The 60,588-nt window shown below is 31.3% G+C and overlaps 7 protein-coding genes across 7 annotated transcripts; 2 read left to right on the forward strand and 5 right to left on the reverse strand.

Annotated features, from left to right (window-relative positions):
- Window positions 1–2,114: 2,114 nt before the first annotated feature.
- On the reverse strand, window positions 2,115–18,413 carry LOTGIDRAFT_191659 (hypothetical protein). Its single transcript, XM_009060234.1, has 20 exons — window positions 18,241–18,413; window positions 16,872–17,002; window positions 13,230–13,347; window positions 12,886–12,986; window positions 12,417–12,458; window positions 12,194–12,277; window positions 11,554–11,669; window positions 11,306–11,377; window positions 10,886–11,036; window positions 10,605–10,658; window positions 10,320–10,375; window positions 9,837–9,896; window positions 9,211–9,326; window positions 6,976–7,026; window positions 5,388–5,593; window positions 4,725–4,838; window positions 4,065–4,141; window positions 3,804–3,878; window positions 3,031–3,147; window positions 2,115–2,732 (listed from the first exon to the last, which is right to left on the reverse strand). The coding sequence occupies exons 1-20, from the start codon at window positions 18,269–18,271 to the stop codon at window positions 2,600–2,602; spliced, it is 1,905 nt and encodes a 634-aa protein (XP_009058482.1). The 5' UTR covers window positions 18,272–18,413; the 3' UTR covers window positions 2,115–2,599.
- A 565-nt stretch (window positions 18,414–18,978) lies between these two features.
- On the forward strand, window positions 18,979–20,336 carry LOTGIDRAFT_206699 (hypothetical protein). Its single transcript, XM_009060235.1, has 3 exons — window positions 18,979–19,175; window positions 19,331–19,379; window positions 19,768–20,336. The coding sequence occupies exons 1-3, from the start codon at window positions 19,041–19,043 to the stop codon at window positions 20,217–20,219; spliced, it is 636 nt and encodes a 211-aa protein (XP_009058483.1). The 5' UTR covers window positions 18,979–19,040; the 3' UTR covers window positions 20,220–20,336.
- Window positions 20,337–20,410: 74 nt separating this feature from the next.
- LOTGIDRAFT_217696 (hypothetical protein) lies at window positions 20,411–24,177 on the reverse strand. Its single transcript, XM_009060236.1, has 6 exons — window positions 24,049–24,177; window positions 23,736–23,918; window positions 22,750–23,273; window positions 21,972–22,230; window positions 21,560–21,661; window positions 20,411–21,197 (listed from the first exon to the last, which is right to left on the reverse strand). The coding sequence occupies exons 2-6, from the start codon at window positions 23,901–23,903 to the stop codon at window positions 21,024–21,026; spliced, it is 1,227 nt and encodes a 408-aa protein (XP_009058484.1). The 5' UTR covers window positions 23,904–23,918; window positions 24,049–24,177; the 3' UTR covers window positions 20,411–21,023.
- Window positions 24,178–24,699: 522 nt separating this feature from the next.
- LOTGIDRAFT_122662 (hypothetical protein) lies at window positions 24,700–26,823 on the forward strand (the record flags this gene model as incomplete). The annotated part of the gene is made up of 2 exons (XM_009060237.1): window positions 24,700–26,292; window positions 26,377–26,823. 2 exons carry the CDS (start codon window positions 24,700–24,702, stop codon window positions 26,821–26,823), a joined length of 2,040 nt encoding a protein of 679 aa, XP_009058485.1.
- A 1,311-nt stretch (window positions 26,824–28,134) lies between these two features.
- LOTGIDRAFT_163718 (hypothetical protein) lies at window positions 28,135–35,154 on the reverse strand (the record flags this gene model as incomplete). The annotated part of the gene is made up of 16 exons (XM_009060238.1): window positions 28,135–28,166; window positions 28,493–28,622; window positions 29,490–29,630; window positions 30,022–30,117; window positions 30,287–30,401; window positions 30,706–30,842; window positions 31,343–31,455; window positions 31,847–31,913; window positions 32,421–32,541; window positions 33,008–33,138; window positions 33,357–33,509; window positions 33,821–33,928; window positions 34,580–34,689; window positions 34,824–34,826; window positions 34,878–34,987; window positions 35,123–35,154. The coding sequence occupies 16 exons, from the start codon at window positions 35,152–35,154 to the stop codon at window positions 28,135–28,137; spliced, it is 1,599 nt and encodes a 532-aa protein (XP_009058486.1).
- A 5,426-nt stretch (window positions 35,155–40,580) lies between these two features.
- LOTGIDRAFT_163719 (hypothetical protein) lies at window positions 40,581–43,696 on the reverse strand (the record flags this gene model as incomplete). Its single annotated transcript, XM_009060239.1, has 3 exons — window positions 40,581–41,788; window positions 42,417–42,558; window positions 43,358–43,696. 3 exons carry the CDS (start codon window positions 43,694–43,696, stop codon window positions 40,581–40,583), a joined length of 1,689 nt encoding a protein of 562 aa, XP_009058487.1.
- A 1,414-nt stretch (window positions 43,697–45,110) lies between these two features.
- On the reverse strand, window positions 45,111–47,342 carry LOTGIDRAFT_73776 (hypothetical protein; the record flags this gene model as incomplete). The annotated part of the gene is made up of 4 exons (XM_009060162.1): window positions 45,111–45,462; window positions 45,996–46,276; window positions 46,516–46,746; window positions 47,268–47,342. Coding segments are annotated over 4 exons (939 nt in total), but the record flags the coding sequence as incomplete, so codon positions are not given.
- Between the last annotated feature and the right edge of the window lie 13,246 nt (window positions 47,343–60,588).

The raw sequence follows: 60,588 nt of genomic DNA on the forward strand, positions 1-60,588 counted from the left end.
GAATTTCTCAACGTAAATAAGAAATGGATTGTTAATTTGACATGATTACATACAACATACTTGAAACCAAAACACAAAATATATGATATCAATAAGAAAAAGATTGAGTGACATGAGAAAATGTAACTAATGACTCTGCTAGCCATAAATATGCTCATACACACTTCTTCCTTCTACATGTTCAGATAACAAGTGAATAAAGCCCATGTTTCAAAAAGAATATTACTAACAGATAAATGGCATGTAATACATTTTTCACAGTGATAAATTTGAATCATAAGATTTTTGGTGAAGCCATCGCATGTGTATTGCTTTTATATTTTTACAGCTTGACATATTAATGTTTTCAGTAAACAGAAACATGCGAATATCCTAAATGACCACAACTAATCTGGCAAATTTCAGTTCAGTCAAACATTACTGGGAGATCTAGTCAAATCAACATCCCTACATCATATTTGCCCTTGTCAGTATAAATATAATATGAAAAAGCTGTGAGATAATGTATAGTTGTGTTGAAAGTTGAAATATATTTTACAAGGTAAGGTATTTGGTATGGTAATTGGACGTAATATATGAGGTAAATATAAATATATAGAAATAATTCACTAAACACAACAAAATATTTCAAATGCACCAACATTAATGTTAGTAAGGATAGTTCATACTTTATCATGGTAAGAGATTTGAAGGGTAAATTTTAATATGCCTCACTTTTACAATGGATACCATCATAATGGAAACAAAACACAAAAATCATACCCGATATATAAAATTCCAGTCTTACATGACTGGAACATGTCCAATCCAATGATTTGTATGGTCATTAAATCAAAGATGGTATCTCTAAATTACCTCCAAATACACACAAAACTTCAGATGTGATTAAAGGGAGACAATTACTGAAATCGAATTTCATATCCTTTGCTAAAAATATTAATTTTACTTTAGTATTACTAATAGAGTGCCACACAACTGAAAAACAGTAAATAATATATTGCTTAGAAAATAACAATAAAGGAATAAATACACACAAATTAGTCACTCATATAGTGTATTCAATGAATTACAAAGTTTGGAGCCAGGATCATTCAATTCTACCAATTAAAACCATAAAGCAAGACCATAAAGCTTACATATGACTTCATGAAATCCCCAAAAAGGGTTCTTTTATAAATGTACTCACTATTAAAGATTGAATGTCCAGAATTGGAAAGGTCATCATATTTGTTCTTTTTGAATACGTTTGAAATTCATGAAATACACTAAGAATGATATGAGATATTCACAACAATACATACTAAATAATATATAGTATCTTATTCACAAATTTAGAAAAATATTTACTAAGTTCAGAATACAGAACTGACATATTGCCCTATACCAATACATGTACTGGGTACTATTTTTATAATGCAATAATGTAAATGACTTATTAGCTCATTAGCTATTTTAACATCCAACTTGTTTTTATTTACATCATTTTAAATCTAAATATGTTTTTTAAAATAACGCTCTCAATAATATTCAATATAGGCCTGTTTCACCCTTGTTTATAAAATACATTTTGGTCAATAGTTTGAAAACTGCAGACTTTAATCTTGCTTTTTTCAGTTATAACCCAGACGAGTTAGAACTTTCTGTTTCTCACAAAATTCACGTTTCTTCATTCATTTATCAAATCCTTCAAACTTTGGCTTTGTAAAAAATGAAAATGTTTCTATGAATTTTCAAAAATTTTCAGCAAAGAATTGCATAGAAAATGGGTTTTATATCATTGTGATCTGTGGAAAATTACTAAAAAAAAACTCTCATCTGACAAAAATAACTACAAGACGTAGAGTCTGCAAGTTTTTCACTAAATGGTCTTCTAAGACGGATGAAAATTCAATATACTCAAATGATAACTAATACATATAATCCTATCACCAGATGATGTCAATTCATAATGTTGTCATTTAATCCAAATTCTTTAATGTCTTTTTACATGCAAATACAATAAAATCAACATGAGCAGGATCAATTGACAACCGTAAGAATTCTACTGAAGTGAATGTGGTTTGATAATAGAAAAGTTATACAATTTGTATGGGTGATATGCTTGCTGACATTTTGTACACTATAGAATATATATGTTGGAATGGCTTTCTTTTGGTGGAAAAAGTTGGGATTATCTTGGCTATTATCTGACAGTATAGTCAATCTATTTACAATTAGGAGATACACCTGATCACAAAGAGACACTTTCGTTGATTTGTTTCAGCAGACCACAAACTGGTACATATTTTGAGGAAACAGTCTAGTTTATCCAAAACCAACATAAGAGAGAAATAGAAATTGTACCATAGTATTAAAACTTGCAAAACAAACTTGTTGAAGGGTATCCAAGCTGGTTTTTCCCAAATCCATTTTTCAGGCACGTTATCTAAGTTGTAAGTTGAAATTCTTGGTAATACATGAACGAGCTAAAGATCTGGCTTTAAATAGAACACGTGATAATGGTTGCTACAGTCAGTGTTTATTATCAGATCACAATTCTTCACACAATCAGAGAGACAAACTAATATCAGTCAGTCAGTCAGTCAGTCAGCAGTTATAGTTAATCCAATGTTCCCATAAGTATTTGAAGTTGTTTGTACATGTTTCCTAGTTTACCTGGAATCGCCTGACGTTTCTCTATCAGAGTACGAACTGCCATCAATGTTTGATAACAAGCATTGCACTTCTGGTGTCTACAAAAGAAAATATCAGCATTTATTTCCACCATCAATATTAATAATTAGCTATAGGCAGGCAAGAAATAGATAAATGGCAAATATATTAATATGTTTGGCAACTGGATTACTTTAGTAACTGTGTTTCCAATGAAAGCTAAAAGCTAAGTCAGAGCTAGCTTACTCACAAGCTAGCATCAAATTATTACATTTTTAAATGTATATTTTCTTAAGAGAAACTCTGAAGTTGATATTACAATTCATATAAAATATGGTTTATAATCAATAATATTCAGATATTTGACAAGAATCTTACCTCTCCTCTCTAGAAATATCTACACCTATACTAGGAGCTGAAGATATATTAGCTTTTATAACTGGTCCCATATTCTTTAATATTAGCTTCAGAGATTGACACGTTGTTGTCACATAACTAAAATATAAATAATATCATTAACTTAGTATTGATCAAACCAGGACCATGACTTTGCCATTGAGCCAGTTCCACAAGACCATTGACAAATAGAATCTGGTTAACTGGGGAAAAGGGAGAACACAAAAAATTATTTCCCTTTCCGTAATGTGCAAGATATTTCCCATCTTGAACTAGTAATAAATTCTTAACATAAACATGTTATCAAATTGTTCTTTCAAGAGTAGAATTAGTCTTCTGTGTCTAACCATTGATCCCATTACGTGGGTCACTGCTTGAAACCTGTATTATTATACGAGTTATTGGTTCAATAGGCCAGAGTACTCAAATTGTTATACAAGGTTTAAATTTTCAAAGAATGAAAACCATGTATAAAAGTAAAAAAAAACAATAAAAAAGATTTTAACAAAATACGCGTACAAATAGTTTTTTCAGTTTTTCTCGAAAAGTAATTCCACATCATATATCGTTATACGAGGTTTCAAGCAGTCACCCACAATGTATTGTTACAAATCATTTTGTGTTACACTATTCATGACAAATGGGTTTATTTAGTATAGGTTGTCAATTCAAAATGGCGACCTCCATAGAGTGCATTACTAATTATATTGTGGAAAAAAAATATTTATTTAGTATCCACCAATGACTTAACTTACCATTCATATTTACTATTTAATAAATCTTTAAGTTGCGGTAATAGTATACTACATAAATCTAATGTCCATAAGGTACTGAAATAATAATCAAAAATTATTTGTTCAATTCAAATACTCTCATTTATGATGCACGAAATGGCACTACTTGATGTTTCGTTTGTAATGTAAACCATTATCAACCATTTATGGATAATTTACTTTAATTTCAATGTTAATTGTTATAGGGTGAAGTAAAATATATAAACAAAATAAACAACTTACGGTTTAAAGTTTAAAACATTGAGAATATCTACCATTACAGCCTGATCATTCATACTAATAGCTGAATCTACAGCAGTCTACAATAAATAGGCATAATTTACTCTTACATTTCATTATTAACCTTTAGTTATGTAGGTTCTTTGCAAAATCAGACCAATAAGTTACTTTAAGACTGTTTCCAGCACAAAGTAGTTTTTTCAAACTAGCACCTGTTTCATAAAATTTACTAAAATTTCCTGCCAACAATATCACCTTTTAGCAAAAAAAGAGAAGGAATCGATTCTACTTTTTTGCTACAATATTTAGCATTATAAATATCTGATGCAAGAATTATAAAAAATATAAAAATACAAGTGTCAGAATTAGGTCCAATATACCAAAGTGACATGTTCCTGAATAACATTCAGTCTGAGTCATTAGTAAAAATAATTTCAGATTACAGAGATCTTTTTCTTCGTTTCCCAAGAACAAGTCAATAAATACAAATTCTTCTTAGTAGGTATCTTTATTGAAATTTGACATTTTGTGTCTTCTATAACTATAGATTTCACAATTTGTCAAGTGCTTTTGCACAAAATAAATTGTCTGGTGGAAAACGACCTGCATAACAAACATTATAATCCCAGTCATTGATTTTTTCTTAAGTTAAGATAAACTTACCTTTGTATTGCCCGAAGTCCACATAGCTCGAACTATCTGTAAATTTCTACTTCTACTAGACATTACAGTTAACATGGCTGTATGACCTTTATCTATAGAACCTAATGAATCATTCTCAGACATATTAGCTGGAGCATTATTATCACTTAATGTAGCATGAGCCTAAAATTATTAAAATACAAGTTTAATGTCAAGGGTAGGAATGAAAGTAGAAAACGTCATAATTAATCTTCATTGAACAATTGACGTAACATGTGAGATTTTCACAACTTAAGACACCATTTTAGTTCCCTAAACAAGAGAAATCTGTTTTAGTGGTAAGAGATTTGGACATCTTGCCACATTAATGCAGTTTCACTGGCAATTTCAGCCCAAATGATGAAGAAAAAAGCAAGAAACAGCCATTTTTTTTTTTACAAAGCTAATGCTTAGGTTCATGTAGGATCCTTTCAGGTCACTGATCTTTACCAGACATGAAAGTTTTCAACACTCTAACCAACAGTGCTACAGTCCCCTTCACTTAGACTTTGCATTAGATGTAGCTAACATTTCTATCCTAAACTTGCACATATTTTTTTTTCATCAAAAGCCAGTGGTATAACTTACAGGTAGAAAATCTTCGGCAGCAATAGTATTAGTGGGTGCTTCTATTCTATCAGGTACAGATTGTTGTTGTTGTTGTTGTTTTTGTTTACGTTCTCTATCTTGTTGTTCTTTACGTTTCTGATCTATCACTCTTTGTCTTTCTTCTTCCTTTTTCTTTCTTTCACTCTCTAATTCATTCTGTCTATCTAATTCTTTCTGTTTTTCTGCTAATCTCTGTTTATCTTGTAAGCGTTGTTTTTCTGCTATTTGCCGCTTCCGTTCTTCTTGTGTCTCTAATTGTGCGTATTTCTCTTCAGGTGATAACTGATTAGGTTCGTCAAGGTTATCTGATAAGGGATCAGTGTTTTTACTCCCAGCACGTCTCACTTTTGTTCGACCTCTGTCATCTGAACTTTTTGCATCATTTCGTGGACTTTGTTTCACTGGTTCTCTTTCTAAATCTGAAAAGAAATTAGCAGAAAATCATTCATTGGGTTTTATAAAATTTTATTTACATTTCAATGTTTCATTTATTACAGATATTTTAAAAAATTTTCAGATCAATTGCAATCTAGATTATGAAAATACTTGATGCACCCAACTTTTGGCAAAGTGAATAGAACCACACCTGTACAAGTTCTTAGACAAAATTTTCATTGTATTAACAATATTTTGAGATATTATTATTTTAAATGATTTAGGTGCAGCCGCAAGATAAATCAACCTGTTTAGGAAGTGATGAATACTCATGAAGCATGCATGTATTGACAAAGTTATCTGATTAAAAATCAACAGTTGTTCATGACGCATTAGACACACACAGAAGGGATTTAGAGTAGCCTCTATAATATAGAGTCTAATGATAGAAAACACAATACAATCTGGGTGACCACACAATCTACATTCATAAATAATGGGCATGTAAAAATTGATCTTTTTCAACAGGTGAGTTAAATATAAAGTTAACTGTATTGACTGAAAAAGCTGAGAAGCTGAAGGTATATGACACATAAATGTTATCAGATAGCTTGCCAAGCAAAGTATTATATGCCCACTGGCCGCTTTAATTTTAAATAAAGTACAGTAACAATCACCAGTATGAAATATTCAACCTTCAGTCATACACTTCTTTTGAATTTATTGGGGCGATACTGAATAATATTACCAAGTTTCATCAAAATCTGTCAATAATTGAACCTTCTTGAGTGTTTACAAGCTAAAATTGAACACGTTTTCAATAAAAAGGGCAATAATAAAAAGGGCAATAACTCACACTAATTATTTTTCAATTTTTCTGATTTTCAATAGGGTTCATCCTTGGGTGATAACACCAAGTTTCATCAAAATCTGTCAAGAATTTCTAGAGTGTTTACGAGCATTTCAAGAACAATGGCAATAACTCATAGTAAATATTTTTAGATTTTTCTGATTTTCAATTGGGTTCATCTTTGGGTGATTACAAACAACCATAAGAAGTTTCGTTAAAATCAGTCATGAATTGTGTCTTCTAGAGTGTTTATGAGTAATTATGGACGGACGGATACAATTGACGGCAATATACGTCCCCCATTTCAATTGAGCATATAAAAATGGCTCATTAATGAGACAAAAAGAAGTCTCTTACTAATGGAGATGCTGATATGTTAATGAGATCTAAATTTCTTACCATCGTCGAAGGGTGGTTTGAAAGGTTCTGAATGACGTACTGGAGATCTAGCTGTAATAACATGATGCAAATTATAAACAACTGAACAAACTAACAAACAAACAAACAAAAACAGTTCATTGCAATGGTGAATTACTTCACATGTTTATATTTAACACATATATTATTCTCTAGTTTAAATGGACACTCATGTTAGTTATTTTTAACATTGGATGTACACAACGAAAGTGGAGGCATGCATTTATGTACTTGGTATGTTTTGAAAGTTAAAAAGATTTTGAAAATCAGACTAAAAGATAGTGGACCACAGCCATATACGCCCACCATGGCATGCGGATGGTAAATATTCAAGATTTTGGGGCAAGGGCAATAACTCTGCTTATAACGGTTGAAAATAGATCAAATTTGAATTTGATCTTCGTTTTATGAATATGTATACACATACTGAATTTCATTTGATTCCATCAAAAAATCTAGTTTTTAGAGTGTTTACAAGCAAATGTTGACGGACAATATACATCCACATAGAGAGATGTGGGCGTATAAAAAGATAGTGGACCACAGCAATATACGCCCACCACGGCATGCGGATGGTATCGGTTGAAAACTAAGATAGCATATTCAAGATTCTGGGGCAAGGGCAATAACTCTGCTTCTAACGGTCGAAAATAGCTCAAATTTGAGCTTGATCTTCGTTTTATGAATATGTATACACATACCGAATTTCATTTGATTCCATCAAACACTCTAGTTTTTAGAGTGTTTACGAGCAATTGATGTTGATAGAAGCACTTACTGTATAGAGGTTACAGGGCGATAACTCCTTAAAACTGATGTATGAGGCCTAAATCTTGAAAAAGCCTTAAATTCAATCAGAAGTAAACTAAACTTTCTCAAACCTTTCGATTTAGGTCCAATAACATCCATTTTAAGTTTCATCAAAATTGGTTGAAAACAAAGAGAGTAATAGCATATTCAAGATTTTGGGGCATGGGCAATAACTCTGCTTCTAACGGTCGAAAATAGCTCAAATTCGAACTTGATCTTTGCTTTATGAATATGTATACACATACCGAATTGCATTTGATTCCATCAAAAAATCTATTTTTAGAGCGTTTACAAGCAAATGTTGACGGACAGACGGACAGACCGAGGGACAGGGTGCCGACAATATACGTATACATATACATATTTACTAATAAACTAATTCACCTAGTTTTGATAATTTATGATCATGATTAGTTGTACAACAGCAGTTTTCATTGACTGAAATATTTTACAACATTTCAGATTCTTTAATAAAAACGTAAACAGTCTGCTTGCTGTTCAGTCATTAAAGATATGACATGCCTTTGTTTTCCAACTATTGAAAATGTGAATAAAAGCATCTATATTAAAGATAGATTCCCTTATTTTTCATTAATGAAAATGAAAATGCTAATACTTATATGAATAGAAAGAAGAGGTGTTCTAATGACTGGGAAAAAAACCAGTTTGTCTCACATGTTCATAATTAATACATAATTAACTAAATTAGAAGAGAATTACCAGCAGAATTCCAATGATTGACAGATCAAGAAAGGTCAAAAAGTCTTTTTTTTTTTCCAGACTGTACCTACACAGACATTTAAGATTGGTTATAACTCTTAATTATATGCAATAAGAACATAATGATATGATTAAGATTACATGATAATTCATTACATACACCAATTAATCAAATAGTTTGCTTAATTTGACACTAAAAAATAAAGAAACCAATCTTCAAGGATATGAATTCATATATCATTAATTATCACCAAGACCTATTTTAAACAATCTTCTCATGCAGTTCAAATTAATAACACAAATAGTAGCACTTCACAAGAAACTATTGATTTCTAAAGTTAGTATAACCAACTTAATATATCTCTTTGGACAAAAAGCTATATTAACACTGACTGATAACCTTTCTCTATGGTTCCCAAATCATCATTACCCAAACTAATAACACCAATTTCCGGTGCTTTTAGATCAAAAAACAAAATGAAGAAAGGAAAATTTCAATAAATATCAAAAAGCTAGGTGAGAATGTCTTAGATCAAGATTTCACAAGAAGCTGGTAGCCAGTGTGGTGTTTATTAGAGCTCCAATACAGCTTAAATAGAACATGTTAGATGTCATTGAAAATTAAGCATCCATATAGCTTTTGTCCATCAAGAAATTTCATTTATGGACCATTATACAATCCCTTACCTATTTTAGATCGAGTTCTAAATAATTCTTTATAATCATCTTCATTCTGGATATCAGCTCTATTATCTTCTACATTATCAGACATAACACTACTTTCTTCATCTTCTTTATTTACACTAGAATAACATTATATATAATCTTATACCATTAACAGTACACATTGTTGATTGAAAAATAAAACATAAATGCGAAATATTATTTATTAATATAAATGTTATTCACTTCTTTACATTTACTATTTCATCAAACTGAATTTGCTTACAAAGGGTGATAACAAATTTGGCCTTTATTTTGCATAAATAATTTCATAAACGAAATACATAGCAACATTAGGTTTTCGAAATTTATCAGTGAATTCACAATTCATACACTAATTTCATCAAATTATAGCCTTTATAAGATTATACAATGAAATCACTTGTTCCAAAGAATGAACAGTGATTTGAAATGTATGGAGTTTTACATCCTACTTTTCTGCAAATAGACTTCTAAACATATCCAAGATATGGTATCTTTAGGTTATGAGTAAACTGGGAATCCAATTGGTCAAAAACTTGTATTGATTATTGAGAATTACTTTTCTTGGCATTATTTTAGATATGGTCGGCAATATGTGAAAAATATACCTGGATTGTCTAGCTGAAGATGTTGGTGGTCTATCAGACATAAAACTTCTTCTTCCACTACTACAATATAGAATACATTATTCTTTAACTATAAATTTGTTGTAACCAAAATCAACCAAAAGAACTCCTGGTGGCTAGTATATGTATCACAAGCTACCTTAGACATAGCTCTGCAGGAGGTCACAAGAGTTGATATATGTTATAAAGTTGGTGTTTACTGCACATCCTAATAATTAAACACTGTCAAAGAATCCTACAATGTTCTGTTAAAATAGTGACCACTCTGCACCATACTTGAGATATTCAAAATGTGATAATAATCAAAGTTAAATGTTTTGTCACAATGTAAAGACTAGAAATCTGGTTTTGAGCAACTTTAAACCTCACTAGAGAATATCTAATATATACAACCAGAAGTAATGTTGATATGACTATAGTCCTCTTTCAGTATAATCTTACTATGTGTATATTGATAATGTTTACCTTGATAAAGATGGTCTAATATCTGGTTCAGAATTCACACCCATTGGACGTACTTTCTATATAACAAGAAATTAATTTATTTATTTATAATGAGATGGAATAAAGATCAGATAGAGTATGAAGCCTTAAGATTTTTTGATAAAGTTTGGAAAATAGATTCCTTGTTCTGAAATTGACAAAAGCACATCTTAAAATTGTTGATTTGGATACTTGATAGGACATGGGGGTAAAAATACAGCATTAAACAGTGAGTGAACTCATTGAACCAAAGTGACAAATACTTACACTGAGATCAACAACATGAACTGAGACATTAAGTTGTGAGAAAGCTACTCCTATCTGAAATCAATAAATTCAGACATTTTTAAGAAAACATACAAGTAGAAATGACAAGAAATCCAATGAAGAAAATTCAATGCTGATAAAGCTAAGCAATGAGGAATATTTTGTCTCATTTTTGAAAAGCAAAATCATTTTGATATAATAGTAAACTATAATATGTTAATGTTTTAAATTGGACTGGACTATAGTATTGTAAACTAATATAAGTAGAATAGAAAACCTACCAATTGATCTTGTCTAAATGAGATATCTGAGACAGCTCCCCAAACAAGAGGTACACTATCATAACAAACATACGGCTCCCAACCATATACTTTTAAACTGTCTTCTGCTCCAGCATACAGACATTTTCCTTCTGGATGGAACCACATTGAACTACAATATATCATAGAATACAAATCATTTAATTGAACTAAAATAATTCTTGTAGAAATCCAATAATGGTGGTAGTATGACAGGCAGTATAGTTTCAATGATTAATTCAGCAGCCATTTTAACAATATTTAATCATTCAACACAAGTGAAATGTATCAGCCATTCACAAAACAGGAATTAAGAAGAAATCTTTACACCATGTTTTCTTTCGTTAACCAATTTAAACAATCTAACTCTTACAACTACAAAACAGAAAAATAGAAGCATACCTGACTTGTTTTGACTCTTTGTCTGAAGAGCTTACTAATTTCAAAGTTTCTAAATCCCAGAATTTCACAGTTCTGAAAATAAAAATTGAGGAAAAATTATTATTTTCAATCTAATGATATTGCATACATTGACCTATCAAGGCAAATAATCCCAAACCTTCCAGAAGATAACTGGGTTTGTTTTTCAGAAAGTTGTCATACATTGAGCTAATATGAAATTCTTTAAATCATTATGTCATAGTACATACTTATCTGAACTAGCTGAAGCTAATAAAACTTCATTAGGATGGAATTCAACAACATTAACAGGGCCCTGGTGTAGTTTTAAATCTGCTACCAATTTTCCTGCTGCCAAATCCCATAACTACAAAACATATCATTCTTATCAATATATATTCTATGTAATCAAATTCGAGTTTTAAAGTGGACTATTCTTATTTATATATAATTGGTATGTACCAGCCAACCTCTAACTAGGGCAGTGTAAAATGATTGAAATAATTTATTATCAATGCTAGGAATTTCGATTATTGAATGTCGATTATCAAATTTCATAATCGATTATATGTCAAAGTTACATTTTCTCCACTGTCCCTGTTAAGAAGTAGTCATCTCTTCCACATAGGTTTCCTTCAGCTTGTTTTTAATCTAGTGATTACAATTGAATTATTTCGATTATTAATCAATTTTAGATTGGTAGTCTGCCATCGATAATCGATCTCAATTCAGTATTCGATACCCAACCCTACATCTAACTAGCAAGGAGATTGTAACACAATAGCGAAGTGAAATAATGTAAGCATATAGGTCTGAAAAGCAAACAAAGTTACCAAATCATGAATCATGCACGATTATGACCCATTGGATTCAAATTTGAATCTGACTTACTTTAATAATGCCATCTCCACCAGCTGAGGCAATCCATTTACCATCAGGACTAAATCTTAAACAATTGACCCCATTTGCATGGCCCTAAAAACAACAAGTTATAATTTGATTTGATTAGTTTTCATTGTAACATTTGTTTGTTGTCAAGAAAACTCTGTTATGTATTCATGAATATTAGCAATAGAAAAAAGATTTTGTGAATTTTAAGAGAGAGTCTTTTTACCTTATATGTTTTAATACACCCCTTTCTTCTGATGTCCCACAACTGTAAAATAAAATGTATCACAAATTTAATGATTGTTTAGATGACTATGTAACATAGTAACTGTATAGCAACAAAAGGAGACCATCCAACTATTTGATTAATTGGTGTTTCTAATGAATTATCATGTATTCTTAATCATATCATTATGTTCTTTTTGCATATAATTAAGAGTTTTAACTAATCATAAATGTACATGTAAAAGTCTAGATATACAAAAAAAAGACTTTTTCTTTCTTAATCGGTCACTCATTGCAATTCTGCTGGTAATTCTCTTCTAATTTAGCTAATTATGAATTAATTATGGACTGGTATTTTTTCAAGTCATTAAAACACCACTACTTTTTATTCATATAAATATCAGCATTTTCATTTTCATAAATGAAAAAAAAAGGGAACCCATCTTTAAAGAATCGAAATTTTTGCTTACTTTTATATTAGAATCAAGAGCACCAGAACCAACAAACTCTGCAAATGGATGGAAATCAAGGGCATTGACTCCTGCTGTATGACCTGTTAAAGTTCTCATTACTATAAATAGAAAAAATTAAGAATTAAGATAAATTATAACATTGGCTGACATCTAAATCTAAAGCAGATTTGCTTGTTCTAAGAATTTTGTGATGGTCTTAAAACATGACATGTTCTACATAGCAACTAGTACTAGTAGCAATCACTCACTACAAATTTTGTTGCTGCTTAAATTGCTAGTGACAAAGTTTGGACAAAGTCATCTAATTCCAACTTTTGCAGCTCTTGGAATTTAATACTTACTTTTAGCCTGTTCTAAATCCCATACTTTTAATGCACCAGATTGAGAGCCAGCAACTACCATTTCTTCAGCATTACCAAATCTTACAGCAGATACAGTTGTTGTATGACCTGTTAATGTCTGTAAATAAAAAAAATTGAAGTTGGTCCAAAATTTCAGATTTTTCAAGATTTGAATCCAGAAAAATTCTAATTAAAAATAGCCAAAAAGGGACAGATGCACCATCCTTTTTAACCAATCACACTTTATTCTCAGAAACAGGAAATTTTTTGCTGAGCCAATCAGCAATAGTGTTCAAAACTCAATGTACAAATTTGAGCCTTCAAATCTATGTGTGTCCAGAATTATTTGCGTTGGAATGTTAAAATAACGACACATCAATTTAAGATACTCAGTGATACAAAAAAAACAGTACCGTATAAGTGTAAATTTCCTAGTTTTTTTTAAAGGAATTAAGTGATTTTCGTGATTTTCTAGTAATTCTGAAGACTATTTACATATATTCAAGACTCAAATCAAATTTTTTTAATATCTTCTTTAAGATTATAATTGGGCAAAAAATTTAAAAGTTGGCTCAAATTCTTAATATGCTATAATTAATCTTCAGTTATATAATAGTTGTTTTGTAAAGAGTACTATTATTATAACTATGATTTTTGGGAGTCAATTTTGAAGCCAAATATTTCATTTGTTCCTACAAATTTGATAACAGTATTCAAGTTTTCTTCTAGCTGGAAAAGATTTCTTCAGTCTCTATCAATAATAAATATCAAACCAAAACTAATTAAAAAGTCCATATTAAAAAAAGGACTGGAGGCTATTTAACAAAAACTTGTTCACACAAGAAAAATGTGTTGAAGACAATAAAACCAGCAATATGTCTGAAGTAATAAGCTTGTCACAAACTTGTCAGTGACTTGGTGAATACAAAGTCAATCTTCTCCTTTCAACTAGAGAACTAGCCAGTCCCACCTACCTAACTAGTTTATTTCACTTTTCTTTCAAGTATGTTTGTCATATTTAAGGGGATTTTTTCAAATTGAAAAATACTGCACCAATTCATTTCAATTTTAGAAGTTTTGATAAGTTTGTAACTTACAAATTGATTACAAGTTTGATTAAAAATGTCCCCAATTCTGACTAAAAAAGTCCCAAATTCTGACAAAAAATGTCTCAAATTCTGACAAAAAAGTCGCAAACTTTGACAAAAAAGTCCCAAACTTTGATTAAAAATGTAACTAACTTTGACAAAAATTAGACTTAAAAAAAATGACTTCATAGCAATGTGGTGCCGCTGATTATATTTATATCAGCGTCAATCTTAAGACAAAGCACTTTTAATTTTGTGATATCCCAATTCACACAAATATTATCAGTAAACAAAAAGGCAACATAGTGGGGATTGGTTAACCGAAAAGCCACTAAAAACTTCTTGAGTACCACTTCTTCTTTTTCCAAATATTACTGGCAGCCTTGATACTTCATAAAGTTGAAAGAGCTATCTGTTAGTTTTAGTTTTAGTTTTGTAAAGCCTGCGACATCCAGTCAACTGTTATTTAGAATACTGGTATTGATTGAGTCATTAGGTAAATAAACAATACTTTCTTTACTTATACAGTCACTTAATACTAGTCAACACTAACTGCACAATTAATTCAACACATTACTCTCCTGCTTCAACTCTAAACATCTTATTTTTTACAATGTGCAATTTATGCACACAAGAAGCGAATTCTAAACATGGATTATTACATGAAGAGTAATGTGTTGTTTTTAACTTGACCAAATACCACATTGGTTGGTCAAATCTCTAGAGTTTTCTACAAACCACTGACAAATGAAAACATCAAATGAGATATCTCAACAACATCGCATCTCACAGTTTCATCAGTTTAGATTCTCAAACTAATCAAACGGTCATGATATATAGAAAATTAAGGAGGTTTTCTCAATCTCATATGTGTTATAGCCATTTGCACCAATGTTTCAATTTTCAGTCTGTAGTTCATGCAATACAGCTAAAACTTAACATCACTATCACAAAGGTCTTCAGATGTTATTTTGCAATGGTGATGTCATAAAACGATTAGATTTAGTTGAAATACAAAACCACAGGCATATGACTATACATTGGAATGGTGCAGATCGAAGTGTTCCTGATACAAGTTTAGAAAACCTGTAGAAATCAAATATGATATGCACGAAAAGGAATTTTTCAGTTTTTTCAAACCATCTTAAAGGATTTCATTGAGATGTCTTGTACTCTAAGAAAAGGTCAGCTTACTGTCCGTCTGCTAATATTTGATGATGTCACTTTTAACCTTTGTTATCCAGTTCATAGTTTTTACTAGTTAGTCCACTACTGTTTTCTCAGGGTCTTGTCAGTCAGTCAAACCTATTAAAACTAATTAGATGACAATTTCTTTGACAAATACGACTAGCAAATTTGATACACTTGGACTCTTCTTTAATTCAACAACAATTCAGACCACTTTAAACAAATCTTCTGAGGGTTAAGTATGCTTGACATATTTTTGTGTGAAATACCTGTCCATGGTTACATACTACAACTTGATTTCATAAAAGCTAAATCTAACACATCATCATCATTTCATGTAATACTCAAGAAAAAGCTTGTAGACATTCTTCTCAAAATTTGCACTGATTCTAAACTAATAATTTGCTACCCAACTAGTGTTAAAAGTGAAAGAGGCAAGTAATATGCTCAAAGCACACAAAAGGTATATTATTATGGATTATAAATTTCCATACTGGGAACCATAAAAACTGAATTTGAACAAATAATTGCCAATGTAAAATTAAAAACCAGGCCATTTCTGTGATTCTATGATATTGCTTTCTCTTAATACTCTTCAAAATTCAAAAGGTTTGATCAGTCATATGATGCCAAAAACACTCGCATTATTTAAGTTGTCATAATATACACAAACCATCTGCAGGAGAAAATGTAGATATGAAATAATATTTCGCCACTGATTGTACCAATGAATAATGATTAACGAATATTATTAATCCGTTCTCTGTTGAGATGAAGTTTTTATCATAATTAATTGTATTGTTGTATAAGTACTGATAAAGGTATCATTGTATCACAACTTTAGGAATAGTACAGCTAACGAGCTAGTTTGCACCAATCACATTCAGTGTTCAATTTACTTGGACAAATACAACATTTTTTAAAGGGACAGGTGCACCATTTTGGGAGGTTGATTCGAATATCTGTAAATAGTCTTCTGAAGTACTAAAAATGTACGAAAATCGAAAATTCCTCTAAAAATACTTCAAACTAGAAATTTTACTCACTATTTCTATATATGTCTTTTCTATATATCACAAATTGTATCTTAAATTGACGAGTTGTCATTTTAACATTCAAACATAGATATCCTTGTGAACACTATTACAGATCGGCTTAGCTAAAATATTCCCGTTTCTGAGACTATGGTTGGTAAAAAAAATCAGTCCCTTAAAGTACGGAAGATTGGCATGATAAATGAATGATGATGAAAAAATCTATCTTGTTCAAAAAAATAAGAATCTTAACTTCAGACATAACACAATTGAATTATGCAAGATTGACTTAGGCCATTATTTTCACAAAACAACAATCCATAGCTACTCACCATGATGCAATTTGGCTTCCCAACTGCCCACAGATTGACTTTTCTGTCTTCTCCACCAGATACCATAACTCTGCTTGACTTGTGGCCTAATGCGAGACATTGTACATTGGCACCATGTGCCAAAAATTCCTCTGAAAATACAGTAAACAATGATATAAGCTGCTTTAGAAGGATTACTCATAAATTAGCTTTATGCAAACTGATAGCATAGTAGATATAATTCAAGTCACAATTTTCTTAAAAAACCTTAGGGAAGGTGTCGAATACTGTATTCATACTGTATAGTCACAAGCTAATATAAGCTTATATCAAATAAACAAAACAACAGTATTGTTTTATCTTCAATACTAATAAGTTGGCGATCATAACCTGGCTTCTCTTAAAATATTTCTGTTTTCAGATTGTGTAAGCTTGTAAGCTTATGCCAGCTTACTTTCAGAAAAAATGAGCATATAAGCCGAGCTATTCCATCCATTGTTGAGGTAATTTTCCAAGACAAAAAATATTTGAACTGATCCTTTGAACTGAGAACATCAAAAAACCTTGCCCACATATCTTGACTTGTGCCTCTATGGGTCAAGAATAGATGTGCAGTAACACATTTTGCTGATTCTAAGCTTACAGATAAGCAGTAACTTTCTAGAGTCTAGGTTAAATAGTTTTGGTATAAAGTTTCATTTGGAGATAGCAGCAGTATCAAGCAAGATAAAGTAACATGTCTTTAAAAAACAAAAACAAGATATCTCAACGTTTACTTGTTGTAAAGCCTATATTGTAAGAATTGATGAGTTTTACCAAGGATCTATCCATCACATAAATATTAATTTTGAAAAAACTTTTCAGAAGTGTGGGCTTGAATAGGTTATACATTTATAAACCAGCACTTCACCTCCCATACAGATCAAACACTTTGTTACATGGCTATAGAATAAAAAGTTAGGGATAAAATTGTCTGCTTTATCCTACCAAGCACAAGATATTAAATTAGTATTTGATAGTTTTATCTCTGACGATTATATATATATATATAAAGCTTAACAAGCAAGCTAAGAATTAGATCAATCCTAATTTTAGTAATAATGGGCTATTAGAAATAGGTTTACAGTTTAGGCCTACTACTATCACACTCACAGTCAAACTCTGTCTCACAAATCCACTCTGAAATTGTATCAACTCTAAGAACTACCTAAACTGGCTAGAGAGGAAAAGAAAGGTGTGTGTCAGTCAAATGGAGACAAATCGTGTCAGTATCAGAAGTGAACATAAGAAAGAATCACGAAAATAAAGTAGTTCTCAATCTGGAGCACCAATAAACGAAAAAAAGGTCCTTTTTTTATATTTTCACTGACACATGCCAGAATATACTTACGAAGTTTCCATCCTCTTTTCTGTTGAGCCATTTTACATTACAGAACTGTTGTCTAAGTCTTAAAATATAAGTTTACAATAATTCTCTCTATCAATATTGTCATGGACGGACAAGATCGCTAAGGCACAAAATAGTTCATCCAACATTCACGACTTGTCCGACATGTTGGAATTGGGAATGGAATCGATTTCTATACAAAGATAACAATAATTTCATTCGTCAACCAAAAATAGATTATCGCTGTAAGCCAATCAGAATAATTGTTCTAAAGTAGGTTTATATTAGTCACTTATGCCTATCCAAACACACAGCCCGTACAGTAAACAAAAGTTATTTATCACGGTTTAGTCACTAACAGTATAAGAAGTGTCATTGTTTCTTCGGATCATTAGGCATATCTAGATTATACAGACCCGTTTCATAATCTATAACGAAGCGGATTTTTCGAATTACATGTATTTCAATGATTAAAATCGAGGCCTGTCAACCCAAGCAAAGTTGTCAAGGCACTCTACATCATAGTGCACTGACACTGTGTCTAATTAGTCATTATCAGAAAATTACGTTACAGACTTTCAAGAATGAGTAGCAGTATTATTAGTTTTAGTTCTATTCAGGCAGGATTTCGTTTCCTTTAAAACTAAAAAAAGAAACGCACGATTTGCCATTGATAACCTGACGGGTATTTCGTTTAGATACAAAATTAATGTCATGCGCATAGAGATAATTAGGTGTAAATAAACTTTTACTTTAGTGTATACTCTGACACCTTTTCTGTTAAAAAAGAAGGAGATTTTACCATGAAAAGGTTACTGCAATCAAAGTATTCAACTGTTCTGAACAATTTGACAAGAAGAAATATTCATTATGTTCAGGGACAATCACCAGAGCCTAAAATAAGAGAATATTTTTACTTTATTGATCATCAGGGTCAGGTTGGTTGGATTTATATAATTTCACTTTCAGATAGTTATCTATGTAGCATAGACACTGCCCCTTTACAACAATTGAAATCAATTAAATTGATTAATTACTGCCCAACTGATCTCTTCTGTTTACATGTATTTCTAATATCATGATCTCCTTTCAGCTATTTTTAGATGATGCCAAAATGAAAAACTTCACATCATGTTTTAAGGGTGAGCAACTTTTATTATTTATTGGTTCTCCGAGTTTGCATGTTCATTTAATAGATTGATTCAACCGTTCAAAAGAGGCATCCATTTAAAGAATTTCTTGTTAAGATTAAAATCATATCTGAAGCTTTGCTGTAAGGTTTTCAATAATTCAAGAATATATTTACTAGTGTAAAGGGGCCTACTGGTAATGTAAACTTTAAGCTGTCTGATCCTTTTTTTATCCTTGTAAAATATAGTGGTTCCTGTTTCTTTTCTTTCTTGAATTACAATTTGACACACCAGTACTGAGTACATAATTTTAAGATTTTACATGCTTTGCTTAGCTTGAGCTATAATAGTAATTATATAATAATTTTATGCACTGACTGTTCAATTTAATCATTTTCAGAGAAGGCATTTTTGAAGTTCTTCTTCACAAGAATAAAGAAGAATGAAAGTGGGAGATATGAACAAGAGTTTCCTTATATTTCACCTTGTGGTAGAGAAAGAAATTTTATTCACTGTGATGATAGACCTATAGTTTATACTCATATACTTCCAAAATTTATAGATAACAAAGACTATTTATCATATGGTGGTGCTGGAGACCTATTAACCGTCTTGTTTGAACCTGAAAAAGTCTGTATGTTACCCCAGTCAGGTCGTGTGTATCATCCTGCTAGTTTAAAATACGGAGGTGTTGGACTTATCAAATCTAGTTTGGCAATAGAATTCAGTAAACATTTCGAATTTGAAAATGGTGAAGAAAATCCACCAACCCAATTTACCTGGAATAATGAAAGACTGAAATTAACTAATGAAATTTTACCATTACTTCATGAAAATTCTATTGAAGAGTGATAATTTTGAGTTATGTTTACTTGCACTATTTTGGGTCATGTAGGATACTGTCTTATTAAATATAAATTTGTCTTGACTCTTGATCACTTAGTGATGTGGAAATAAGTGACCTTATAGAATCACTATGGTTTTAATGGGGTAATTATACAGTTAGCATATTACTTATGTAATTCAAGTGGTCCTGAATTTTTCTGTGTCAAAACATTGGAAACATTCATTTTCTTTAATGGGGCATTTGAAGAGATATTGCCAAGACTATTGTGGTATTTGTTTCCTGCTGCATGTTAATGGTTAAGCTACTCAGTACATTTTGTAAAGCATCTAAAGCATTAATATAATTGACCTACTGTAGTTATGGTGATATGAATAGGGGATGAATTCCCATTATAAACGTTATTCATGCCCATAGTCTTGCCTCATTTTGAACAAATCGTAAGACACATTATGTCATCCATTGATAAGATGGCAACGTCATATGAAGGAATAGCCTATGTGATATCATTAAACACACAAATTGTGTGAAGGTAAACTTCATCTGCAAGTATCATTGAATAGCTTAATCAATTCTGATTTTAATGATGTAAAATATGATTGGTTTTGAGCTAATGTGAATAATGTAATAGTCTAACTGCTATGTGAATAATAATGAAATAACATAGCTCTTTAATACATGTTCAATTATTAACTCAGTTTACCTTATTAATGTTAACAATCTGAAATGCAAATCTTGCATGTTTCATGATTTTTTTCTCTTATGCAGGAATTTACAAAGAAAATAAATGTAACAAAAATCACATGTAAATTTTATTTTTTCTTTGATTTTAGCTGAGGTACAGGCAATAATGGTTTATAATAATATATAATATAATAAATAATACTACAATTAATGCTGTAGAATAACAATCCAGCTAGCCATATCCATACAAACATATTCTGTCCTTGAAATTCTAATAAATATGCTGGCTGTAGCCATAACCCCTGAAATATCAACCAGGACAAATTACATGGAATATTCCAGACAACATAGTATGTAGGACAAGACTCAATCCATCCGATTGGATCTTATAACTCTTGAACAATTCCCCTCGCCCCCTTTCCACCCTAAGTTAATGTTAACTCCACCCTATTTGTTAGCAGATCTCCTTATTTGTGACCTCGCCCAGTGCTTAACATACGAGTTGTTATGAACTCTTAATACAATTAAGGCTTGTCTACTTTCACCTTGTGCAGAAAAGCATGACGTAAAACTCCGTTCATTTTCCCTAATAGTGTGTTCCAGCTCCAGCCATGCCCCCTTATATCTAAGATGGATGCAACATGTTTCAGAAAAATATACCAACCTGGCCAAGAAACCATAGTACTATCAACACTACAGCTTGTTTCCATGATAACTGTATAGATGGTATTATTAATGGTAATATACTAAGATACCATAAAAAGTACTGAAATATCAAAGATTATTCTCTGTTCACAACAGAAGCCATGCAAAATTTTGCCAAAGACACATTTATTTGACAAGAAAATAAATATGATTGTGTTTTCAAAGATATTACTCTTTATCAAGACATTACCCGATATTCTACTATGTCCTTGCTTTTGTCATGGTTTCTCAAAAACTAGCAATTCAAAAATGGATCCGGTCAACTCTCATAAAAAGCAGTTTTTATGTCTGGACCTAACCATTAAATCATATTAATTGGTAGGACTTGATTGATCAGACTAGACATAAATGAGATATACAAAAGGACGTACCTGTGAAGTACACACTTTATTGGTTGTCACAAATATGAAGGTAATAAGAAACCAACTAAAGGGAATATCATGGTAATATTTGACAGAGAAAGTCAGTACTAATATGAGCTGGGGTAAAAATACTAAAAGTTTGATCCACAACTCAGACTCTTGTTCAGCTGTTAGGTATAACATATAAAAATAGGGGGAAAAATTATGGCGTATATCCTTCCTGACTATATGATATAAGTAGGACTCATATAAAAACTTCCACCCATACCTAAAATATAAAATTAACAGAATTATAAAAGCTCATGTCAGTCAGTCAACCATAAATCACTAACAAATGTCAAGGTAACAAGGTTGACAAATACCCATGTAACAAGGTTGACAAATGTCAAAGTAACAAGGTTGACAAATGGCAAAGTATCAGGATTGACAAATGTCAAGGTAACAGGGTTGACAAATGTCAAAGTACAAGGTTGACAAATGTCAAGGTATCAGGATTGACAAATGTCGAGGTATGAGGATTGACAAATGTCAAGGTAATAGGGTTGACAAATGTCAAGGTAATAGGGTTGACAAATGTCAAGGTAATAGAGTTGACAAATGTCAAGGTAATAGGGTTGACAAATATCAAAGTTCTGTCCTGACCCAGGAAAGAATCAATCAAAATCAGGATACAAAAACTCAGTTTATGATCCAACACATGGTCAATTTTCACTGAACTCAAAACACTCATATTATTGAAATATAATAAATGCAACTTCTTGATTAAGAATCAAAAATGGTTACTCACCAATGATAAAATACAACTGTTAGAACTGACAAAGTCAAAACACTCACAATCCCAAACACAAGTCTTCTTTTATTAGGTAACAAAAGTTTAATAAGTTTCCTTGAGAAGGTATCACGGTGAACTATTTTTGGAGACAGACATAAATATATTGTTAATGCATAAGTTATTGGATAAATCTTAAAATGAACTGTTAGTCCATACAATATGGCTGTTAGAAGCACATTTTCATGATACAATGACATCATTGTTAATAACACCAACATGGTCATCACAGATTCAGCATTCCCTCGAGCAGACACAGCTATTGGTAAGGGGTTAAAGAGCCACATTGAAGAGTATATAATTGCTTGCTGAGTTGAATATCTAACATGTTTCATTATACGATATATTAGGTATCCTGTTATCACATCACATATTACAAACACTAGTTTACCAAATATTGGTGATAAAAAGATATTAGGTGTTAAGATGAAAGCTAATATTGGTGTGTATCTGTAAGTTGCTCTATTATATGGTGATTCTCCCTACAAATAGAAATTAGATATAATTCTGTAAAAAATACTTAATAGGCTACTGCAGATAATTGTTGATTCTTCATAGCAATATATCATGATCTTTGTAAATATGCATCACTTATAATACATTGTTGACCTGAGTAGTCTTATTCATGTCCAAGGACAGCCACATAGTCAAGCCATGAAGTCTTTGAGCCAAATTTTTTGCCATGTGTGAGTATATATATGTATATTATGTTTAGTCATGTTGGACATTGGAATCATGACATTGTTTAATTTGCTAGTATTATGTCAAATATATGATGGCAATCTGAGTTCAAGTCTTTTTGTGCATGCACAATTTGGTGACCTTGAATATGACTTCTTTATTAAGCTTTATTAAGCATAGTTTAATTTCACTCACTAACTCATGTCATATATTTATATTATTCTATGTCAAATTGCATGAAAAAGATTTAAGCTATATCTTACCTGATGAACAAATTTTGCAGCATCTGTAAAAACTTGATAATCTACATCAGTGAATTTTAGAACCATGTTCCTATCTTGCCATTCACCATAACCTACCAAACCTAATCTAATAAGTAAGGCAGCTAATAAATAAATCACTATATCGTTACTGTAAGATCTTGAATACATCTTAGTATAATGGCACTGAAAAGAGAAGTATAACAGAAACTTAGGAATGGATATCAGCGGAACTTTTCGGACTATCTTTTGGCTTTCATTCATGGCTGTTTTGTAAATCAGTGCAGTAATGTAAAGTAACAGAACTTTCGTTTACCTTTAGTCTAATTATCCATTAATAATGTTACTCGAATTCGTTCTTAAGTATGAATTATATCATAATAACCTGATATAACCAATCGAGAAGATAGTTCAAGAAAAATTAACGGAGCTTCTGAACGAGTTGTCTTTTCTTGTCAAAGCAAAAGTAGCGCTTCCGGTTAGAATTTCACGTTGAGCTGCAAGAAGTAATCAGCTATGTAACTCTGTCATGTCAGCCTTGAATGAGGAGAAAGTCAATTCACCACTTTCCAGATGCAATAATCTTGAAACAAAATAAGATCTGACATTATTCATAAAAAACCGTATGTATGTCAATCCGATCGGATTGGAATATTATCACAACCTTAGTTTGTCACAATTTCTTTCATTAGTCCGATATATTATTGACTGCTAAGATTATGAAGTTATTCTAGTTCAGACCTAGTCTTAACATAACATTGAAATAGGTAGTCCGAATCATATCTGTACCTATTCCTGCCTCTGATGACTATTTTGACTGTTGTCAGCTGCCTACTTCCAGCAGACAGACACTGGCTGGATTAATATATTCAGAAGAAGTTGTAAATATGCTAAAAGGTCCAGAAAACTCTTGATTGATAGTTTGAATCTTAAATGCCTTTGTTTTTTCCAGAGTTTTCTATAGAAGATGGGTGTGAAAGGATTGACATCTTTTATTGACGACAACCCAGTTCTCTTACAAGATTTCAAACTATCTAACTGTAAAGTTATATTGGATGGTAACAATTTTATACACTTTGTGTATCAAAACTATAATGAATCACACCAGTATGATGGAGACTACCATAATTATTATAGAAAGATTGTCCAGCTTTTTAACAGTTTGAAACAATGTAATGTAGAGGCGATTGTGATATTTGATGGAGGTTATGATGTGTCAGATTCTAAATTAAGAACTACATTGGATCGAGCTGAAAGACGAGTTATTCAAGCATCTAATAATTGCAGTCTACTCCCTATCATGGCTGGTAAAGCTTTTCGGAAAGCTCTAGATCAACTCGATGTGTTTCATGTGACTTGTAGCTTTGAAGCAGATGAAGAAATTGCAATTCTTGCAAATCAGTGGAACTGTCCAGTAATCAGCAATGATAGTGACTTTTTTGTGTACAATTTAAAAGCAGGTTTTCTTCCTTTAAACTATGTTGATTTTCGTCCCAAAAAGTTAAGTGCCAGAGTCCGGTATATTTCTGCTCAAAAGTACCATTTTGACCACTATGATCATATTTTGGACAATTTTCAACCAGAAATGATTCCCTTAATAGCAACAGTACTTGGAAACGATTTCATCAAATACGACACATTTTCTGTGTTCACTCAGAAATTCAACAGACAAAAGTACAAAATCAAGTCCGCATCTAATGCTGTGTCAAAAATAACAGCCATTTTGAATTATTTTGATCAGTTTAAAACCTTTGAAGAAGGTCGAAATGCAATAACAAAAGATTTTGTGACCAGTGGAGGTGTTGCCAGCTTACAACATGTGATTGATCAGTCGTTGAATAGCTATATGAAAATTGACTCAAAGAAATCTATAGTGGCAGATGTGGTAAAAAATACTTGTGATTGGAAGAAAATAACACAAAATGACTATTTTAACCAACCCCTACCTCAGTGGTTTATTCATAGTCTATTTCAAGGAGAAATATCTCCACTTGTACAGAATATGGCTGTTCTCCATAGAGTTTTTCTACCATGCCAACAAGAGCAGATAACTCAGCAATCCTCTCACAAATTGACCATGTTTATTCGACAAGTTCTTTATGGTGTACTTTTTCAAGGATCATCAAAGGTGAAAGAAACCAAAAATGGTAGAAAACGTAAATCAAATAGAAATACTCAGGTTGAAGAAGTGGATAGAAGTGCCAAATCTATTGGACATTTCTATATTGATCCAAGAGAGAATTTGACTAATCATGGAAGACTGCCATCTTTATCAGAAGTTGGAAGTTTGAGTGAAAACCAAAAGTGCTCTATAATGATTCATACTTTAGGTGTTGCTGAAAGTTTTGTTTCTAAATTCAGTCCAGTAGATCAGCTTTTGATGTGTGTATTAAGTTATTGGGTGTCAAATTCCAATGTTTCACTAATTCAACTTGAAGCAATTGTTCTCACTATAATATTTCTGAAAATGAGGTGCCTAGATCAAAATAATGAAGAAGTTAAGCAGAAATTAGGAATGAGTAACTTGTTTCATAATAATGTTCAAAGCATTGATGAAGTTGTTGAGTCATTATCAATATCAGATGTCCCAGATTTAAACAGTGAAATTAACGAACCTTCAGAAAATGGAAGGAAATTCAGCAAGTCAGACCGTCTGCCTATTGAAGTTCTTCATTCTTATGCTCAATACCAATCTTGTCTATTATTTACCCTCTTGCTCAATGAACTTCTACAGTCACCTTTCCAAGAACCAATATTATGGCAAGTCTATGATGGAGCTGTTGCTTATCATTTCAATAAGTGTTTAGTATTAAGACATGCTGGCTGTCCAGATAAAGAGGATATATTAAAAACAATCGAAAAGTATCCAAAGTTAGTGAAGCTCTATAAATATATCACTCAAACTATAATGAATGATGCTAAAACACGACCTAAGAAATTAACCAAAAGTGAAAAGCGAAAAGCTAAAAGTGCCATGGATAATTTGAATAACTTTACTGGATTCATCACAAAATTAGGATATATGTTAGTTATTTTGGTAGCTGTTTTTGTAGCCTACTCATTGAAAAATCTTAATACATTTAGAAATTAAGTATGTCTGTTTTTCTTTTTTTTCTATGGAGAATGAATATATTTGTTGTTTTGAAACTGCAGGATCAGGATAGAGGGGTGCAGTAAATTGGAAAATTAACCCATGGAAAATATTTTGCAGGCATGCTAGTCTCAGTTATTTGGTCACATCACAATAAATTTCCCAATGATATGGCCACATGGTAATGTGGTCAAATACCCTGTGACCAATTTATCCTACATTCAGTATTGAACATGTATGATATAGAAAAAGATATATATGCTCAAGAACTGCTAAGTCATATGTTCAATTATTCCTTGATCCACCATGGACATAAAATGTCAGACGACTTCAAGCCCTTCTTTGGGACGTTCTGTGTCCAAATCGAAAAAAAGGATTGATGAAATCCCATCTTGCTTACGAAACCATTTTACATTTTACTTCTCCGTCCAGCTGTATGTTGAAGATGTAGCAGTCCAAAGGTACTGGTAATTAGTTTACAGGAACAACTTGTTGCTGCATATGAAGGTCTTGATGTGGACTAACACTGTATGATTTTAATGGATCGAGATGATAATGCAATCATCAGTATAAAAATCTATAACTATTGTATTTAAACATTCTTTACCTTTATTCATATAAAAAATATCTGTGACATAATGGTAATGAACTATCAAGAAAAAGTCTCTTGAAATGCAAGATTTTATTAGAAATCCATGACTTTTTTTCATATCCATGGCAAAAATGATAACCAATCACTAAGCACCATCAATTTATCAGGTTGTGAAATCTGAGCAGCTCAATACATTCTTTGATTTCAAAGTGCAAAATTCATCACAATAAAACTTTGTAACTTTCTGCTTAAAAGTACTAAGGCTTCATTAGTTAGTGGATGAATAATGTTGAAATATCATGACTTCAAGCAAAGATGTAAAAAATGATAATTTAATCTGGTCCTGATCAGCTTTCACGCATTAATTCTATGGTAATGGTGATTAAAGTACTGCTTAGCTTCATCTACTAACACGATTGTCATACTTTCTTCATCTGTTTGGTGTTTATGTACTACTAATCTATTTTAATACCGTACTTATGTTTAGTGTGGGACACCTTTAAAAATATCATCTCTGACTTCAGAGACAAGACTCAATCAAGCACAAGACAAACTGGATCCAGCATAAAGATTTCCACATGAGCGTTTATGTGGTGAATATTGTTCAATGTTGCTGGAAGGTCCACATGTTCATTCCTTAAACTTATCCTCACTGTAGTCATTTAACTGTCTCCTTGATTAATAATACTATTACAGCTAACCATTTCAGCATACAGTTTTCAGTTGACAATGTAATTCGTCTTACAATGGACTGAAATAAGAAAATATATCATTTGTTTAGACTGACAAACGACTATAACTTGAGATGATAGATATATAAAGCAATGTCATATCTTTCTTAACAGACAGAATGAAATCTAGTACTAAAGATTAAGTTGTTTCACAGCAGCTGATAGCAAACAATATGACAGAAATCAGAAGACAGAAATCAGAAGACAGAAATCAATGACAGATTTCCAGATCAGAGGCTTGGTAAACTATCTGATCAAATTACCAAACTGAATTTTACCCTTGGTGTTACTTATGTTTCTAGCTTCTGCAAATAATTACACTCGCCATTCATAATTTAATAAGTACCTATAAATTCTGAAACTGGATCTGTTCCATCTTCTGATTTAATAGAACCAGTAATATCTTTATTTTCTATTAGTGGTAAAAATAACTGTATAAAATCAGATGTGTATGGTGGTGCTATTACATCTAATACCTAAAATATAAATAGTAACTATTAAATAAATCTACAAAATCAAGATAGCTCTGGCAGCTTTGTTTTTAAAAAAGAATTTTTCCTAATATAATACGGTAACAATCACCAATGTGAAATAATCAACCTTTAGTAATACACTTCCTTTTGGCCTAATATTGAACAATATTAATATTCTTTGTCAAAATCTGGCAAGAAATGATGCCATTTGAGTGTTAACAAGCTAAACAATTTTAAAGAACAAGGGCAATAACTCATATCAAATATTTTTTGATTTTCCTTGGTGAATTTCTTGGACAATTCACCTAGTTTCATGAAAATCCTTCAAGAATTGTGCCTTGTAGAGTGTTTATGATCTTATTATACATTACCTCAGTTACAAACTATCTTATTATACAGAGATATCTTACCTCAGTTATAAAATATACAGAGATTTTACCTCAGTTACAAAATATCTTATACAGAGATATCTTACCTCAGTCACAAAATATCTTATTTTACAAAATATCTTATTTTACAAAATATCTTATTTTACAAAATATCTTATTATACAGAGATATCTTACCTCAGTTAAAAAATCTCTTATTATACAGAGGTATCATACCTCAGTTACAAAATATCTTATAATACAGAGGTATCTTACCTCACTTACAAAATATCTTATTATACAGAGGTATCTTACCTCTGTTACAAAATATCTTATAATACAGAGGTATCTTACCTCACTTACAAAATATCTTATTATACAGAGGTATCTTACCTCAGTTACAAAATATCTTATTATACAGAGGTATCATATCTCTGTTACAAAATATCTTATTATACAAAGATATCTTACCTCAGTTACAAAATATTACAGTGACATCTTACCTCAGTTACAAAATATCTAATTAAAGAAACATCTGTATCTTGTGTATCTTGACATTTTCTAATATAAGTAACAACTGGAATAACACACCCACCACTAAATAAATGTACCATTCTGTCCAATAACTTTTTCTTTAATTCTAACTATAATGTGGAAAGAAATATATGAATTCATAATAAATCCTCAATACACTTCATAAAGTAATTTATTATAAAAGAAACTTTTCTGTGGGATCTACACGTTTTGACTACTCAAACAAATTTTGGATATGACTGCTGTTTAAAATGCCTATTATGTAAGAAATGATCAGCAGCACCTTATTTCTGCTTGAGAAGATAATAAATAAAGGTATCTTCCATATATTTTAGGAGTAATGTTCCTTATAATATCAAATAACCTATGGTAATAATGACATAATGGTTTTAGTGGAATTAAAAGAACCACAGGTGTCTGACTGAAAATTGGATTGGTATAAATTGATGCTCTCAGTGCCCCTGATACACATAAATAGTTTAGAAAATAACTAATTCTTACCCTGACAAGTACATCTAACTCTTCATAAGAACCTTCAAATAATCTTATTAATAAGTCTAAAGCTTTTTGATGTAATAGTATATGATTTGTTGCTATCTGAAAATAAAGTACATTTGTCAAATTATATCAGTATGAAAATACAGGCTATTGACAGGTAGCAAATTTGTTTTCTGGCTTTTTTTAAAATCTGGATTGTTGTACTTGAGGAAGATAAATATTGAACATAATACATAGTAAATTTTGAAAAAAACATCTGAAAGTTTACCTCATCAACTAAGACTAGATGTATTGGTGTATGGTCTGTATTGAGTTTAAAATAACTTGGTTCTGATACAACATAATCTACCCATTTTAACACACCCATAGACACAACTGGAAACCTTGAAGAATAGAAAATAGAACCATAACTCTCAAGTTAAACCAAACATTAGTAGCACAATTGATAGTGAGCTGTATTCCAAATAACTCAAATATGAGTAAGGGACAGTCAGATTTTTTATAAGTAGATTGAGAAAGTTAAGTGCTTGATTTAATGAAAAATAAAGACCAAAATCTCGAGAAATCTGTCCCTATCATTATCTGACACTATTTTAAACAAAATAAATACATATTTTGATTGGTGTTGGAAAACTAATGCAAAATATCAAGGGTGCCAACAAACAAATCAATAAGGTCCAAACTTACTTTAAACATTGGAATAAAGTGCCGACATCAGCTATTAGTTCCGATGAACCTTTATTGTCAGTACATAATGCTTGTGTTTTTTCTAAAGCTTGTATTGTTGGTTTTAATTCTTCCTTATTTACTGACTTCCTACCTCCCTGTAATAATGTCAAGAGATAAAATAAGACAAACAATAAATGAAATGAATGGGGTTTTACTCTTCTGCACCTGATTGGGCTAATGAAGACAGGTAACACCATGCAATGAGGGAATTTTGTCAGGACAACTACATTAACATGCTGTATTTTTTTTTTTTAATTCCAGTTGTCAACGGATATTTAACGTGCATAATCTGTAGCACACGGGGCTAGATGCTTTTCCATGTCAGCCCCTCCGACCAGAATCACTGACTACATCAAAGCAATGTAGCATCAAGCTTTTCGCTAGTTTAGCATACCAGTTTTTCCAGCCAAAGACAAAATTACAACTATATAATGTCAGTTTAACTATTAAGTTGAAATGCCCCAATACATGAATTTTCAAAGAGACCTTCTAATTATAGCACCTTGATTTTCTGATCTATAGTTGTCCAAAGAAACACCAAGGTGTAAGCTTTGTTGATGAGACTACTATAAAATTGATGATGATGGTCACTTACCTTTTTTAATATGTCTACTACACTAGCAGCATAAGCTAGTAAGTAAATATATTTAGATTTATGGTCTGGATTAATTCTTGATGATAGTTTAAATAATGTATCTATCAACAAATCTACAAATATACAGAAACAACTATTGTTGTAGCTAAAACTTTATCCACAGTTTTTCAATTGTAATATAGCTTTAAAATTGGTTCAACTTCTGTAGGGACACAGGGGGACTTATATAGGTCAGTTGTTTGAAGATCGCATAGCATGAAACTCTGAGTAACAACATGTTTTTTTAGGTTCTGTTTTAATACTTCTAGGTTCAAAATTGTATCGATTTTGATTTTGATATTCCAAGTTAACATTCAAACTAAAACACTTCACTCTGAGAAATTCAACGAAACAATAATTCGAAATTTCAATTTGAATCAGTTGTTAATTCACTGTAAAATAATGAGTATGTCCATAAAATTTGGTGCCTTTGCCCACAAATATATATGATTACACAGTACTTACTTAAGAAAGCTGGTACTCTGATCAAATCAACTGGAGGAGGGTCAGCTTCACTGTACATTTTAAATAACTGCAAAATATATAAATAGTTGTAAATATAGTTGAACAGAGATATTTATACACATGATGTTTCAAAGAAAAAATCTCTTTTCTCTGGGGAATTGATAAATAGTTATTGCAGTTATACAAGCCATACCTAAATCATATTTGTTACAGTTTAAGGTACATTCATTAAATAAACTATAGAAAAAGCTTGGAAATATTGATATACATTATTTTTTTCATAACAAGATGCTGAATTGACAAATCAAGCCACAATGGAGTAAACAATGTTACAAAAGGGTGGTTATGCATTGACTCCCTATTAATAATTGCAACAGTGGCTGTTTGTCTGATTTACCATTTGTGTTAAGTGGATGTTCTATTTCAAATATGATTTCAAATATTTTCCCATCATAATCCACCAAATCACAAGGATAACTGATTTGAAAACAGGAGTACTATTTGCCATATTTGGACTAGAAACATAAATCAGCAAAGCATATGACATCATTTTAATGTGTTCAAAACAACTTACCACTGTAATATCAGCTGGGTTCAAAGCCTGTCTTGATAACATAGAAGATAAAGCTTGACAGGCACGAGGGTAAGCTGCAGCACCACATAATGCCATAGTGATAGGCGTTATATCCAATCCCCTAGAATTAATAATAACAATTTGAATCCTGTATGCTAATCCTATACTTAAAATCAAAATGGCCTATGAGGGGTACATCTTACATACCTTCAAGCTAATGAAATAATCAAATAATATGGAAGTCATTTAGGTATTATATCCAATTTCCCAAACTGAATAATAAATAAGTCCTTTAATCTAGTCATTCCCAATCCCTTAAAATTCGTAATAATTTGAATGTCCTTAAGCCTAGAGGTATCTACCCAATCTCCTTATATTCAAAAAACCAAAAGTCCTTTAGCTTTTAAGTGCTATATCTTATACCCTTAAGTAAATGATAGCAACATAAAACTTTAATATTGTAATGTAATGTGTAATTCTAGATTTTATTTTCTTTAACTGATTCTCAACCCCTTGGCAATGATCATTCTAGGATTGTGACTCTTTATGCTCATACCCATTAATAACTGTAATAAAAGTCTACATACTTTTCATTAGCACATCTCTGTAACTCTTGACACAATCTTCTAATATTAAAACCACCTTTAGGTTCTTGTGCTAATATATGCATTAAAACTTGACTGTAGAGGTAAGTGTGTTCTCCATGGCAAACCATTTTCTAAAATTAAAATACAATTAGTAAGCAGCCCAGTACTATTCATTATAACATGTAGTTCAAATACACTTAAATTGGGTGGAGGTTAATAACAGAAGCTACAGGTTTATACTTGTCTGTAAATAAATTTTTACAATTGAATATTAACTTCAAAATACACAGTCATAGATAGGCTAGGCCTTGATAAAAATACAATAAATTCATATAGAAAGGCTACTCACAGTAAATTCTTGAAGATTTTTTTCTATAGCGTCCTCCCCACCTTCTAGAAATGATGAAATAGACGTTCTTAACACTCTGGAGAAAACTTCTATTTGATGACAAGCTGTAGAGACAGAAGTTATCTCCCCTTGATAACCAGCATCAGAGATTAACTGTAAAAAGACAGAAGTTATTTTGGCTATTTTGGATTGACTGCTCTGACAATGGTTGCACAAAATTTTGGAAAATCAGGTTGTCTGGCTTACCAGGACTTAATTCCAACACTGGTTTTTCAGTTCTATTTAGTAGTAATTAAATGACTTTAATGCTTAAATGAACTCATTCAGCTTCATGAAACAACATTGACAGCAGAATTCACACATCACAAAACTACAAAATCAAGACATCAAAAATAAAGTGCTATGTTAGATACTATGATGCAAAGATTAGTTTTAAATATATTTTTTAAATATCAATTCCTTACCTTAATAGTAAAATTCAACATAAGACAATCAGGATATTCCTCGGCTAATTTATAAAATAACAGACGCCATGTTGGATACTCTATCATTTCAGCTAACCACGACGGAATCTAAAAAAGAATTTGGGAATAATTAACGTAATAGAAAACAGTTTCTGCCAACAATTGTGTAGAATTTATGAACAATAACATGACAAATCTATTTTTATATCAATTACCCTTTTTTGATTCAAAATGTCACAAACCAACACCTATAAGGATCATTTGAAATATGTAGATAAAGAAGATTATAAAGATGTAGACAAAGAAATACAGCAAGATGTTGAATGGACTTAAAAGTACTACTTTAAGCTAATAACAATAGTTAAAGCCTTATTTGGAGGTTTACATACAATGCTTCTGACAAGCTCACATTGTTAAAACCATGAAGTGCACATTAAGAGATCACATGGGGTGACTTATTTTCAATGCGCATGCCGAGTGAGGGTTGCAATCGAATTTGATCGAGTTAAGGCAATATGGCGGGACTTTTGACCATATATAGACATTCCATGCTACCATGTTTACTCGTGTTTGACTCTCCAAATAGTGAGTGTTGGACCCGAGCTTCTAACTAGGTCAAATATTACGTCACACGAGTCTCAACTCTAGAAAATATTACAGTTTGGTTGTGACTCGAGTCTAACCCAGGCTCCAATCGAGTACACCCATGGTAGGTATAACAAATAGGACCAGATACCAAAATTTTTCTTTACGTCTTACCTCTCCTTCACTTGTAAAAATAGAATCAGCTTTCTTAGGATCAAAACATTTAATTACCATTTCTTTTAAGTGAGATTCTACCAGGACTTGTACCTCTTTTATATCAACACCTGTTAAATAAAAAAAAATACATAGATTCATAGGTCTAAGAATTTTTGATTTTCGAAGGATGTCATTGACTGTTAAATCGCAAAATTATTTGTGATTTTGAATCCCTCTTCTGAATTAAAGACAGTATACTTACTCTCTACATAATAAAGAATAAATCATTCAGATTACCTTCTTTATAGCTACCTACCTATTTGAATCAACCATTCAGCTAGAACATTAACAGTCTGGGCTATAGCTGTATAATTCTCTGATAATAAATCTACCACTTTCTCTGGTGATCCTCCAGCTTGTAAATACCTAAATTGATAAAAGAAGAAATATAGGAATCAATCTTTAATGAATTCTAGACAAACTTAATATTGGATATATTTCATCAACTGGTAGTCGAAACCAAATAACCAGAACACCAGATAAAATATCATGCATTCTTACTTTTTTAAAACGTTGAATATATCTGGTTCCATGATATAATCCTTCCTTGTCAGAGATCCTAAACATTGTTCTTGAACCGTTTGTTCATCAATTCCATCGCCATCATCACCTGACTAAAATAGATTTATAATTCAAATTGATTGATTTATCATATCGCAGCTTCCGGGCCAACAAAATGTTTATACACATGTAATAAGAAAACTTTGACAGAATCGACTTTCACTTTTTGCCTAGTAGAGCAAATAAACTTAAAGTAGTTGTAGTTCTTTTTCATGAACTGACCCTGCTTTCCAGAACTTGATTGAGCTAATGAATATGGGAAAAGCCATGCAGTGTGAAATGAGGGAAATCGTGCCAGGACAGGGGCATTTGTTACGTTCATTACTAGTTACGATTTGTGTGGTACTTTCAAAAGCAACATACCCCCATGTCATCATCAGACATTGTTTCATCGTGTTCATCATCTGAGTCTGCCATTTCCGATTCCACTACAACTCTAATAAATCAGTACATCGTTTTTATGAAGTATTTGAAACAAAACACAGCTTGTAAAGTGAACACTTTGACGCCAGTTTTATTGTTTATTTTTATAACTTCCGGTGTTTTTATTTACAGAATTACCTCCCTTTATATCATAGGTACATCGAGGTAATGATAACAGTTGTTGCTTCTTTGAGGATCTGTTGGTCCATTCAGAGCCGTGGTCCATCCATGAAATTGTTATTATCTATACAGTTATTTCTATGTGTAATTAGAAAATCCTTTGTTCTCTAAAGTATATTCTGATTTCTTACCGTAGTTTTAGCATTCATGAAACCAAAGTGCTAAAGGGAATTTATGACCAGGGTTACATTCTAATATTCATGCTCGTGATGATAACCAGTGACCATGATATGGTGCAAAGCGCTAGCAGTAAAACGTAACCTGCACTGGTTTGGTAGATCTCTTCAGAGATAGGCTATCAAAGATTTCAAGAAAAAAGAAAAAATAGCCTATTAATATATTTATTATTAAATCTTATATAAGCGCATTCCACTAGGCGGCGATCTACCGCTCTGAAGGAGCGCCCAAGTTCTCCTTTACAGGGCGATTAGGGATACGTACGACCAGAAAACGCTCCAAAGGCGTTCCAGTAACGATCTTAGCGACTTCATGGTCCTTGGTCGCCACCCAATTCCCCAAAAATGTTGCGATCCGTTGGGTATCCAAGACGAACTGAGTAAGATCGCGTTATATTGGCGCTCCAAGGGCAACCCCTGCGATATATGGCGCTCAAGCTAGATCTAAAAGCGATCTCGGCGACCAATGGAGATTCATTATCGCTCACTTAGTTCTCTAAGTGATCCAATAAAGGCGAGATCCTATAAAAACCTGTACCGTTCTTCCGCGCTCATCAGTTTTACGCTTGACAGCATAGTGGTGGGTCAATACCAAACACAACACGAATAACATCTATTCCATCATGAACCCTTCTTTTCAATCATGCCATCGTCAACCATGCATGCAAACCTTGTCCAGTAACTTCGAAGAAGAAGGAGAAGGTAGTCCTATTGGTTTAGACCTGCTTGGCTGCTGATAGGAGACTTTAATATGGCCAATATGCCACACTCATGCAAAAAAGAGGGCAGAGGACACAAGCCCCTTTCAATGAAATACTTCAGATTCTCCCCAAAAATTAGCATGAGGACACCAAAATGAGGCAGGTCCAGGAACCAGGTCTGAAGCTTGTTGTAACCCTTCTTGGCAGAGCCATTGGAGTACCATCAGATCGCCATTAGATCCATAACACATCTCATTGAAGCGCCATCTGAGTACCACAGAGCGCCACTGCATCTATTAGATCGCCACGAAGCGCAAATTATCGACAAACCGGCTTTATTAGAGAACTTTGGCGCTCTTCAAATACGATCTTAGTTATCAAGTATCGCCCCGATGGCGATCTGGACGCCACGGATCTTTGTGCAGGCAGGGGCAGGGGTGTATACCGACGACACTGGCGATCATGGAGATCACTAACGCTTCTGGCGATCGTGGCGCTCTATATGGCGATCTGTGGCGCAATAGATCGCCGCTTAGTGGAATGAGGGTATACAGCCTACAATTCACATTTCAATGTTTTCTCCCCCACAATTCAACCAGTGACCGAAAGTAAAACTACGGTTTTGCTATCTTGTTCAGTCAAATCTCTATTACTACAAATATATAACCCCGAATCCACCATTTGTGTATTGGATATTTTCAGTTCACTCCGAATATTTCCCGTTCTTCTGTGGACCTTTTCTTTGATGCGAACATTAGTTTGATTTCTTGTCAATTCTTCAAAACTGTAAGAATGTCTTCGAAACCATCTGATTCCAGAAACATTGCTGTTAAACATTTCACATTCCAATTTAATAACGCCTCCTTTATCTACAAAGCTGTCACCATTCATTTCTAAATACCCTACAATATATCAGAAGTAAATACACAATAAATGGTCGAATCATTCTGAAACAAAGTCAAACTGCCAATGCCATTGTCAAGCACAGTTTGCTAGTTGGACGAGATGTTCTATATGGAATGAATTCTTAGATCTAAAATGAGTGAGGATTGCCTGAGAAAAATCACTCTCATATTTTGAAACTTTTTCATCCAATCAACATTGGCGAAATTCTTTATGTGACTCACTTAATGGTTAAAAATTTCATAATCACCGCTGACGTTAGGTTCTAAGAAAGTTAGATTTTCGTGGTGACCTTCTGGTTGAGTTCGGCTGGTTGTTTTTTTTATAGACGAATCAGATTTGTATCCTTTTTTATGAAAAGTGTTTTTTTGAAGAATTGAGCTGTAAGACACCATCTTCACAATGACAAGCTGTTACAACCTTCGTCTCGTCGAGGACTTCCCTGATACAAGAAAGATGGCTATAACAATCAAGGTATAAGACGAAGCTCGTAATGGCTTGACACAGTGAAGATGTATGACAAAGGATATAGATGCTAATAAAAAAAACAATGTCAACTACCTGTACATCCCGTTGCACCAACGTTTCTGCAACAAAAACTTTCAAATCATGTCCATACCGATACAAAATTATGTAAATGAATTAAAGGAATCTCACCTTGAGTACATTTGAAGATTAAATATAGGAATAAAATAAATGAAGGAATCATCTTTACAAGTGTTGTTCTGTTTGCAGGCTGACTGTTCTCAGGAAAACATTAATATCAATTCCAAAATATTGTGTGCATCAGGACAACCACTCTACATATACCAACTTTCACAATGACATATGCCGGATATAAACCATCAATAGTTTACAATCTATATACTTTTATTTGACATTCTCGCTGCAATAATTATACTTCAGCTGATCTCAAATTTCATAAGGTTAAAGAGACTAGACTATGGACTTTTTATAATAAATCATCACATTTCATGTTTCATAGCAGAAGTTCGGTTTCGACCCATCGTCGTCGTTAAAACCACACCTCATTCAGTTATAATAGATGGCAACGTATTACACATTATCCAAATGGCTACAGGTGCTATAAAAGCCCGTTTTGTTGCTGGCGAACCTCAATACATTTCATTTTGTACGAGGCGATGAATTTTAAATCAAAATGGTTGCCATATATTATTCAATTCTTTCATAACAAATCAACAACATTATCCAGTTATTTCTTTACAAATCAATTACATTATCTAATTATTTCATTATATATCAACTGCATTATCTAATTATTTCATTATATATCAACTGCATTATCTAATTATTTCATTATATATCAACTGCATTATCTAATTATTTCATTATAATTCGTAACTACATTATCTAATTATTTCATTATATATCAACAATATTATTAAATGTAACACAATAAATGAACTACCGTACCTAATTTAAACATTATTATATAATAACTTCATTATAATTCATCTATATTATTCAATTATTTCATCTTAATTCAACAACATTATCCAATTATGTCACTACACATCAATTACATCATCCAATTATTTCATTATACATCAATTATATTATCTAATTATTTCATTATATATCAACTGCATTATCTAATTATTTCATTATATATCAACTGCATTATCTAATTATTTCATTATATATCAACTGCATTATCTAATTATTTCATTATATATCAACAATATTATCAAATTAATACAATAAATGAACTACCGTACCTAATTTATACATTATTATGTAATAACTTCATTATAATTCGGTAACTACATTATCTAATTATTTCATTATATATCAACTATATTATTAAATGTACACAATAAATGAACTACCGTACCTAATTTATACATTATTATATAATAACTTCATTATAATTCATCTATTATTCAATTATTTCATTTTAATTCAACAACATTATCCAATTATGTCACTACACATCAATTACATCATCCAATTATTTCATTATACATCAATTATATTATCTAATTATTTCATTATACATCAACTACATTATCTAATTATTTCATTATATATCAACTACATTATCAAATTATTTCATTATATATCAACAATATTATCAATAATTGAACTACCGTACCTAATTGATACATTATTTACATATTTAATTATAAATCAACAAAATTATCCAATAATCTAATTATAAATCAACTACATTATTCAATAATTTAATTATAATTCAACTACATTATTCAATACTATAATTATACATAAACTACCTTTTTCAATAATTTAATTATAAATCAACTACATTATTCAATACTATAATTATAAATCAACTACATTATTCAATAATCTAATTATAAATCAACTACATTATTCAATAATTTAATCATAATTCAACTAAATTATTCAATACTATAATTATAAATAAACTACATTATTCAATAATTTAATTATAAATCAACTACATTATTCAATACTATAATTATAAATCAACTACATTATTCAATAATCTAATTATAAATCAACTACATTATTCAATAATTTAATCATAATTCAACTAAATTATTCAATACTATAATTATAAATAAACTACATTATTCAATAATCTAATTATAAATCAACAACATTATTCAATAATTTAATTATAAATCCACTACATTATTCAATAATTTAATTATAAATCAACTACATTATTCAATACTATAATTATAAATAAACTACATTATTCAATAATTTAATTATAAATCAACTACATTATTCAATAATTTAATTATAAATCCACTACATTATTCAATAATTTTATTATAAATCAACTACATTATTCAATACTATAATTATAAATAAACTACATTATTCAATAATTTAATTATAAATCAACTACATTATTCAATAATTTAATTATAAATCAACTACATTATCCAAATTGAAATAACAAATCAACTACCTTAACAACAAGATTACCAAATTATCATATTACAATATCAACTCTGTAACCTCACATACGTTGGTTAATAATTGAAATTTAAATATAAGCTAACTATATACAAGAAGTTTCCATTTATCATATAAATAATTTAGCATTTTAAGTTCATTTTTTCTCCCTCTCTCTCTATTTCGTACAAAATGAAATGATGTAATGATAATAGCTAACAACATGGTCATTAATATGTACTGGAAAAATAAAGAAAAGAAAAAGAAAAATAATGGACCAAGAGTACTGTTAGCAGCTAACAAGCCATAATAATCAGATACGCCCAGAACAAAATTAAATAAGGTCATGATAGTTTTCCAAAGACTTGAATAATCCTTCAAATGTGAACCAAACACTAAAAATGTAAATGTTCCAAAAGCAGCTGTACATACTGCCACAATCATAGCAAACCCACTTAGCATGGATCTACTTTCATGCAATGTTTTAGAAAGAAAAACCATGTTTTTGTTAAATCTGAGCAATTTGAAAAATTTGACTATGACAAAAGTGACTAAAGCTCCAAGTACATACTGCAGAGAATAGTCCCAGGATAGTGCTCTGTAAAAACTTAGAAAAGATTGACCATCAGAGCTTTTATATTGATCTAAAATACTGTTCACGGCTATAATCCTTTGTATATATATTCCGATTGCTGCATAAGACAACATCAAGATTCCAACTTCCATGAAGCACCATGAATCCTTAAAATATGCCTTGACATCAATGGACAACTTCTTGATTTCAAAATAAGTATAGGAAAGTATAAACATAATAAACATTATCTCGCAGACAGCCACAAATATTTCAAAACCATCAGAGTAATAATACAGAGTTGAAGTAAAGATTTGATACATTGGTAAAATAGCAGCAAAATTGGTGAATTCCACTAACAGAATTAGAACTGAGAATAGGTTTTCATTAGGATTGTATAATGTAAATTCTATAAAGAGACCTCTAGTTCTTTCATCAATCCAATTCTGCTTCTCCAATTCCAGCAGCTTCATTTTAGCTGCTGTTTTATTCAAAGGAATTTCCAAGACAAACCCACTGCCAGGATATGTAGCCTGATTTCCGATGAATGGTGTTAATGATAACTGCCAACTACTTTGGTAACTCCATTCTGTGAAATTTTCAGGACTATCTGGTTCAGGTACTTCATTTTTCCATGATTGGTTATAACAGCCTGTATCATCATAACCCATCCAATAGGATGCAGTACAGTCTCTGTTATTCAATCCATATAAATTGTAATACGGTAGATCACACGCATCTGTGAAGAAGAAAAAACCCCAAAACTAAACACCCAAATACAGCTTGTAGAGATTTGGTCCCTCTGTGGGATATTTCATTCTATGAATACCTTCCTTCTTAAAAGAATGGAAAGATCTATGCCAAGAGGTTTGGCCAAGGACTAGCTGTTAGAAAGGATCTTTAATTGTGAACCTAAGTTGTAAAATATAGTTGTTTCCTTCTTTCTTAAAATTAATTTGTATTTGAACTGATTTGCATATCTATTGGCATTATATAGGCAAACCTATCAAACACACTAAGTTTACAGTAAAAATCCTGAGGTTCCTCACTCATTGGGGGTTCAGTTCTTATTCAGTATAGCATTTAATTGGTCAAATAAGTCAAAACAATACGTTAGATCAAGGTTGAGGGAAGTAAGCCACAAAAAAAAAAATCAAGATCAGTACCTACATTATATTAACAATTTATATTGACTTCTGACAATGTGCCCCAGGTCCATTTCAAAACAAAGATTAGCGCAAAAAGGTTTTGCCAATGATCAGCTTGATACTTGGGAACCAAAGGTAACATCTTTGTAAAATAAAGACTTTTATAAGTGATAAGATATTTCATTGTTGTGGCTTTCCCTTCCACCAAACAATACTTACCTCTTTGAGATCTAACTTGTCTTAGTCTTATAGTGCCTAGTATATAAGATGTACCATCAATAGTTTGTATCAATCTATCTCCTTCTATATTGTCTAGCAAAGTTTCTTGAGTATATTTCCAAAACTCACTTCTTGAGGAAATCTTGATGAAAAATCAAAACATCTTGATTCATATAATAATATAATAGAATGAAAAAGATCTAATTCTGAAATTTGATTTTGCCATTCTCATGGTTTACACTCAAAATTTTGATGATATTAAATCTTATGTTCCAGCTTTTTTCAGAAAATCATACTGTACTTGCAAAATTTCCCTTATTGGACACTGCATGGTGCTGCCAGTCCTAATTATCCAAGTTTCAGAAAAGTAGGACAAAATACTCCATCACAAGATAAGCTCTTGTTAAAGGGACAGGTATGTCAGTTTGGAGGGTTAATTTCAGTCTTGAAAATATGTAAATAGTCTTCAGAAGTACTAAAATTTATGAAAATGTAATAATTTCTTCAAAAATAACCTAAACTAGGAATTTAACTCACTATTTCTATACATGTCTTTTGTATATATCACACAATATCTTAAAATGACGAGTCATCATTTAAACATTAAAAAGCAGATAATACTGGACACATATGGATTTGAAGACTCAAATTTCACAGCTATTATTGATTGTCTTACCTAGCTAAAAAAAATCCTGTTTCTGAGACTAAAGTATGGTCAAAAAGAATGGCACAGCTATCCCTTTAAGTAAAGGGACAGGTTGGCCATTTTCAGGGTCTTGAATATAATATATAGATAGTCTCCAAAAGAAGTAGAAATCTACGCATAATTCCTTTTCTGTTTCAGAGACACGGGTACCATTGGCCAATTGAATGGCGAATCTGTCCCTTTAAAAAATTAATTCATTCAATTACAGATAATTTTGGTAGGAGTAATTTCTTACCTCATCAAATTTGATTGAATCTGTGTATTTGGCATCAATAAACATATTTATATTGGTCTGACTAAACATATAGCTGGTGAGTGGATTTCTGTGGCCATGTACAGTTAGAAAAACAATAGCAACAAACAACACATACATAAAAATCTCTCTCCAAGCTTCTCTCATGATATTTTGTAGACGAAGTCTATGTTGTATTTTCTGAATGACGTTATTGGACATGGGTGGAATATAATAATGTTGAGGTTCACGTTTGGTCTCTTCCCATATGGTCTGTTTTTCTATTATTCTCTTGTGTAGATATTCTTCATTATCCTCTAAAAACGAAATAATAGTCAACATATTCTTTTTTAATAAGAATCAAAATATTTAATAGTACTGGCTCTCACATTGAATAAGTTATTAAAGTTATTGAATAAGTAATTTAAGTTATTGAATAAGTTATTGAATAAGTTAATGAATAAGTAATTGAATATGTTATTAAATAAGTTATTGAATAAGATATTGCATAAGTTATTGAATAAGTTATTGAATATATTATTGAATAAGTTATTGCATAAATTATTGAATATGTTATTGAATATGTTATAAAGTTATTGAATATGTTATTGAATAAGTTATTGCATAAATTATTGAATATGTTATTGAATATGTTATAAAGTTATTGAATAAGTTATTGAATATTACCCAACAGTGATGGCTCTGCATCCCATTTGCATTTCAACCAACATTGAATGGTACTCTATAGTCCAACCTATACGTGATGTTAGACAAAGGCTTTGATATATTATTTATAGTTACATGAATCATTAATGGACAGGGGTGTAATATTGGTAAAGCCTGTTCCCTAATCCATTTCAATATGTATATTAATATAATTGTGAAAAAAAAAAAAAAAAAAAAAAAAAAACAGGTGATGCTAGGAAAAACCAAAAACCATGTATATGTATCAATAAAAGTATTTTACTTGCCTAGTTCATCATCTGGTACAGTAGGTGTGTAATTTGCTGGTCGTTTGAGTATCAAAGTCACTAAAACAGCTATTAAAACAACTTTTAAGGGTTGTGTTATTAAAGCACTCTGTGAGAAGGAGGTAAAAAAGGTTATCAACCAGGAGAAACTTTTAGCATAACCAAACTTTAACCCATATAACATAACAAAATATGAACATAATAATGATGAGAATAAAGCCACAGACCAGGCCACATACAGGAACCACCATGGAAACCTGAAATTTAAAACAAACGGTTTGTACAGAAAAAATGCAGTTTTGAGAAATATTTTATTCATTTGCCAATTGCACCTATTGTTTTTTAATAGACTTCACCCATTTCTCCCATAGCAGGCATAAAAATAGTCCTGTGCTTGAGTGAAGGGGCATGCATCTCTGAAATGTCATCCTAAACTATGGAACAGTGGAATAGCTCAGTCATGGTTCGTATCCCCACAAGGTAAAAAAAAATTGTGATGCCACTGCCAGTGCTTTTAAAGTAGCCCCAGTGTTGGCTTGGAACTCTTATAAAAAATATCAGTATTCATACTTGAATTCTTTTTTCTCCTTCTCTACAGATTCTTGTCCACCGCCTTCGCCCATAGCTTGTTGGGTATAATATTCTTTAGATCTTTTACTTTCACTGGCTTGTTTCCTTGGTGACAGACGTATAAAGAGTTGTAAAATTAGTAAATTAATGGGGAAAGTTATCAAGGCTGTTTCCACACCAATAATAATATCATTGAGTTTAAATGTGATGGAATCAAACATGACTTGGTCACGGGGATTAATGGTGTCTGGTATACCAAGGAACATCAAGTTGGCCAACATGTAGGTAATAAGTAACGATAGAGCACAAGTCAGTCTTTGACACCTGGTAAAGTTGCTGGTGATGGGTTTACTAAAGATGCTTGCCCATAAATGACCATCACGGAAGTCTTGGCTAGATTTCAGATAAAACTGATACATGCTTTGATTGACAATTTCGCCTTCCACAATGGCAATTATTTCAGCTCTGATTTCTTTAGGTCCTCGATCAACACTCAGCCAATTATCATAAATACAATGCCACGATTCACCAGTTTGTACATCTCTTATTATAACTTCTTTTAGAAACCTACAATATCAAATATATATATTTCAACAATTCCTACATCGAAATATTGTGTAAATTATACAGTCCATTTTATCCGTTTATCACAAGTAATAGAACAAATTTGGACCTGAATACATCAAATACATGTTCATGTAGCTTCCATCCGAATATGGTTCTTTAAGTTAACATCTTGTTTCAAAGTAACACACCATAAGGTAATTGTGGATGGTTGTTGATGAATGATATAGTTTGAGAAACAAAGCTCTACTACAAAAATTTTCAGTGAAAATGAGTGCTGACAGTATATGCTCACTGGTCTGGGAATACTTGATGTCACTCTGCTTCTGTGTTTGAGCATTTTTTATGGAGAGGTTTAATGTTTTTGATGGGTGCAAAATTTTGCAATTAAATCTATCAATGCTTTTATTTGCTATTAATACTTATAGCACCCTTCCTCATTATTCCAGTCAACCCAGCTGTAAATGGGTATGGATAATCTGTACTCATTTCCTCTCTGCAAAAGAAAAAAACTGTATAAAATGATAAATCCTTACCAAGAAGGAGATTTACCAGCATTATCATGCCATATGACAACAGACTTCAGAGGTCCAATACAATGTGGTGTTGTCAAGAGAAACCAATCTTCACTACCAGACATAAACTGTTGACGCTCATTATCTATTAAAGCATGGCGTGAGCTTTGATTGTGTCTGCTGCGAAGATAAAGGAAGACGTCTGATGTTGTACCAGCTCCTTTCCACCATCCAGTCAACACACCAACTAGATACATATAATTATCATCTTTATCATTATCTTCTAGTACGGTAACTCCTCTCTACAAAATGTACCATATACAAGAAAATATCGACAGCAGCATATCTTATATAATTTTCACCAAATGCAAATGCATTTTACAACTTGGTTTGTCAACTCACCCAAAATTTAGGAAACTGGCTACACAAGCTGTTATGATATCTACTGGCATAGTCGTTCATTGCATATGCTCAGATGTGTGAAACTTATCAGCAAAAGGAGCAATTTCTAATGGGAATCCACCAAAAGTTGTCAATATACCTGTCTTAGATCTTTCTCATCTTCTCTTCTAGCCCAGCACAATAAGAATATATACAGAACCCAAATCACCATGATAGTCACTACAACTACAGGGTTATCAAAGAATGTCAGGAATAACTTGGCATCACCAATAGGATTTAATAAATTAGGTGTTATTAATACACCACCACTGAAGGCTGTTAAATGGTTACACTGACAGTGTAGTTTTTCAACACTTGAAAAATTGGTCAACTGCAAAATATAGATAGAGTACCACGTTAAGATATTTCATTATGCTTGTGATTAATTGGGAAAAATTTAAGGACAAAGCTGACAACTCTGTAACTTATTATCATTTAGCACCAAGTTTCAAAAAAAAAAAAAAGTCCATCAATTGTAGCCCAAATGAGGAGTAGTGCAATCTTGAAGAAGATCAGAAAACTTAAAAGAGGCATAAGCATCTCGAAATTCCAGAAAAGAGCTAACCTTTAAGTCTTGTCATTAAGAAGTCTCTAAATTTATACATGATCTCAATTCTAAGATTGCAAATATCTGTTGTATTTTTCCATGAGACAGCCACGAAAGCCAAATGCAGGCTTATAAAGAATAACTTGGTAATTGCGAATTCAGTTCTGATATATTTATACTATCATATTTAAGTTAACTAGTAAGGCAATATAGACATGGAGGTCTTCTCTCAATTGATTTTTTAATGTAAAGTTCCTGCAGTTATAAGATATACACCTTGTTTTTGTTTAAAATATACTAACCACACATCCCTCTTCACTCCATGTCTCATTCTCAACATCCCAAAAAGCACATTTAGAGAGGATCAACTCAACATGAACTTTAACAGCAATATCTCCATCAAAACCAGTAGCATCTACCACACTCCTAGATAGGACCTGGCCCTTGCTTATTGAAATACCAACATAAAACTCTGTTGTATTACTATCATCTGTTACCTCAGGGAAAACTATAACATGAGGATCCTGTTCAAAATGCTTGAAGACTTTAAGTTCTGAAGCAGGAATTGGTATTTGGTATCCTTCATCTTCAATATCTTTTAATGTTAAATTTCTTGGTTGTAGAAGTGGTAATACATGAACAGTGAGATCAGTATTCATGGGTTTGATGAAGAGAATAGGTACTTTGTTGGGTTCTGTGGGCAAGATCAGCAAACTGGAACCACTGTTGACTATTTCTAGAGTATGAAAGTTGTATGCTGCTGTCAACTCTATTTCAAAGTCTTTATTTCCATATTGTGGAGTTCCTTAAAGAATATAAATACTATCATTTAGATTTTGTAGTCCAAAGCTGTAGAGATAAAACAAACTTTAATCAAAATCCAGCAAGAATCGTGCCTTTTAGTGTTTAAGAGCTAAAAATTGAAAGTGTTTTCAAGAACAAGGTCAATAAAACATTTTTTTCAATAGGATTCATACAAAGGTGATTATGAACAATTTCACCAAATTTCGTCAAAATCTGTCAGGAAAAATGTGCCATCTAGAGCTAAAAATTGAACGCATTTTCAGGACAAGGGCAATAACTCATACTAAATATTTATTGATTTTTCTGATTTTCAATAGAGTTTATCCTTAGGTGATAACAAACACTGTCAAAATCTGTCAAGAATTGTGCCTTCTTGAGTGTTTATGACCTAAAACGTAAACATGTTTTCAAGGACATGGGCAATAACTCATACTAAATATTTTTCCATTTTTCTGATTTTCAATCTGGGTGATTTTGGGAGCATGAAAAACCAACATCCAGTTCTCCTGTGAATCATCTACAATGTTCTAAGAAACTTTAAACTGTAGTCACTTTCAGAAATTATAATTATGGTCCCTTTTAATCCAAAGTGGCAGCCAGCACTGTCTTGTAAATTATTTAGATGAAGATAGATCCCTCCCGTTAATATCTACTCAGTACAATATGCAGTATGGCTCCTTTGGACAAACTAATAAAGTCTTATTGAGTTGCTGTTTGTGAATTTCATCTTTTTACTTATAAACTATAAAGTAACAAGTTACTTACTCTTTGTAAAGACTTCAATGTCAAATGGTGTTGAAGCATTCTTATATTTTAATTCAGTCCCATTGGCATTCTTAAGCACCATACTTACTACAGGAATATCAATATCTTTAGCTGATGGACTCCACAGAAATGGATTCTCTTTATATTCACCAATCTAAATATTTAAATGAATATTTAAATGAAAAATGACCAGAATGGAATTTTACCCTACTTTTCTGAACCATGTGGGCTAATGAAGACGGGCAACGCCATGCAGGGTGCAATGAGGGTAATTTTGCCAGGACGGCGGCATTAGCCTGCTCTTTTTCAATTTCCATCTGCACAGCCTGAAGCACACAGGTCTCGAGCGACTAGACGCTTTTTCCATGCCAGCCCCTCTTAACTGCATCACTGACAAGGGGAAACCTGGTTGAAAAATCTGAAGGTATTATCTCGACCTATGCTGGGATTGAACCCTGGTTAACGTGCATGCGTCTTACTCACTGAGCCATCGCGACTCCCTCTGAATATTTAAACATTCATATTTAAACAACAAATAAACACACAAATAACACCATCAATTCTGTTATACTTGCTGTATTATTTTGTAAAGTTAGCTTGCCAGGCAAGGTTATATGTCTGCAATGATTGCAATGTCTTTTATGAATAGAATACAAAGAACTTCACAATCATTTGTGGATCAAGTATAGTTGGCAAATTCTTTTTGATTTTCTGTAGGGTTAATAATAAACAATTTCACCAAATTTTCTCAAAGTCAGTCAAGAATGATAACTTTTAGCAATTGTGGAAAGACAGACATGTGTGACGACAATATATTCACACATGGGTGAATATAAAAGGGAAATTTTTTGCAAAATTAACTTTAACAATTTTAAGAATTCATGTTATACTGCATGTATAGATGGAAGCCATCAACCTACCATATATGCTACACATTTTATGTTCTTCATCATTTAAGAGTTGGGTAAATGGATCGAACTGCTTAAATATTTGAAGTTTCTGAAACAACACATGAGATAAAGAAGTGTAGCAGAAACGAAAAGCACATACCTGATATCCTACAGGAATTTCATTTGGATCTGTTACATTTTGCATTTCAGGAATTGCAAACACTCCTGATGAACCAACTTCCTGTGTAAAGCTACCCAGAGCAGTAGAAATGCGCCCAACAATAAGTGATAATTTAGGTGTATTAATAATAACAGGAGGTTTATCAGCTTCAGCAATATCAAATAAAGCACTACTTATAGTATCATATATCTGAATAAATTTCTTGGTGGCGTTCCTTTCCTAAAATATATTTTACAACACAGTTTTTATCTATTTTCTAACCCCACATGTAATACTTTCAACTTCTTAAAAGAGTACAAGGGTCACTTATAATTAGAACAAAAGAGCCACTTCCAAAAAGAGTACAAGAGCCACTTATAAATGGACTAAAAGAGCCATTTTAGTAAAAGAGGAACTTATAAATATAATATAAGAGCCACTTGTAAATAGAGTATAAGATTTGAGCCACTTCTAAATAGACTATAAGATTTGAGCCACTTGTAAATAGGGTATAAGAGGAACTTATAAATAGAATATAAGAGCCACTTATAAATAGAGTATAAGAGCCACTTATAAATAGAGTATAAGAGCAACTTCTAAATTTAGTATAAGAGCTACTTCTAAATAGAGTAAAAGATCCACATCTAACTGGAGTATAAAGCCAAAATCTAAACCTCTGAATGGTGTTTAAGAACTGACCTAGACAAGACATTGTTGTGAACATTTCTGTAAATTTTTAGTCTTATTACTGATTTATAGCTATTTGTTTGAGTTGATGCTTCTCTTATCTGGGACATCACCTATAATTCTTACCTTTACAACATGTTCTGTATTATGTGCATCATGGTCTGGAATTGTAGTATTTGTGGTGTTCGAGTGATCATGTGATTGGTTAACAGATGATAAATAGTCTTTACCCCTTTCAATATTAACACTCATTAACTTAGCTGCACCATCTAACAATTTCCTTCAAATATATAATTAGCTATTTCATTTATCTAGTTTTCAAATTTAGCAAGATACAATTATTACAAAGATTACAAGTAGCAATTTTTTTAAAGATGAGTTTCCTTATATTTTTAGTGTCATATTAAGCAAACTAGTTGATCAATTGGTGTTTCTTATGAATTATCATGTATCTTAATCATAAAATCATATTCTTATTGCATATAATTAACAGTTTTAACCAATCATAAATGTCCATCTATGTACAATCTGGATAAACAAAAAGAGACTTTTTGACCTTTCTTGATTGGTCACTCATTGGAATTCTACTGGTAATTCTCTTCTAATTTAGCTAATTATGAATTAATTATTGACATGTGAGACAAACTGGTATTTTTCCACATCTACTTTCTATTCATATAAGTATTAGCATTTTCATTTTCATAAATGAAAATAAGGGAACCCATTTTTAAGTAGAATTTGTTTGCAGCTTAGAAGTAAAAATAATGTATGAATAATTTTGACTACATAAGCATACACATTCCAATATTTAAGTTCTTGTTGATCTTTTGTCATGAAATCTTTACACGCTGCAGAGTCACAGTGGACTTCTGAAGACATCAAAATTGTAGAATGTCAAGTGAGAGCACCTTCTTACAAAGAGACAGATTGATTGCTTAGCAATTCTATCAAACATAGACAGCTTATTTTGGAGATTGCATTTACGAATTTGAGCTTGTCGCTAAGTACAGGGGGCATATTCCCCTTCTGGCACACCGATGCCATTTTGTCACTAGGATTGTCAACTGGGATTTGATTTTAGAGTTTCCACATAACTGATATTGTTCATTTATTACTGTTATTATATGTAAGTCAATTTGCTTTGTTCATCTATGAATAAATAAACCAAGTACTAACAAAACGAACAGCAAAACGAAACCAAAAATCCAAACAACACAAGTATCCAAATATTAATGACCTGAACGCCAAAACGAAACACAATTTCAAATTGTAAATTTACCCATTCATGTTCATGTACAGTAGAATATTAATGACTGCAAAGATGATGTCAAAAGCCACCTTGCTTAAATATTAAAGAGACTTTTTTAAAAGGATTTCCAAGGAAAAATTTTGGTTTACTCAAAGACTTACCATTGAAAGTTTAATCAAAATGAAAATACTCGCATTCCAAAACAGAAATAAAAATATCAACTAACACGAAAATATCATAAAACATGAACATTAAATATAAAATCTCAAGAACAAGGATTCTAACCAAGCAACGTCCTTAGTTTTATTCTTTTCTGTTATTCCGAGACCTTTAATATTACTACTCATATGTTGAAATGATTCCCGTGCTATATCCTGATGAAAAAATGCATGAAAATAAAATATGGAATTACAAAATATAGCTTCCAAATCTCGAGGTTTTAAGGTAGGTCATATAGCAATGTAACCAATAACAAGAAAAATACTACTTTAAGCTATACCTCAAAGGAACAGTTTCGCCATTTTTTGGGGTTGATTTGAGACTTTCATGTCCACTTCAATATGTCGTTTCTATATGCAATCTAACTGAAATCCAAAATGGTCTCTTAATGAAGGCGGTCTCTAAGAAAGAGTTTTGGGTCAGCTTGTTATTGAATTAATCTTGTGATGATTAGCAAATTGTCGATAAACTAAGAGCCTAATCTTAAACATGGAAGATAATGAGAAATGTCATGGTCATTTAATTGATTCAATTTGATTTCACGAGAAAATATGATTGTTGGTAGCTTAATGAAGGTGGGTGCAGGATTCACTGTATGACAAAGTCTATAGAAATGACGTCTTTATACATCTTTATAATTTTCAAAACACAGATAGCTCTAGACACATGGATTTGAAATTATGACCAAGAGCTGTGAACACTATAAGTGATTAGCTTAGCTACAAAAATCCCATTTCCAAGACTAAGCTACGATTGGTTGAACCTGTCCCTTTACAAACGAAAGCCAAGACAGACATCAAAGGCCATTTCTAGCAATTCATTCAGCAATAGTAAAATCTAAATTCTAGGTCTATAATCAATAATAAATACCTCTGCCTCCTCAGAAATTTCTGCAGGGTTTTCTACTATCAAAGATAATATTTCAGCATCTTTACCAATTGTCTCTAAGTCATCTGGTAAACTTTCATGTGCCTGACTTATGTCTTCTATCAGTAATGTTCTAATCTATAGATAATAAATCTTCTATCAGTAATGTTCTAATCTATAGATAATAAATCTTCTATCAGTAATGTTCTAATCAATAGATAATAAATCTTCCATCAGTAATGTTCTAATTTATGGAGTATAATAAATCTTCTATCAGTAATGTTCTAATTTATAGAATATAATAAATCTTCTATCAGTAATGTTCTAATTTATAGAATATAAGAAATCTTCTGTTAGTAATGTTCTAATTTATAGAATATAATAAATCTTCTATTAGTAATGTTCTAATTTATAAAATATAATAAATCTTCTGTCAGTAATGTTCTAATTTATAGAATATAATAAATCTTCTATCAGTAATGTTCTAATTTATAGAATATAATAAATCTTCTATCAGTAATGTTCTAATTTATGGAATATAATAAATCTTCTATCAGTAATGTTCTAATTTATAGAATATAATAAATCTTCTATCAGTAATGTTCTAATTTATAGAATATAATAAATCTTCTATCAGTAATGTTCTAATTTATAGAATATAATAAATCTTCTATCAGTAATGTTCTAATTTATAGAATATAATAAATCTTCTATCAGTAATGTTCTAATTTATAGAATATAAGAAATCTTCTGTTAGTAATGTTCTAATTTATAGAATATAATTAATCTTCTATCAGTAATGTTCTAATCTATAGAATATAATAAATCTTCTATCAGTAATCTATAGAATATAACAAATTATCATGTCAACTTTACAAAAGATTGTATAGGGTGAAACTCTGAGTAACAACATGATTCAAGATCTGTTTTAATATTTCTGTCAAATTTCTATAACAATCAAATAGACTTTAAGAACAATAGAGAAATCTAGAAAATGAAACAAGGTAATACATTTCAGATCTTGAATCCATTTCATTTTCAGTTACCCAGAAGTTTTTCATCAGATTACGCCATTGTTATTTTTAACTATTGTAAGATGTATAATGTAAATAATCTGTAACACATAGGGCCTTAATTAATTCCTTTTCCTTCCAACCTGCATCAGATATAGGGTGAAACCAGGTTGAAAAATATGATAGATATAGATAGTATCATTCAGAATTAAACCTTGGACCTTCAGGTAATAGAGCAAACAAATCTAACCAATCAAACTCAAAAGGACATCTAAACATTCATCTCCATTGATTTCATTGCTAACTTTCTTAATAAGTCATAGATCACTGTTAGGAACATCTTATTTCAGTGTGGTCTTTAAAGCAATACATTGTATGTTTTTTTGGTTTTTTTTGTCACACTAATATGGAATTTATAAAAAAATACTAATATAAATTATCAAAATTGATATACCTTAGATTTTTCTTCTGTAGCATTTTGAGTAGTTTGATTTTCAAAATTCAAAAAATTCACTAAATTTTTCTTAATTGGCTGACTTTCTACAAAATGTAACAACATTTAAATGACAAATGGAGTGAGTAGTTTCTAACATCACCCCTATAAAAGAAATGACAATGACATCACAATGTGTAGATAAAGCAAAATCTGGTAACAGATTGAAGATTTAATTTAATATCTCAAAGATAGCTTGCCAGGCAAGGTACTATACGCCCACTGGCAGCTTTGATTTTAAATAAAAATATTTAGCAGTAAAGTATCAATCACCAGTATGAAATATTCAACCTTCAGTCATACACTTCTTTTGAACTCTTTAGGGCAATACTGAATAATATTAAGGATGAGTTATTGCCCTTGTTCTTGAAAACGAGTTCAATTTTTAGCTTGTGAAAACTCTAGAAGACTAATATTCAATCTAAATTTCAAGAAGGGCAATAACTCATACTAAATATTTTTCAATTCTTCTGATTTTCAATAGGGTTTAACCTTGGGTGATTACGAACATTCACGCCAAGTTTCATCAAAATCCGTCAAGAATTGTGCTTTCTAGAGTGTTTACAACCAAAACTTGAACGCGTTTTCAAGAACAAGGGCAATAACTCATACTAAATATTTTTCGATTCTTCTGATTTTCAATAGGGTTCATCCTTGGGTGATTATGAACACTTACACCAAGTTTCGTCAAAATCTGTCAAGAATTGTCCCTTCTAGAGTGTTTACAAGCTAAGAATTGAACGCGTTTTCAAGAACAAGGGCAATAACTCATACTAAACATTTTTCAATTCTTCTGATTTTCAATAGGGTTCATCCTTGGGTGATTATGAACACTTACACCAAGTTTCGTCAAAATCTGTCAAGAATTGTCCCTTCTAGAGTGTTTACAAGCTAAGAATTGAACGCGTTTTCAAGAACAAGGGCAATAACTCATACTAAATATTTTTCGATTCTTCTGATTTTCAATAGGGTTCATCCTTGGGTGATCATGAACACTTACACCAAGTTTCGTCAAAATCTGTCAAGAATTGTCCCTTCTAGAGTGTTTACAAGCTAAGAATTGAACGCGTTTTCAAGAACAAGGGCAATAACTCATACTAAACATTTTTCAATTCTTCTGATTTTCAATAGGGTTCATCCTTGGGTGATTATGAACACTTACACCAAGTTTCGTCAAAATCTGTCAAGAATTGTCCCTTCTAGAGTGTTTACAAGCTAAGAATTGAACGCATTTTCAAGAACAAGGGCAATAACTCATACTAAACATTTTTCGATTCTTCTGATTTTCAATAGGGTTCATCCTTGGGTAATTACGAACACTCATGCCAAGTTTAGTTAAAATCCATCAAGAATTGTTCCTTCTAGAGTGTTTACGAGCTAAATATTGAACGCGTTTTCAAGGACAAGGGCAATAACTCATACTTAATATTTTTCGATTCTTCTGATTTTCAATAGTGTTCATCCTTGGGTGATTATGAACACTCACGCCAAGTTTTGTCAAAATCTATCAAGAATTTTGTCTTGTAGAGTGTTTACGAGCAATTTTGGACGGACCGACGGACGGACATGGGTGACGGCAATATACGCCCCCCAATTTCATGTGGTCGTATAAAAAGGTTATTTGCAGGGATCACGAGATAACTTACTGAGATGGTCGTCGGTGGAATTTTCAACCAGTGCCTCTACCTGCCTCAACAACAATTCAAAAAAATCAGCCCCTTCTTTAAAGGGAAAAACCTATAAATTATAAGACAATGTTTAAATAGTTTAACTGTCAAGTAAAACTAGATTGCAAGGTGAAGTAATATGGCATCAAAGTTAAGTTGAAATATTTCATATTTAGCCAACTAAGAGATTAAAAAAAAGAAATCACCGTTCATTTTTTGACTTCTCTTTGTATTGTGTATAATATAAATATTAGATGTTCCCACTACATCTGAGACCATAACATAATCCACAAAGGCAAATGTCATCAAGAATCAAGAAATCAGAAACCATGGTTGTTCCTTAAGCTTGAAGCAAAGATTGCAAGTCATGAAAGCTTTAACCATTTGAAAGGCATCTATGTTCAAGTACTATAAGAATATCATTTCTAAACAATATTTTCAGTCACTCTTGGATTCACAAACTTATTTTCTCATAAATAATCCAAGTTTCGAAAAGGCAAAAAACAAAAAATCTGATAAGTCACACATGAGTGGAATGGAGTGAGAGGGCTGACAAAAAAAAAAAATGACAAACCTGAACTTGGAGATAGGAGTAAGCAGGTACATTATAGGAGTCAGTTATTGTCACTGTCATAGTTATTTTATAATCATCATTAACATCACCTAATGGTAAAAATATCTCTTTATTAACACCTTCATTTACTTCTATTGCATTGGAATCTACAAAATAATATAGAAATCACCATAATACTTAATAATAATAATCTCTTTATTTTACATGGGTCAGAATTAGGCCCAATACAAAGACATGGTCCTGTCTAACATTCAGCATGGGGACAATATAATGAATGAATGAGAAAGAAAAGAAAAGAAAAAAACAATACCTCGATGGACAACCTGTTTAATAACAAATACACAAGTACACATGTATTAAATAGACAGACTTAATATTGGTAATATTTGAAAATTGTGAAAAAAAGAGAGTTCAAACTCCAAAAGGTCTAGTTATTCAAGTCTATTTTCCCCCTTTACAATAATTGAAATTATGTAGAATGGGTTGTCAAGACCTCTAAATCCTAAATGATTTTTAATTAGCTAGCAAATAACATTTTAATTTTGAGAGCTCTGAATATACATCACAGAACATCTGACTAGAAACTTGATTTGTTTTAATCAAAAGTTTAAACTGAAACTAAATATCAAAGTTCTTCTCCAAACATGGGATATAATATACTTTAGAATTTTAAAATTTCCCATCTTGACAATAAATTTTACCTTTGCCAGGCATTATTCCTAATGGCGATGATAGTATATATTTCAATGGTTGATCAACATCTTCATAGCCCTGACAAGTTAGAGTAAACTCTGTAAACAGTAGACTACCATTCTGAGGTTCAATAAAACAGGTACCATTACTTGGTGGTATATTTAACTCTATTAATCTTCCTACTGGACCTAGAGTTTCACCATTAGAACCTGCAAAAATATTAGCTAATACATAGAGTACATTGTTTTCAAAGCAAAATCACTAAGGGACTACACAATATACAGTCTTATAAGAATACCAAGTTTCATAAAAAAAAAAACAGATCAATGTTTAACATCCAACTTTTCAGCACATCTGGAGCTTAATTAAGCCATGCAGTATGCAATGGGAAAAATACAGTTTAATCTCACCTGTTGTCTCAACATAATATTTCTCTCCATAATTAAAAGAATCAGGTTTAAAAGTGATGGTTTTTGAGTATATCATCTGTGGGTCAATTACCATGGATTCTATATCAGTTAAACTTAAATAACCTCTAGTCTGACTCTCTATCTTCCATTCAAATTGTACAGAGTCCTGATCATTTATTGCTTCAATTGTAATGTTGACTCTTGGATTCATTTTGGTACCAAGACATTCTGGAGAACATCTAAATACATAGAAGATTTAACAGCTGTTTCAATTATGTGGGTAACTCACTCATCTATGCACTTAACCATTCTGTAAGCAAGTACAGATAGAACAAGATGATGCCCTACTTCAGTTCAGCCCTAACATCAATAAAATTTTAATTGATCATTTCTAAAGAAGAAAATAAAAGACCAAAATCAGAGAAAATTGCATGCTTTATTCCCATCTTGCCTCTTCCTATTGCTTGTGGGAAGGCAACAAATTGCACATATGACAGAGTCTACAATATCAATAAAAAATTCCTACCTTATAAAAATAACAGAATTCCAGTTACGAGGTGGGAAAATATAAAGTATTTTGGAGGTATTATCTAGATCACTGCCTGGTTTACTTATTTCTAAACTAATGTTTAAATATTCTGGTTCACCCAATATTCCAACAGGTATGACTATTTCTATTAATCATAAAATAAAATTCAATATGTTAGTCAATCATAAGATGGCATATTAAATAACAAGGCTATAGGTAATATACGCCCACTGCCAGCTTTGATTTTTAATAAAAATATTTGGCACTACAATAACAATTGCAAGAAATGCACCTTCTAGAATGTTTACAAGCATTTCAAGAACATGGGCAATAACTCATCCTAAATATTTTTTGATTTTTCTTATCTTGATCAAGGTTCATTCTTGGGTGATTACAAACAATCATACTTTACGTTGAAATCAGTCAAAAATTGTGCCTTCTAGAGTGTTTACAAGCAAATGTGGACTGACAGACAGACGGACCGAAATGGGTGACGGCAATATATGCCATAAGGTATGATTGGTGAATAAAATGGGGCATCTGTCTCTTAAAACACTTCAGTTCATCTTTCACTGGAATGTTTAATGGTATTGTATTCTAATTGTTTACACATTAACTTTTTTGTCAGCTTTTACCCATTAATCTTTAATTTCAAAACTCTGCCTGATCAGTTTTGCTTTATAGTAAATTTCACTCTTGTTTCCCTTTTAGGACTGATCCAGATCGTAATATAACAATATATATATAGTAATATTCAACCTTCAGTCTTACACTTCGTTTAATTTTTTTGGGTGATACTGTGTAATATGACCAAGTTTCGTCAAAATCTGTCCTATCAGGCCTTCTAGAGTGTTTACAAGCTAAAATTGAACATGTTTTCGTGAACAAGGGCAATAACTCATACTAATTATTTTTCAATTTTCAACCATTTATTTATTTTTGTTAATAAGCAATTGTGGATGGACTGACAGACATGGGTTACCACAATAATTGATTACAAATTCAACATCAATCAATTACTACTTCAAATTTATTGCTTGGTTCTGTTTTATTAAACTGAAACATGCAGAAAACAAAAACTACATAATGTATGATACTTACTAGACTCATTTAAAACAGGATTAAATTTATCCTCACTATAGATAAGATTGGTGAAAACACATGGGGGACGACCTTTCTTATTGTATCTACATGACCATTGATATCTATAAAATCAAGACAGGTTTGTAATATTTATATATCTACATGACCATTGATATCTATAAAATCAAGACAGGTTTGTAATATTTATATATCTACATGACCATTGATGTCTGTAAAATCAAGATAGGTTTGTTATATTTACATATTTACATGACCATTGATATCTATAAAATCAAGATAGGTTTGTTATATTTACATATTCACATATCTACATGACCATTGATATCTATAAAATCAAGATAGGTTTGTTATATTTACATGACCATTGATATCTATAAAATCATCTACATGACCATTGATATCTAAAAAAAAACAAGATATGTTTGTTATATTTATATATCTACATGACCATTGATACCTATAAAATCAAGATAGGTTTGTTATATCTATATATCTACATGACCATTGATATCTATAAAATCAAGATAGGTTTGTTATATTCATATATCTACATGACCATTGATATTTATAAAATCAAGATAGATTTGTAATATTTATATATCTACTTGACCATTGATATCTATAAAATCAAGATAGATTTGTAATATTTATATATCTACATGACCATTGATATCTATAAAATCAAGATAGGTTTGTTATATTTACATATTTACATGACCATTGATATCTATAAAATCATCTACATGACCATTGATATCTAAAAAAAAACAAGATATGTTTGTTATATTTATATATCTACATGACCATTGATATCTATAAAATCAAGATAGGTTTGTTATATTTATATATCTACATGACCATTGATATCTATAAAATCAAGATAGATTTGTAATATTTATATATCTACTTGACCATTGATATCTATAAAATCAAGATAGATTTGTAATATTTATATATCTACTTGACCATTGATATCTATAAAATCAAGATAGATTTGTAATATTTATATATCTACTTGACCATTGATATTTATAAAATCAAGATAGATTTGTAATATTTATATATCTACTTGACCATTGATACCTATAAAATCAAGATAGATTTGTTATATTTATATATCTACTTGACCATTGATACCTATAAAATCAACATAGATTTGTAATATTTATATATCTACTTGACCATTGATATCTATAAAATCAAGATAGATTTGTAATATTTATATATCTACTTGACCATTGATATCTATAAAATCAAGATAGATTTGTAATATTTATATATCTACTTGACCATTGATATCTATAAAATCAAGATAGATTTGTAATATTTATATATCTACTTGACCATTGATACCTATAAAATCAAGATAGATTTGTAATATTTATATATCTACTTGACCATTGATATCTATAAAATCAAGATAGGTTTGTTATATTTATATATCTACTTGACCATTGATACCTATAAAATCAAGATAGATTTGTAATATTTATATATCTACT

The sequence above is a fragment of the Lottia gigantea genome (genome assembly GCF_000327385.1).
Source record: "Lottia gigantea unplaced genomic scaffold LOTGIsca_41, whole genome shotgun sequence".
NCBI classification, from domain to species: domain Eukaryota; kingdom Metazoa; phylum Mollusca; class Gastropoda; family Lottiidae; genus Lottia; species Lottia gigantea.

Bases quoted from the DNA above. Each gene is read 5' to 3' on its own strand.
- LOTGIDRAFT_191659 (XM_009060234.1), bottom strand. From the start codon at position 18,271: ATGGCTCAACAGAAAAGAGGATGGAAACTTC. The intron at 12,278-12,416 runs GTAAAAAGACTC...TGTTGTTTTTAG, and splicing joins GGTGTATTAAAACATATAAG to GGCCATGCAAATGGGGTCAA. The intron at 9,897-10,319 runs GTAAACATTATC...TCTATATTGTAG, and splicing joins ATTAGACCATCTTTATCAAG to TAGTGGAAGAAGAAGTTTTA.
- LOTGIDRAFT_206699 (XM_009060235.1), top strand. From the start codon at position 19,041: ATGAAAAGGTTACTGCAATCAAAGTATTCAACTGTTCTGAACAATTTG. The intron at 19,176-19,330 runs GTTGGTTGGATT...ATCTCCTTTCAG, and splicing joins TTATTGATCATCAGGGTCAG to CTATTTTTAGATGATGCCAA. The intron at 19,380-19,767 runs GTGAGCAACTTT...AATCATTTTCAG, and splicing joins CTTCACATCATGTTTTAAGG to AGAAGGCATTTTTGAAGTTC.
- LOTGIDRAFT_217696 (XM_009060236.1), bottom strand. From the start codon at position 23,903: ATGTATTCAAGATCTTACAGTAACGATATAGTGATTTATTTATTAGCT. The intron at 22,231-22,749 runs GTGAGTAACCAT...TTTATATTTTAG, and splicing joins ACAGTTGTATTTTATCATTG to GTATGGGTGGAAGTTTTTAT. The intron at 21,198-21,559 runs GTTGGTATATTT...TTGATATTTCAG, and splicing joins TACTATGGTTTCTTGGCCAG to GGGTTATGGCTACAGCCAGC.